At 44.1% G+C, this 72,089-nt stretch overlaps 4 protein-coding genes across 4 annotated transcripts in view; 2 read left to right on the forward strand and 2 right to left on the reverse strand.

The window, feature by feature from the left end:
• Nucleotides 1-21,362: 21,362 nt before the first annotated feature.
• LOC136460759 (transcription factor RLM1-like) lies at nucleotides 21,363-22,715 on the forward strand. The gene has a single exon (XM_066460339.1). It carries the CDS (start codon nucleotides 21,363-21,365, stop codon nucleotides 22,713-22,715), a length of 1,353 nt encoding a protein of 450 aa, XP_066316436.1.
• Nucleotides 22,716-26,581: 3,866 nt separating this feature from the next.
• LOC136460760 (uncharacterized) lies at nucleotides 26,582-28,153 on the forward strand. The gene has a single exon (XM_066460340.1). It carries the CDS (start codon nucleotides 26,582-26,584, stop codon nucleotides 28,076-28,078), a length of 1,497 nt encoding a protein of 498 aa, XP_066316437.1. The 3' UTR covers nucleotides 28,079-28,153.
• Nucleotides 28,154-30,623: 2,470 nt separating this feature from the next.
• LOC136458486 (uncharacterized) lies at nucleotides 30,624-33,535 on the reverse strand. Its single transcript, XM_066458428.1, has 5 exons — nucleotides 33,358-33,535; nucleotides 33,151-33,271; nucleotides 32,841-33,060; nucleotides 31,655-31,922; nucleotides 30,624-31,081 (listed from the first exon to the last, which is right to left on the reverse strand). The coding sequence occupies exons 1-5, from the start codon at nucleotides 33,415-33,417 to the stop codon at nucleotides 30,875-30,877; spliced, it is 876 nt and encodes a 291-aa protein (XP_066314525.1). The 5' UTR covers nucleotides 33,418-33,535; the 3' UTR covers nucleotides 30,624-30,874.
• A 32,078-nt stretch (nucleotides 33,536-65,613) lies between these two features.
• Nucleotides 65,614-72,089, reverse strand: part of LOC136458487 (carbon catabolite repressor protein 4 homolog 6-like) — a 6,811-nt gene continuing 335 nt past the window's right edge. The window contains exons 2-15 of the mRNA XM_066458429.1: nucleotides 71,664-72,089; nucleotides 70,835-70,998; nucleotides 70,351-70,416; nucleotides 70,073-70,125; nucleotides 69,881-69,962; nucleotides 69,711-69,760; nucleotides 68,806-68,896; nucleotides 68,095-68,187; nucleotides 67,945-67,977; nucleotides 67,770-67,861; nucleotides 66,540-67,641; nucleotides 66,260-66,345; nucleotides 66,092-66,176; nucleotides 65,614-65,964 (exon numbers count right to left, since the gene is read on the reverse strand). The exon at nucleotides 71,664-72,089 is cut by the window's right edge and continues 79 nt beyond it. Of these exons, the coding sequence (XP_066314526.1) occupies nucleotides 65,911-65,964; nucleotides 66,092-66,176; nucleotides 66,260-66,345; nucleotides 66,540-67,641; nucleotides 67,770-67,861; nucleotides 67,945-67,977; nucleotides 68,095-68,187; nucleotides 68,806-68,896; nucleotides 69,711-69,760; nucleotides 69,881-69,962; nucleotides 70,073-70,125; nucleotides 70,351-70,416; nucleotides 70,835-70,998; nucleotides 71,664-72,089 (2,477 nt within the window). The 3' untranslated portion in view covers nucleotides 65,614-65,910. The remainder of the gene's footprint in view (nucleotides 65,965-66,091; nucleotides 66,177-66,259; nucleotides 66,346-66,539; nucleotides 67,642-67,769; nucleotides 67,862-67,944; nucleotides 67,978-68,094; nucleotides 68,188-68,805; nucleotides 68,897-69,710; nucleotides 69,761-69,880; nucleotides 69,963-70,072; nucleotides 70,126-70,350; nucleotides 70,417-70,834; nucleotides 70,999-71,663) is intronic.

Raw genomic sequence — 72,089 nt, forward strand, 5'->3', positions numbered from 1 at the left:
GAAATTCCTCTGGTTTTGTGGCATCCAGGTCGACTGGGCTTCTGTCGCTCACTCACGAACCAATGGCCAAGTGGAGCATGCGAAAGCCATGATACTTTAGGCCCTCATGCCTTGCATCTTCGATAGGCTCGATAAATTCACCGGACGATGGGCAGCGGAGGTCCCAGCCATCCTCTAGGGCCTAAAAACAACCCCTAACTGGTCCACCAGATTCACCCCATTCTTTAGGGTGTATGGTGCCAAGGCTGTCCTACCAACCAACCTCAACTATGGGGCACCCACTACTACAGATTGATCTTTCACTGTCGCCGCTTTCACTGCCATAGCGATATAAGCGTCCATGTGATACTTCCACCGTCAGTTGGACCGATAGGAAGGCCTCACAAGGAATGAAATCAATAGTTGAAAACTATCAATGCGGCGGTGGTAGTGGGGTTGAATTCCACCATCATTTGGAATGCCAAGCCGACTGAGATACATGTTATGGCCACCGCACCTACACGACTGTTTGGTGTACCGGTGGTAAATATTGAAGGTGAGTAATTTTTTTCCAATGCCCAACTACCAACACCCCCTGCTGGCCTGCTCTGCATATTCTTCAAGCCTACTGCCCTCAGAAACCACCCCTCTTCCTTGTTCATCTGATTCTTCCATCAGACTAGAACCATGTTGGCGGACAGTTTTTTCAAGATTCCTAGCTACGACTCGTCCTCCAACAAGGATGAGGTCCAGCAGCACTCATCATATGAGGAGGCCTCTAGGGAGTACATGGATCCTAATTTGATTCCTGATAGGAGCTCTGACACCAAGGAGGAGGACAAGGAGGAGGTGGACGATGATGACAACGATGAGCCCGAGGATGATGACGTCGACGAATGATGATGGACGTCCTCTAAAGCGACCAAGGCGATGATCATCCTCGCTCAGAGAGGATTATTTTTAGGCATATTATCTTTGTGGACGAGTACAACCACTCGTTGGAAATGTATCTATATATTTTATAAAGTAATAAACAAAAATTCTAGTCCGACCAATGCTTCTTTCTTTTGTTGTCATCGCTCGTAGTGCTATGTCATGTCGCTGGACCAATGTTTTTGGAGGCCCTATTTGGATCCCTCTAGTTGTTGGCAGTTTTTAAGAATCTGGCTTTGTAAACTGGGTGGGATCCAAATAGGCTAGTTTTTAAGAATTTGAAACGGGTCCAAAAAGTGTTGTAACAGACCAGTGCTTGATGGGCCATGCTGCTCACACTTCCGTACGGCTCCTATGCCTAAAATGACGGCATTTGGTGTGGTGTCCATTCTTTCCAATGCCGAAAGCTGGCGGTAAAGAGTATTTCGCCATCGAACTACATATCCAGGCGGCGGTAAAGGCTGATTTCCACCGCCGGGTTGATGGCGTAGGTCGCCTTACTTAAAGTTGTCCACTGCCAGAGCCATACCCAAAGCGAATCCCATTGTTCCCCTTTCCTCAACTATTGCTAGTTCCCCCAGTATCTATTGAAGGTTGCGTCCGAATCAAAGCCGGGTCATCACTTAACTGATCCAAGGTCCGCAAAATTTTCTTCACAGATTCAATTACTTGATTCTTGCTATTGTGCTTTTTACTGTGTTATCGATATTCTTGCTCAATGGGACCTCTGAGTTCATTTCTAATTTCTTCATGCTATAAGATCTGCCTTTGCTGTACACAGATGGATCGTGGATGGATGTATACGAAGCACAATTTAGTTGCATTTGTGCAAGGCCTTGAATCATTTATCAATGTCGTGAGTGCTTACATGGAGCATAATGTTGAGGCTCTTGGTTTCTTAAACTGCCCATGTAGGGATTGCAAAAATCTTAAGCAGTGGGATAGCATGGAGCTGATTAGGGGTCATTTGCTTCGGAGGGGTTTCATGCCAAACTATATAGTTTGGACGAAACATGGGGAAGAAGGCGAGAACCCACCTGACGAACAAGCTTCAACAGGTATATGGAATTGCAACAGGGATACAAATGTAGATGAAACAGGGCATGTGAATGAGAATGAGATGGTCCTAGAGACCGTGAATGAAGGTGTCGAAGAAACCATCACCATCCTGGGGAATGAGAGTTTGGCATATAATGAAGTGGTAGATTCTCTAGAGCAGATGATTGATGTTAGGAAGCCAGATTTCCTTGATGAAAAAAACTAAAAGAAGTTGGAGGACATGAGGAAGCTTGCAAAAACTCTGTTGTACAATGGTTCAACTATGACAAAGTAGGAAGCTGATATTTTGCTTCTAGAGATAAAAGCAAGGAATGAAATGTTGGACACTGGGTTCAACGATGTCTTATCCCTACTGCAGAAGTTTGTTCCAAGCCTGAATGAGTTGCCTCAAAACACGTATGAGGTCAAGCAAATGATCTACCCATTAGGACTCGAAGTACAGAAAATACATGCTTGTACCAATGACTGCATATTGTTTTGCGGAGATTACAATGACTTGGATTCGTGTCCTCAGTGCCATGCCTCATGATACAAAACTGGCAATGATGCCATGATGCAAGCTGGCCACGAGAAAAGACCGACCGCGAAGGTGATGTGGTATTTCCCTATCATTCCTCGCTTGAAGCATTTGTTTGCCACAACAAAGACAGCAAAACTGATGAGGTGGCATGTGGAAGATCGAGTGAATGATGGAAAGTTGCGGCACCCAACTGATGGCGCCCAGTGGAGAGCTATTAATCACAGTCATAAGCGGTCATTTTCTAATGAAATAAGGAACATAAGGTTTGGTGTGAGCACAGATAGGATGAACCCATTTATCATGGTTAGCAGCAATCATAGCACTTGGCCAGTGACTCTTTGCATATACAACCTTCCGCCTTGGCTGTGTATGAAACAGACACACCTTATGATGTTGATACTGATCCAAGGGCCAAGGCAACCTAGAAATGACATCAATGTCTTCCTGTAGCCGTTGATGGAGGAGCTACTATAATTGTGGACGAAAGGTGAGAGAGTGTGGGATGAGTACAAGAAAGAGCACTTCAAATTGAAAGCGCTATTGTTCGTAACAATCACCAACCTACCAAGTCTTGGTTCATTATCTAGATAAGTGACAAAGGGTTACAAAGGATGCGCACTTTGCTTGGATGGCACTTTCACTAAATTTCTGAAACATACCAAGAAGATGGTTTACATGGGTCATTGTAGGTTCCTACCATCTACGCACCCATACCGCAAGAACAAAAAAATCCTTCGATGGGACAGTAGAAAATTGAGAACCGCCTAAGTTCAAAACTGGAAGGCAGATCATCAAAATCATAAACAAAATCAAGGTCATCCTAGGAAAGGGCACAGGAAGCGTACCTGCTCTGGCAAAATCTATGTGGAAAAAAATCTATGTTTTGGAAACTGCCTTATTGGAGGACGTTGCATGTTCGGCATGCACTTGATGGGATGCACATTACCAAAAACATCATGGAGAGCTTGTTGGGTACCTTAATGCAATTGAAGGACAAGGGGAAAGATTCACTTCAATGTCATATGGACTTAGAAGCTATGGGTGTGAGGGCGGAGATGCATCCCTTAACACTACCTGATGGCAAAAAGAAACTACCAGTTGCATCATGGTTGTTAGAAACAAAGGAGAAAGAGTTCTTATGGTTCTTCCATGAACTAAAAGTGCCTACAGGATACTCATAAAATATAAGGAGGATAGCGAACATGAAAGATTTGAAATTCAACATGAGCTGCTTGAAGGCCCACGATTGCCATGTTATCATGATGTAACTCCTTCCTATTGCAATCAGGGGTGTTCTTTCGGAGAAGGTATGGGAGTCGATCATCAAGTTCTGCTCATTCTTCAATGCAATCTCACACAAGGTCATAGACCCAATGGAGCTTAAAAAGCTATAGGGTGATCTAATCCACACACTGACTCGGCTCGAGATGCATTTGCCACCAACATTTTTTGATATGTGTGTGCATCTCATTGTTCATCTTGTTCGCCAAATAAAACTAGTTGGCCCCATTTTCTTGCACCAGATGTTTCCTTTCGAGCGGTTGATGAGCGTTCTTAGGAAGTATGTTCAAAAAATATATAGGCCTGAAGGGTGCATAGCAGAAGGATGGTCAACCGAGGAAGCATTGGAGTTCTACATTTAGTATTTGGGTCACACTGGGCTTGGTGTTCTTGTGTCACGGCATGAGGGAAGGCTACAAGGAAAGGGGATTATTGGGGAGAAGCGTCTCGGTGCTCGTGAATACAATGTTCTAATGCAAGCTCATTTCATAGTCCTGCAACAAGCACACATAGGTTCGCCCTATGTCAAAAAGCACAAGGAAGAATTAGCTGCAGCTAACATTTCTAGGTCCCAGGCATGGCTCGACAAGCAACATAGAGAAAAGTTTGTAAAATGGCTACAACAACATCTGCTAGAGGTTACATCCGGTGACCTTGACCTTGATGCATTGGCCATGGGACCGAACGATTTAGTGGTGATGTACCAAGGTTGTGACATAAATGCGTTCACATTTTACACTAGAAAACAAGACAAAAAGAGTGCGAACCAAAATAGCGATGTGCAATGGGTCTTGGTTCCGAGAACCAATCCTCTAATGGAACACCTACTATGGAATCATAGAAGAAATATGGGTGCTAGAATATGGAGAATTTAAGGCCCCACTTTTTTGGTGCAAGTGGGTTAGACCTAGAGCGGTATCCGTGAACAAGGATGGTGTTACTACCATGGATCCCAATAGCATGGGTTACAGTGAAGAACCTTTTGTATAGGCAAAAGATGTAGTCCAAGTATTCTATGCACCAAACCTAGGAAATAATGAGGGAAGACATATAGTTCTTCAAGGTAAACGGAAGATCATCGGTGTCGACAATGCAACTGAGGAAGAAGGGAACGGATATCAGGACATGCCTACAGTCGGAGCAGATGTCGACCTACCTCTATTTGAAGAGGGCATGGAACCTGCATATGTGAGAGTGGATCATGATGAGGCTATGATCGTCGTGCCTTGAAAACATTTGTTGTACCTAGATTTCGTTGTTCTTGAGGTTTTGTACTATGGTTATAACTGCCAACATAACAAATGGTACCATCATACTGTGGTGACAATATAATATTCTTCATGTTATGGTAACACCAGCATATGATCTGGTGTTCCTGTACAACTGTACCCTGGCCCAAATCTATTCCATCCATTATTCTTCGATTCATCTCGACCATTCATTTGTACCCAACTGGCCAACCCTAAAAGGACAGTCTACTTACATCTCACCAACCACCACCACCGCCAACCTCGAACTTTGAGGGAACAGACCTGATTCTGATCTAGTTGATAGCGGACCTGATGTTCTAAGTCTATCGATCTATAATCGTAGTCAGGAACCCTAGGTTCGTAGCTAGGGAAACCCTATATCATGGTAGTTGTTGCTGCATTGGCGCATCGAGTGCTGCTGCCTTACCTCCACATATCACCATGTGTACACATGACCCCTTCTGATATCCCCTTGACCTCCTGAGCAAGGCACAGTTGCGTAGCTGGGGTTGTGTTCTAGGTAAGATCTGATCCTTGCCCTTGCCCACAACTATATATTGATATAAAAATGAATTAGTTTATAAATTGCACGCTCTGTATATCTTTGGTACTTCAGGATTTTTCATCACTATGGTTAGGGGAGGACTCGCATGTGCATCAGGTAACGAGAGGAAGCCATGGACATCATGCCGACAAAGGTCGTTGCCGTGGGGAAAGAAAGTCTGTGAGTCCCTTGTATCCATTCAAAAAATATAACCAAGCCTTTGAGAAGGTCAGCAAGGGTTCAATTACGAGGAGGCCTAGGAGCAGCTAACATTGAGAATGGAGGGCATACCACCTACTATCACAGTTCCTGATGCTGTGTCCGAAGTTGCCATGTTCATTCAGCTTCGATAATAAGGTTGGACGATAGCGAATCGAGGGACGCACAAGGCAAGCTAGAGGCAGGCCACATGATTTATCTTACTCCCCCTGTTCCCCATGCTAACCAGTTGTTGAGCATGAGAGGCGGCAAGATTCAGGAGTTGAGGTTTGTTCTATTAGAGGATTGGTTCTCGGAACAAAGACCCATTGCACGAGGTCCATTTTGGACTCCAATACTGGCAAGTTTTATGATGGCCATCCAAGATGGAGGTGTAAGTTCTATGCACATTATCAGATTATAGTCGAAGGCCTGACAAAATCAGTCAGATTCACTGAGAAAGAGATGAAGGGTCATTTGAGATAAATGCCAGGACTGTTGGACCTATTGGCTAGAGCGCATGAATGTGCCAGATCGGGTGAAGATATTCTTTGCAATTATGTGGATAGCACGAGGACGGCAACATATTGAATTTATGTTTAGTGGGGATCGCCACCAACTATATAGGGAAGAAATAGCTGAAGCTCTAGGTGTTGATCTAGTTCCCACCACTCAGGTCCATGAATTATGTTACATAGGAGAAATACCTCCTTGTCGTGCCCTTGCAGGCAAGACGCCACCACTCATTGAAATTGTATCTATTCTTTTTAGACAGTCATTCAGTCCTGACTCTAAGGTAACCAAGAGAACTCACTCAACTAGTAGTTGTGCTCCTACTTGCCTTCAAGAAGTCATTATAACCCAGAGCAGATGAGGGAGGACAGAGCGCACAATGACTATTAGTTTGCATACATTTTCAACAAGACTGGTATGCTGCTGTTTGTGCCTATGCTACCTAGTACTCAGCCTTTGTCACATTTTCCTCGTCCTATGCTTTGCAATGATCATTCATAGAAATCCTCAGGTGAGATGCACCAGGAGACAAATGTTGGCAACAAAGAAGTTTAGGAGAATAGCGAAGTAGCACTATAGATGGGAGTCTAGTTCCGATGGTTGAGCCCAATACAACTGCTATTGCGAACAAAGAAGTTGACCCGAATACTAAAGTACCACATACACAGGGGAGTCATGCACCGGCAATGAAGCCTAATACGTCTAAAGTTGAGAGCAAACAAGTTCGGGTGAACAGTGAAGTACCACATATAGAGGTGAGTGAAGATTCAGCGATGATGCCCAATACAACTATTGTTAAACCAAATGGTGAATAGGTAATTGATGAAGTATATACAGAGGGGAGTGAAGCTGACAAGGTCTGCCAGTTTAAAGATTCTAATTTTTCTGACCGCCTTTTTGTTTTATTATATTCTCAGTTTTTGTGATGGACTATGTAAATTGTATGAGTTTGTTAATTCGTTTCCAGTTTTGAGACGTGTTGTTCTTAGATTATCAGTTGTAATCTCAAGCACTTTTTTGTAATGAATTTTAATAAGATTTGTATCCATTCATGAACAATATCTGTAATGAATCTGATTAAAGATTTGCCAGCCCATTGGTATGATTCGAATGACTATTTGTGAACATTTATTCATATTAGGCCCTGTTCATTTCGGTGAAATTTGGCTTATGCTGATTTGTTGTGAGACAAAAATATAGTTTAGTACTGCTGAAGTACTTCGACATGACCCATCAGCGATTATTTTATTCATATTTATCACTATTCCATGGATCCAGAGCCCAAGGCTATCGCCAAAGAGACGTGTGTCCTGGTGCGAGAAGGGGAAAAGCCCCAATCTCAATTTGACCGCATTGCTTTAAGCATTTACTCTGGCCATCATTTCACCTAGTGTTGGGAACTATCGCTACACGACTCTTGCTGAGCAGTCGCATCCCACTCAGTCCTTAGTCTACCCTTCCCATGGACTCCGATGACCTCACCGGCGACAACTTCCAGCATATGGCGGCACTAGAGTATAACTACGGTGATGCCAATGGTAATAGCGACTATGCGGTGCTGGCACTATTGGGACCAGAGGCTATCTCTGGCACCATGGTAGCCACAGGTATGGATTACAATCAACCCATCAAATTTGTTTCGGGAGGCATTCTGGATATGCAGTCTTGCTTGGAGTCATCTTCTAGCCATTGGACAACACTTACCTCGACAGAAGGCACTTTGACGCCGTCATCCCTTTTCGAGAATATAGCGGTGCGGCAAATGATGAAACACTAGGGATACAAGGGTGGCCATGGCCTAGGTAGGCACCATCAAGGGGACGTCAACTACATCAAGGGATGACTATGCCATTGGCGCACAGGTTTGGGCACCGACCGCGCTAACAGATCAGTCTGGATAGCCAACAAAGCCATGTCATCATCTGGCATGACAACCTAGTCATCCTATTTAGGGGAGGGGAGTTCTTAGAATCCTCCTAATGCCAGCGAGGTCATCAAATCACAAAGGTGTCACAAGAATAGTCAGGCCAAGGGGAACATAGATGAGCTTATCAGGTGGTACACGGATTTGAAGACTAAGAATCCTAGCGACTACTTGAACTGCTCCCTTGCGAACAAAGCACACGAGGAGTTGGTCCCGATGCTGCAAGACATGTTCTCTCAGTTGTGGGAACCACTCGAGCACTCAAAGCAGTGGATGGAGGTGGTGACCAAGCTAAAGGAAATACTCTTGGACGATGGGTCCGCCTCATCGCCATACGCCGCGTTGCTAACGGAGTTGGTGGTCGACCCCAATCCGGCGGAGTTGAGGAGGTCATGGGCAATTGACTACCCATGGCAAGATCAATTGGTACTATTCTTGCTAAGGCTACCGCCATAGCTTTCGCCCGCGTAGTCATTCCTGGAGGATGTGGCGAAGCCAGAGTTGTCCAAATCCACCGAGAGGTTCAATGTGGCGTGGGAAGCAGAACCACAATGGGTATGGCTACGTCCATGGATGTCCATCATTAGGCGGCAATTCCTCAAGCCGCTGGTACACATGGTGCTGAAATCCCTTAAGAACCTCCTTACCAAGTCTACCGGCGAAGGCGCCTATAGAAATTATGACATGGTGGTTCGATGGAAGAACGCTGGTTGGGATGACATTTGGAGCGAGTTTGTCCAGTGGGTCATTGTGTCGTATGTGAGGCATGGACTAGAGGAGGTCTATGACAAGCCGATGTCAAGAATGGTGCATGCGGCAGCATGTCTTGACGGTCTAATGAGATGGGGCACCGAGCTATTGCCACACACCATGGTTCACCTTCTTCAAGAGTCCTACGTAAACAATTGGTAGGGTGCCCTGTGCAGGTGGTTCTTCTCGGATGACTGCAACAACAATATAGTCTTAAGCTATGAGCACACATTCGGTTCATTGGATTGGTGGAAGGAGTTCGTCGACAAGCTCATTGTACCATACTTGGCATCTTGGTTTTGGAGCATGGTCGTCATCCCATCGCATTGGGAATACGATGTGTTCCATGGGCTGATCACCAGGTGGACGCCTGTTTTGTCCCTACAGTCATTAAACCAGGCCCAGAGCGACTTCATGAAGAATTGTGTTGATGGGCTATACCGCTAGTTGATGCACAATAGCCTGACGAAAGAGGAGGCCATCGCCTGGCACAGGGAATGGATGCAACTCCTGCCATGGGATGTAGTTGGCATCGACACTACTACCATGGACTCGGTCATCCAAGTGATCCACAAAACGTACCAGTGACAACACTTCAATTGTCACTACTAAGTTATGTTGTAAATGTACATGTTAATGTAGGCATTATGCTATTTTATTGTGTACGCCGAATCAGACAAATGCGCATCCAATTAAGTGGCCACACCTCCCGACTTCATTCGCTTAATCATGAGTATGTTCCGGTGCATCACTATTGCTTCTCTCTGTGATACGTTGTGCCATAATTATCGAACTGTGCAATTAATGCACAGTTTACAATGGCAAATGGTGTCGTAAAAGTCAACATGCGAACAGTGTTGTGGACTGCATGAAAGCTCCAACGGTCATAGGATCCCTTTTCTAGGGTTCGCTTGGCCCCTGCGTTATCTCCACATGACCCATTCTTATCCCTTCCACACTCTTGGTGGCGGCGTCTAGCCAAAACACGGTTTCCCTCCCCTTACCCTTACCACACTGCAAGCAGTCATCGGTGGCCACTCATAGTTGAGTGTTGGCATCGCCATCGAGGACCACAAATGGATTCACACCTCCATGGCCCACCACATCTATCATCCACGCAGTTGCAGTAGCACCGTCAAAATGGATGCAAACACGCCATCGACCCATCCTAGTGAGCGAGGTGCACATGCTTCTGTATTTTGATTCTATGCTTCTGATTCAATATTTATGAATGTAGATTGTGGATTATTTAAGTTGGAAATAATATTCAATAGTTTTCAGTCCTTTGTTCTTACTTTGGATTCCTTACTTTCCATTCATTACTTTCCAAATTGGAATGAGTCGATTAAAGCTAAAGAGCCCCGGGCGGAAGAAATTATTAGCCTACTTTTAGCTATAGCTGCTGCTGCAATGTAGTCTGTGTTTTGCCTCAACAAATTACTTTGTGCCCCAGCATCATAGTGTCGTTGAGATTAGGGTTTTTTATTTTGTTTTTTAGCGATCAAGTGGTTCAGATTAGTTGAAAGATTGTTACAACTTTTTTGCTTTAGTTGTTGTTTTTGTGATGGACGGTTGTTAGATGTGTTTTCTAGTCTCAATTGAAAGCTGGTAACCCCACTTCTGGATCTTAGGCTTCGTTAAGCTATCAATAAATCCAGGTGAATGCCTTTGATAAAAAATGAACCGAAACAATAGTTTGCTGGGATTCCATTTAGCGTGCGTTATTAGCCTATACTGACAATGTACGCCTATGAATTGGTATCTATAGCACTAATGGTATTGACGTGGTACCGAAGATCAATACTACAGGCTCCAGGGCAGAATCTACAGATTGAAGTTCAAGGTGGAGACAACGACATTTGCCTAGTTTCACCTTCGATATATCTAAACCTCAAAGGAAATGGGGAGGTAATTACTCATGACTGATTACATTGTCGATATACATAATGGCTACCGTCAATAATTGCAACATTGCGGTCAATGTGTAGGATACAAGCATAAAGGAACCTATAACAAACACAATAGTTAAATAGAGGATGAAGCGACATGGCTACAGGCTATGCATTTACCGATTTATCATTGAGCACTTTGATTGCATTGGAGAACCCAAGGAACCAGACACGGTGATTGCACCGTATCACAACTCCCAGGGTGCGATTATGAAAAAACATGTCCCAATCAAATTCAGGTACTGGAAGAAGAGGATTGGTGTGTTACTGACGAAATCAAGCAGAAATGTTGGGAGCAGATGGTGAAATTGTTTGAATTCAACTTGCACCCCACCGATACAGAAATTGTGATGAAATAGGCATTGCACTGCATGGGAAAAAATGGAGGTATTTCAAGCATGAATTGTACAAAAAACATGTGTTAAATGGAACAGAGCTAGATTGGCAAAAGGGTGAACACCCTACTCAGCAAGCATATTGGGAAGCTTTTGTTAGTTGGAAGAAATCAGAGGAAGCTCTTGCCATTAGTAAAGTAAATACCCTCAACTCCCATAGAAATGATAACCCCCACCGCACCGGCTCTTGGGGGTACGCAAAGAAAGTTCCTGAGTGGGAGAAGAAGTTACAAGAGCTAGTCCAAAAAGGTGTTACACCATAGATTGTAGGCTAGGATGCCCGCTCGTTGAGGTATCTTCTTGCAAGAAAGATGACCTACAATGATAATGGCTCCCTAAGTTTTCCCAACGATGTAGTTCGGCAACTCGCTGAGAGGATGCAAGCACTACAGGCTCAAGTGGCAAATGGTACTTTTGTTCTTGACAGGGAGGATGACGTCCTGAGTCGAGCACTAGGGACTTAAGAGCATCCTGGTCAGGCATGAGGTGTAAGACTGGTTCCATGGAAGATTGCCTTCGAAAATGATAAATTCACATATAGAAGTCGTGGGAGGAATAATGCCAGAAAAATTGCGAGTGTGCGTGAAGAATTGCCAGCTATGTTCGAGACCAAATGGAAAGAAAAGGAGGCAGCATTGACTGCCACATACCAGGCTCAAATAGAAGTGGAACAAGTTTCCTAGGGAAACATCAGCTCAGAACGGGCATGCAACAGTTGCGGAAGCACACAACTTCTACAAGTAGATGTAGATTCCACCTTCGACGTGGATCACATCAGTGAACCTACATATTGCATGCTATACGTGGAGTCACAAGGATGCAAGGCCGTACTTAGGCACAAGGTCACTGCCAGTTAGGTTCATCTAGGGAATATGGTAAATGGACGTCCATTGCCTCCAGGCTATGCAGCAGTTACCCTAGATACATTGGCCAAAGAAATGTACGACACAGTTGAGATAGAAATGACTATGGACGATGATAGATCAACGCTAGCGGTCAACATGGGGTCCTTGGTGCCGTGGTAGAAGTGTAACATAGTCCTTGTTGCCACAATGTTGGATGGTAGTTCCGACGAAGATGTCGATCTTACCAATCCAATACCTACACCTGCACTGCCACCAATTTCTGAAACTCGAGAGCAACCCCATAAGATTCGGAAGATTAGTGCATTGGACAAGGAAACTACCATAGATAGTGATCAAAAGAGCTTGCTTTATCCCTCCAAGAAAACAACAGAGATGGAGCAGGCAGGCACAAAACAAAACCAATCCAAGAAAACAACAGAGACGGAGCAGACAAGCACAAAATAAACCAGCAGTGCCAGTTTAAGTTAGGTCAACCTCTAGTGCATCCGAATCGGATCCACAAATTGCTGACAAAAATGAAAGCTCTGAATGAGTGCTACTTAAACCAAAAGGGGTTCCAGTGTGGTGCAAGATACTAGGACAGACATTTCTATGATGGAGAGGACACAGTACTGTGGGTGAAGTTCAAGGAATTGAATGACTTTTACAATTTTTCCCCCTAGATGTACAAATCTTGTCCATGTGGACCATGTATGTGAGCTTTTGCCCCATGTGTGTACATTTAATTATTGGATCATTAACTTTTTTTTCTTTTGTCTGTAGGATGGAGGCGAATACATGCAATATGTTTCTTCAATCTGGTGACCTTTAACTTCTGCACAGTGGGCTTCACAACGACGACAGACGCTACGTGTGCCTCCATTCTAGCCTAGGATGATAAATCACTAATTATCCTGCCATACAATGATGGGTAAGCAAGTAATTCATTTACATAATTATGTGTACCAGGTGGGACTCTAATCTGCATCTGATTTTCTTTATTGCAGCGAACATACTTGCCTTGTTGCTGTAGACCTGCTCAATTCCAAGCTCTTCGTGTATGATATAAGCAAGAGGGGAATGAACCATATCAAACCCTTCAAAAAATGATGAATAAGTACAGCTCTCATTCCATGAATTTTACAATGTGGTTTCGTAGATCTCATCATTTATATGTGTAACAAATTTTTTGTTCGTCACAATGATCTTTCTGCTTGATGATGATAGGGCTTACGACAAGTACAAAAAGAAGAGAAAATTCAATGTTATTTCTTGGAATGATGGGTTCATAGTAACAGAGGTCAATACGATCGCAAAGCAATGCCCTGGTAGCAGAGATTTTAGTGCGCTCTATGTAATGCATTACATGGACGGGATCATCAAAGCCACGAAACACAAATAGATTTTTATTATACCAACACACAAATCTCTACTAATTAAATTGAACAATGCACTCCATGTTACATTACTACAATGCTGCCTTCCTATAGTCTATGCTGCTGTCGGATACAAGGGAGCTGACAACTTGAGACATGTTTGCGCTTCAAGAATGCCTGGCAACTTTTATCCTCGATGAGGCCATACATAGAGACCCACGGTGTGTTAATTATCAACAACAGTTTAAATCTTGCATCTCTATATCCTAGCTACTACTGTCGGCTTATCGTCTATTGTTAAAAGTACTCTTGTATGTGAACGTATTGTATGGATTTGACAAATATATCTGTATGCCGTGTCATGTAGCTATTATGGTCCATCTTAATTAATAATTATTGTCAATATCGGATACAATACCATTCTATAACGGTCTCTATTTTGTATTGAACTACCGTTCTTGTGTTGTCAACACCACCGCATCATACGACTATGCGACTATGATGAAAGCCTCATCACCATCGCACCCTACCATTACCCAGTGGCGGAAGCCATCAGCAACAATGTCGGTCCAACCTATGATGCGGTGGGATAAAAAAATCATCACCATTGTCTTGATTAGTAAACCGACACCGAGTACATCCTCATCAAGGTCGGATCGTACTACAAGGCAATGGTGGTAATGCCATTCACACAGATGGGTAATACATTAGAGCGCCGGTGATGATGTCCTCCACACAGGCGGATCATGGTATAATGCGACAGAAATAACGACCTGATCACGGACGAATCATAAGCCAACACGGTGGTATGAGTGTACACCCACACAGGCGGATCGTGCTCCAATGCGATGGAAACAAGGACCTGATCATGGACGGATCATAAGCTAATATGGCGATGTTAGTGTATACCCACACAACCGGGTCGTGCTCTAATGCGACGAAAGTAAGGACCTTATCACAGATGGACCATAATCTAATATGATGGTGTGAGTGTACACCATAGACGGTCTCAGATAGTGACAGTGAAGGCTATGACCATCACTACCGACAACTTACCGTCGAGTCTGAAATTGAACTGCAATGTGGGTTATGACGCGGCTGTGAAAGGTGCGAGTGTAGTAGTGACCATGAGTCTTGGCATATGACAAAGCCAAGGCAGAGGAGGATCGACAAGACACACTCAACCAACTGGAGGAGGCCCACAAAATGGTTCTGCAAAATATCAGCAAACTCTGTGAAGGTACCACAACAAGATTGTCCTAGAACGAGCTTTCAATGTCGGCGATCTTGTCCCGTGGTGGATTCAAACCACCAAGGACGTACCCAAGCTGACACCACCCTAGGAAGGACCCTTCATCATCGCCAAAGTCATCTATCCATGATCCTACTGGCTCATGAATGACGCCGGCGAGGTCTACACCAACTCCTGGAACATCGAGTAGCTACGTAGATTCTACCCCTAATCTCATTTCCCAAATGAGCACAAACCTCCTTATCAATATAAGTACACAAACTAACCATTTTAGAAAAATCATAAATAGGGAAGGCCGCAATGGGACGGAATGAAGAGCAAGGATTGCGGGGACGATAGGCAAAACAAAAGAAAGACCTGCACCTTTTTTGTTTCCTGTAATTTTTTTACATTCTTTCCTCTCTTCACGTGCAACCAGGCACCATTAAGTCGCAATGCGAATGGGGAGGCAGCAAGCCCCCAAGTCCACACACAGAGCGACCATCCGCACTTATGACCCTACATCGTATTTAGGACACCCTCTCTCAGGCCGGCCCTTAGAAGGGCTTGAGGCCACAAAAAGATAGGGGTAGGGTGAGATGGGCCCCTATGGCTCTTATCAGTGGTGCGGAGCCCCTTGACCACCTCTCCCTGTCTTCGAGTCATCTGCTTCAAAGTTGCTCAGGTTGACCCCCTCTAGGGGGAGGCATCTTGCCCTCTGACCGCTGCGGAGGTGGTCGGAGACCAATGGGTTTGACTACCGATGATTTATGGGATGTCTCGCGACCAGGCACAGCCGAACTTCATGTCGATTGTGGAGGATATCGGGTCCCACTCGAATTACCATCAACCCTGATGAGGCACACCGCTCCGACTGCGTGGTTATAGTGGACAAGCCTCTCCCCACGTGGGGCGAAACTGAACCTGCCTGTAACAGGGCGACATGACCTCTCAAGGTCGACAAGGACATTGGGAAAAATAGAGCTAGGTCCCCATGACCTTGCTGAAGTACGAGGCCAAGCCTCGACCATGCTCCTCCTAGGGTCTTAGGTCCATGACCTAAAGCCCACAACAGAGCCTCACATTTCGGCAGAGGTCAACAACACCTCTTGAAGAGGTCATCTGGATGCACGGCAAGGGGTTCATGAGGATGCCCTCCTCATGAAGTAATATCTAACCTCGTATAAAAACAAAAACCATGACCCGGGCGCACACAGTCTGGGCTCTGTTAAACCTGAGCGGCAACTTTTGGTTGAAAGAGAACACCCCACGATCGCGCTACCGCTCGAGAGCAAGGTCACAACCCGATAATGAGTGGGGAGGCTCTGGCCTAACAAAGATGGGGTGTGAACATGGAAAGGGCGTTCGAGCTGAGGGTGACCTCTCCATTCTGCGTAACGGGAGGTCGATAGCCCGCACGAGCACCACGACCTTGGACAGAAAACACCCTAACTAGACCTAGTGGCCTAGGGATCCAACTGGACCTCTTGAAGAGCACAATGTTTGAAACTAAGGTCCCATGATCATGGGCGCTACATGCGCGGCCAAGCCGCATAAACCAAAGAAATAAAAAGCCCAACACCACAGCAAGGACGGTATCACCAGGGGTTCAAACTACAAGCATGGTGGGACAAGGTAGAAAAAACACCTTGTAGGCCTCCTTGTAGCATTGCAACCCCTGAAGCAAAATCACGTAGGGGATAAGAGATGGATGGACGGCCGCCGGCGCGTAAATATCTCACTGCGTTGTCATGACAGCACGGTGAGGCGCAATGGCACCCGACACCTTGGATCCATCACACGGCATCTAGAGTGTGACAGGCGGTTTCTCAAAGGAACCGACTCGCACCCTGCACGCGCTGACGGATCACGGCCACCATGGGTGCCCGAGCCACTCAGACATGGGTAAGACCACAGCCGCATAGTCACGGAGCCAACCTCCACAACATCTCGCTTCCCCTAGCTCGCAAGTCTCCTTCTAGCACCATAGCACCAGTTGTTGGAGGCAGCGACACCGGCCTTCGGCCAACACAATCGACCCCCAGTAGGTCGCATGCTCGAAACTACCCACTTAGAGATACTCTCTCTCTCTCTCTCTCAAAACTTGGCCTTTCAGGAAGGCTAAAAGCAGTTTGTAGATATGGTTGTAGGTGGTTCAAACGGTAGGAAGGCCCTTATTTATAGGCCAAGGGCGGACTGTGCAGCCTGAGACCCCGTGCTGCATGGCGAACTATGGGAGGTCATAGCCGATGTCAGATGCCCGCGTGAGGTCGGAGAAATAGAGATCCTCCCAAAGGTGGAGTCGGTACAACATCAACGAATACCACTCGGCCCCACCCGGAACACATACCCCGATACGCAGCACACTGACACGGCCAGGCTCTACAATCGTGTACCACGCCATCAGGACGTCTTGACGGGACGGGATGAAATAGCCACCTACCGCATTGAAAGCACTAGCCCGCAAGGGGACGGGCGCCAAAACTCGAGCCAGCCATGACTTCGAACCCGCATTCCACACACGTAGATATTAGTGCTTTCATGATCACTTTGTGATCGTAAAAACCCTCGGAGGCTACTATTAGGGTTATGATACCCTAGGTATCTCAGGACACCGATTAGTTAGCCGCTCGGACGGCCCACGATGCACGAGCTAGCGCAAGCCTGAACAACCGTGGCCCAGCTAAGCTATGTGGACCTAGGCCAAGCACTAAGGCAGGAGTCGGCCACGACCTCCTCTCTCTCTACCTTCACCACACGCCCCGCAACACCGCATGACCTCTCTTCCATCCTGACCCCTGGGAGGAACGTGGAGAGATCGAGCTCTGCCAGGTGCGCCTGCTCTGACAAGAGAAGGCATGCCACACTGACCCCCGCAAGGACCGAGGGGACAACAGTCCACATAGCCGGGTCAGACGTCATCCCTGCACGACGCAGTGCGGACAAGATAACACCGCCAAGCAGTGGCGGCCAGTACGGTGACCCACCGTCCAAATACGGCTCGACGAGATGGATGTATGACCCCACCCACTACGGGGTGGGATCACAATAGCGGCCTTGACTTTTAGGGCCACCCAAGCCAACAAAGGCCATGACCCCAGAACTCGGGATCGTGGCCACCGGCTCCACAAGCAGTAAGACGACCGACGGCCTGGGGGCGGCTACCAACTCCCGTACGACGCCCCCGGAAGATTAGGAGGCGATGACGAAGGCCACGACGAGACCACGTCACACAGGACGGCTGGTGAACCATCACCGTGCCTACAGTGCCGCCACAACCGGCACAGTTGCACAAGGTGGCCCATGCCGCGACGTGGACACCAGACCATGACGATAACCATGCCCGGACAAACGCTACGCCAAAACAAGACGGTGTTTCTTACCAGCCAAGTTACTATGTTCCCTCCCTCAGGCTCATGACCCCTCGGTCGGGAGAATCTATATCTTTGTATATGGCCTGGCCCCGGACTCTATATAATGGCAGCCAGGGCACCCTTCCAAGCCACCGGACTCTCAAATCCTTCATTCGGACAGTACCTCTCCACTCTTCTATCTCTTTCCACTCTTCTTGCATACTCCAATGTAAGAACTTCAGATCATTCAACCGAGGAACACGCACTTGGTCTTCTCTGATAATGGACATAGGGCTCTAGCCTGATTTATTATAATTCCTTGTGTCTTTTGAATACTACCATCGTCTTTCTAAAGCAGCGTGACGATCATATAAATTTATTAGTCGGTTGACAAAACACCGATACCATAGGATGAGATTTCATTTTCTATGTCTCAAAACACACATCCTGTGTTCCCGCGAACTGTCCGACAGAACAAACACCGAACAGTTCACGAGAACACTCACTGAGTATCAACACTTAGTCTCCACGATCTATGGGAACGATCAATGTTCCCATAGACCGTCCGCGAGAAAGCCAGACCGTCCGGTGAATAATAAATATTCAAACCCGAGGTTAGCATTTTGGGTCTTGCACTCGCAGATCATCTGCTGCTCTGACAGTCTGTTTGGTGAAACAAACACTTTGAATTTCTTACTTTGTGTACTGCAGCATAGTCAGTAAAACCGGCTAGGCCAATTTTGGCAGACTACTATAAATTAGTTTTAAAGTTCTTACTTTGTTGTTGATCCTGTTCACCCCCTTATAGGTATCAACTCGGTCTTTCAAAAGCTATTTTAAATATTTAATCTTTTCAAACATATTTTGGAAAGCCTTTTTAATTCTATTTTGAAAACCATTTTAAACTATATTTTGAGAAATCATTTAAAATAGCTCTTCTAAAAGCTTTTATGCTCTATTTTTAAATGATCATTTTAAAACTATTTTTAACCAAGTCTTGATTTTTGAAAGGTAGAACAAACAATTGTTGAAACTTTAAATCTAAAATTAAAACATATTTTGAGCTTATTGGAATATGTTTTTAAATTATTTTGAGAATTTAGACTCTTTTGTAAACATATTTAAAAATGTTTTTTAGACTTTTGAAACTAAAACTTGCACTTTTAGAGCTAGTGTGTTGAAACATAATTGTGAAGTTTTATTTTTGAAAATAGAATAAAACCTATACATTACTTGATCAAATTCAGAAATTCATTTTGCACACAATAAAGCTAATGCAAAGGCATATATGAATGTAAGCAAACAAATTACATTATTTTTTTTTGAAAAAATTATAAATCCACATTTTCATTCTCTGAATTGACAAACTAAATAAGTCTCAAAAAAATTTAAATTGAACATTAAAATCATTTTTACTTAGTGTTTTCTAGTCACATCACAAAATGGAGATTTTAGGGTGTGAAAAAAAAATTACATCCATCTTGGTGACATTGCTACTATCTAGGTGCGCTGTTAGGTTTAATAGGTGGGCTGTTAGGTTTAGTCCCACATCAAAATTGATGGTGGGGAGTGCAACATATAACCGTTACGCACTCTAACATGGGTGATAGGCTATCCGGATCACATTATTATCTTTCAATGTTATGTGAATCTGGAGAAAAATTGGACCAAGTTATTATCTTCCACTATATATATGCATTGGAGATTAACGTCAATGTTGAGGTAAAAAAAATAGATGGATTGGGTGGCTCAAACTCCACAAGGTGATATTAGCTCCTCATTGGTGCTATAGGGGCTTATTTATAAAATCATCATCTTCAAAATTTGTGGAGTTAAAACTAAAATTGGTCCATTGAGAGCATTTTGATGTAATAATTTATTTTAGGCTACAAACTCTAAATCTACAAGAGCCGTGAAGCTTGAGCTCCCAAAACAGTCATTAAGTTATTTCTATGGCGACAAGAGAAGGTAGAGGTGTAGGAGAAATATGACATAAATACACAGTTCCCTTATGGTTTTTAGGGGTGACAAAGGGGATCTGAGAAAGAGATTAGATAGTTTGCGGCAGTCCATCAACTCCTCAAAATTGTTAGTTTGTTGTCGTGATAGCATCATGACTTGATGAAATATCTTAATCGTGAATGGAGCCAATCAACCTAGTGGGATGGCAAAAGAACTCAACTATACTGTAACTATAATTATAACGACACTATCAATTTCAATATAAATTCAGTAAAACTGGAATCCTTTTATGTGAAATGTTGTGATCGACTACACACTGGTGGTAGAAACATTGTGTGTTTCTCATGTTAACACATTTAGGGACTACTTTTTGAGTTGTAACTTTTGGGCTTTTGGCTCAAAAGCTGACTTTATGTCTTCTGGTTTTGGGTTGTTTGGCCTTTTGTTATTGACTTTTGTAATAAATTTTTAGTTTCTCAGTAAAAACCGGCTTTCCAACTTTTGAAAAGCCAGCTCAACTGTCGTGCTGATTGTGTCAACTTCTGGCTGGCAGAAGCCAATAAAAAGTTAAATCAAACAAGTCCTTATACAGTAAGCAATCAACTCACATTTTTTTTAAAAAAAAACATAACTCTCAGCTATCCCCAAATTGGTATTTTAAGTATGTTGTTATTCATCCGACTAGCAGTTTGACAGATCACGTCAATCCAATGATTGAGATATAGTTTTAGCAAGAAATGAATTTGAAATATTGGACTCCAAGGATATATTAACTAATGATCAATGCATACTAAGATATGTATTGACCAACGTGAAAGGGCAAGGCATATTGAAATATTTTATAGATGGAGACTAAAAATGGCTGCTAATCAAGACTTGCTTAAATGGTAATGTGGTAGTTTAAGGATGCCAATAAATACACTATCTGTTTCCAAAAATAATAAATATTCGACTAATCATTGGCAAATAGATATGCATAGTCCAGCTCAATTAAAAAGAATTTTCTTTTGTTACACAGAATTTTATTTGCAAGCTTTCTAGTGGTTATTGACAACTGGGCCCAGTTTGGACGCACAAAAGAATGACCCACTGCTCAGTGACTTGTGGTAAGAAGTTACACAAAATATGTTTTTCACGCCTTCAAATCTCATGAGATTTCTTTTCTTTTGTACCTAAATTCCTTCTATATAAGGGGTAGGGGTGGGGGCCTTCGTTCTCACCAAAACACATCTGCTCTCACAAGAAAACATTCCTTATCTTGCTCACATATTGGTTGTAGTAGTTTCGAGTTCTCCATTCCATGATGCCGAGGAGGGATAGGAGGTCAGGAGTGAGATTCATTGAGGATGGTAGGGACCGGAGTCTCACATTCTTCAAGAGGCGCTCTGGGCTTTTCAAGGCGGCATCTGATCTCTCCACCCTCACCGGCGCAAGGGTTGCGGTGGTGTTGGAGTCCGAACATGGGAAGTTTTCCTCTTTCGGCACCCCAGAGGCTAGCCCCATACTTGATGCTTTCCTTTTAGGGAGTGCACCAACTGATCTTGATACCAGTGAAGCAGAGAAGGCTTCAATTACCAACTTGCAGAATGAGGTGTTCCAACTGGAGAAAGACAAGACCATGGAGGATAAGAGGAAGAAGGAGAGCATGGCGCGGACCAACGAGAAGATCCAGGAGGCCTCAAAGATGGCCAAGTATGTTTATGGTAACATAGAGGATCTTGATGCCACTGAGCTCTTTGACATGTATCGTGAGCTCTCACGAGTAAAGCAAGAGATCAATGATCGCTTGCCTACCTTGCTCCATGAGGACAAAGTAGAAGCCGGTGATCGTCTTAGAGATCCATCATTGCTGCAGCCCACTTGGTGGCGTTCCATGCCTCCTCCACAAGTTGCGACACCACCAAAGTATCCATGGACTCCCTTCCAAGCTTACTTCCAACAACATCCATGGTCGTCCACATCTGCATCAGTGCTAGCAAGGTCAGGCTCCTCGCTTCCAAACTCGGTGATCCTTCCATCACCGCAGGTACCACAAAATCCACTGCAACATTACTACCCTCTGGCACCACATACTCCTTCCACTTCCAGTGTGCAATTCCAAGCACCCAAGACGCCACCAGCACCTATGGAAGCAGCCCACAACCCTTACAGCTATCACATCCGTGGGATAGACACCAATGGTAACAGCTCACACCCATTCTCATTATCACCTATACTGTCTTCATCGACGACACCCCAGCCATCATCGTTGCAAACAACTCCACCATCAGATGATTCATCTCCTCTATCGTTGTCCCCGCAAATTTCATCCCCGCTGCATCTAGGGTCGTCGTCCCAACAGCTTCCTTTCAGTTACAACACTGTGCAGCCACCTCAACACTATGCAAATGTTGGCTCAACTTCCATCCATTCTCATCAACTGTTCTATAGCAACTTATCATCACCTGAACTAAATGTTGAGTTTGGAAACATCGATAAGACTGGAGGCACCCAGGTTGGCGGTGGACACAATGAGAGATTTGGTTTGTCTAGCCCTCAACAAAGTGACGGCGGCTTTGACGGGGTGATGCCGAAGTCCTTTTCTGCTGGAGAAAGCTCTGGTGGTGGTCATGCAGGAGGCAATCTTGGTGGCCTCAAGTTCCCTTGGTACTAGTTCGTGCAAGAATTGTTGTAGTTGGTTTGTCGTGTCGTTTTCAGTAATTTCAATTAGCAACTTAGCTAGCTTGTCATTAGGCAAGTAAATGAGGTTTAGGTCGTTGTCGTCCAGTCAGTCTTCTTTTATTTGAGCACTGGTGCATGTATGGGTGTAGTATTGAGGGCCAACTCTTGAAGTTTGTTTCATGAGTTTGATCCTTATTACATCTCTGCAATGCTTTTGAAATATTCCATGTTATTGATTATAAATGAATTGTTGGGTTGAGAATGAAACGATATTGTTTGTTTACATAATGTCCGGGCCCATGTGTCCGGGATGGAGTGAGTCTGCATACCGATCCGACTCTCAGAGCGCCAAACCAAACCTGTCCTAGAGATGCAAGACACTAGTAGATGCTCAATCCTCTCATCCACCGTTGAATTGTTGTGACAACATTTGGAATCCTCTGGAAAAAAAAACATTTGGAATCCTCGCAGGAGCCGGGTCTAAAATCAGTTAGAAATCTATCTCCGTGTGCAGGTAGATTATGGACAGTACAGATAGATTACGAGTCATGGTTAACACGGACACCCATGTAGCCATGTACCACGTCGATACAAGATTCGCCTGAAATAAACCATCAAACTCGTCGAAACCCAATTCGCGATCTGACAGATCCAAGATTTCTCCGACCCGATCCCGATGGACGGTGCAGATCAGGAGCCAGGAGGCCACGGTATTGACACGTCGTTGTTGCCGCTGAAGAAGAGGGCATCGAACTACAACAGTGGTCCTGGGAGAACCGTCTTCGCACAAGAAGAAACGGGTGGACGGCGCCAGTGCCCTTGCCGAGACGAAGGACACAGCCAGAGCCTCGGAGGCTCCAGTTCCACGCCAACAGCGCCCCGTGCCATCTCTAGCTTCACGGGAACCCGCAGCGGAACTCCCAGCGCCAGCAGCAGCTTCGCCGGAGCCCGCAGCGGAAGGCAGCATTTGGAATCGTCCCACCCTCGCTCGGTTGCCTCTGGAAGATCGAAGGATCCGAGAGTCCAGTCCGGATACATATGCAATCTTGTTCGACTACAAGCCGGGTCTAAATTCTAAAATCGGTTGGAAATCTCTGTGTGCAGGTAGATCATGGAGAGTAGAGATAGATTACGAGAAGTAGTAAACACAGAAACCATGTAGGCCATGTTCGCTTATTTTATAATTCATACTTTTCGGCTTGTCTTTTTAACCAGAACAGTATTTTTCTCTTACAACAAATCAGCTGGAACAGTGTTTTAGCTTGTTTTTTCAGCGAAGCGAACGGGGCCGTAATCATGTACCACCTCGATATATAAAAGATTCGCCTAAAATAAGTCATCAAACTTGAAATTAAACCCAATTCAAATAAAATCCACTAGCACATGCAATTGCAATATCTACGTCAGCAAGACAAATAAGCATTTTGTTATCCACGTCAGCAAAACAAATAAGCATTTTATTGTCCACATCAGCAAGACAAATAAGCATTTTCTTATCCACGTCATCATACCGCGTATCCACTAATCCGCAATTCCCACGGTAACACATAGTATCTCTATTATTTTATGGTCTTCTTTAGTACATGTTGGTCTAGGACCGAACAAAGAGAGGAGGAGAGAAAAGTGTGAAAGGAGCAACTGAATGAGGGGCCAACGAATGTGAGAATAGAACAAATAAAAGAGGGGCCATGCATTCCTTCGCCATGCCCTTGCCCCATTTTTTATAGGAGAGGAGGAAGGTGGTTTCTTATTATATTCCCTCGTTGGGGTTCATAATTATAAATGTGTCCTATTAAAGACAATGTTGACAATTATGCCCTTATATCTAGTAATTAATTGGGCTTTTGTACACACTAGCAAAGTGTTCGTGCGTTGCAACGGAATCTAATACATTTAGAAATGGATCTCTATATCATTGCTAAACACAAGTTTTTCTAACTTGTATGAACGTGGGTCATGAATCCGGGTCACATATACATAGGGCGTAACTCAATACGTATTTGAATCTAACTCTATATTTATCATCGCTAGACGTGAGTTATCGTAACACATATGAGTATAGGTATAGATATCTTTATTACCATTTTTTTATCACGTGTACCTAAATTTTCTTCGATAAGACATGCTCCGAAGTTAGCTCCCATATCTTAGTTTCCATATTTTTGGGGTTTAGAATAGAAATAACTTTACCTTAGTTTTATTAATAATTAAATTAAAACAGTGTACTTCGATAGTTTGAATGCGAAGATGTCACGTGTGTGGGCTTTCGAGCAATGCAATGGGGAGGTTGGAGACCTATTCAACCTGTTCGTTTGGCTGTGGCTTGTCGTAAATAATTATAAATATTTAGTCAGAACAGTGTTTTTCTCTCACACAAACCAGCTAGCAGTATTTCTTCACGAACCAGCAACGATACGAACCAGCCAACCGAACAGGCTGATTATCTATAGATCGTGCACAGATTCTTAAAATTAATAATAACAAAATTAAATGATCAAGCATTTTTTTCGAAGATAGTATGATTCAATTTTATCTCGACTACGTAAGTTGGTAATCTCTCCGTTCTAAATTACTTTCTTAGTCCAAAAAGAATGCACTCTGACCAAAGTTATTAAAAAGGTACTAAAATTTAGGATATAAAATAAATACTATTTTTTGTGAATAAATAAAATAAATTCTATTAGATTAATTATGGAATGTATTTTTAATACATAAATTTTTGTTATGTACTTAGATATGTACTATATTGTATCTAAAAAATCAAAACATCAGGAAGGAAGTATGACAATTTGCTTATAAATTTGAACATAAACAAAGTTGAGTTGAATCTCCATATAGGCTAGTGAAGAAGAATGGCTGTAAAAAAAATACGCTACTGTGAAATCTGGTCCGGACGTCCGGTCACAACTCACAAGCCAAACCTCAGTGGTGGGTCCCCCTATCTCGTTGCCGCCTTAGATCCGTTCCCTGAGCCTCCATCACCGTGACTGGTTCGGCCCCGCGCCTACTGCGTGTGTAAAGATGGCAACGGGTTGAGATACCCGACGGGTATTTGATTTATTAGAAAACGGGGATGAAATTATATTTTTATCTATGTGTATCTAAATGGGTAAGAATCCATCCTCGACGGGTATAGCGGGTATGAAAACGTTCCCTGTTTATCCATCCCCATTACCCGTTGGGGAACCCGACTATTTGAGCTGTGATACGAGTATTAGGCCCAAAGAAGCTCGACATAGGTATTTTGGTCCAAATATGAACAATTATATATATAGTTTGTGTGTTCTAGGAACACTAGTTTAATTTTTCCTCACCATCTCCGTCAGCAGCACAAGCACGCCTGCCTCACGAGCGCTCGTGCTCCCCGCTTCCTCAGTTCAGTCTCTCTGACACCTTTGCTCGTCCTCCTCGCAACCTCGCTCCTTCTCCTCGGCATCTTCGAGACTCCGACACTCATACCCGGGCGAAGAAGAAACGTCTCCGATTGCAAAGCTGCGACCCCAAGTGTCCTTGTTTATCGGGTATGCAGTACCCGTCGGGTATCTGTTACCCGACCGATGCCCGACGGATACGGGAATGGGCAAGAATCTATATCCGAGACAGTTAACGGGACGGAAACGGGATGGATTCTCCGTAGCGGGGAAGAGAACGTTCCGGCGATATCGGACAGATACATCCCGTTGCCATCCTTATACGTGCGTCCTCTCGACACCGCCCCTAGATTTGCTGAAGATGTATTCGAGAAGGACTCTGGTTCTGATCCGGCTCTTAGGATTTCTGTTCAGGTTTTGATATAAAAAAACAGGAGAGGAGTAGACGTCGATGAGCAAGATTTATTATTGCCCCAACACGATCCCGATGGACGCTGCAGATCGGGAGCCTGGAGGCCACGGCCACAGTATTGAGACGTCGCTGTGGCCGCTAAAGCAGAGGGCATCCAACTATAGCCGTGGCAGAATCTCCGCCGACGACCCGTCGCCGTCTAAGAAGAAACGGATGGCCGATAACAGTGTCGTTGGTGCCGAGACCAAGGACACCACCGGAGCCTTGGAGGCTCCAGTTCCGCGTCAACGGCGCTCCGTGCCAGCGCCAGCTATAGCTTCACGGGAAGCCGCAGCGGATCTCCCAGCGCCAGCAGCAGCTTCGCCGGAGCCCGCAGCGGAAGGCAACGACTTGTCCGAGTCCGACGAAGAGAAAAAGCGGTTGAGCAAGGGAAAGTGGCTAGCCAGGGAAGGGAGCAGCCGCAGCCTGGTTACGGTTACGCCGCAGCCGCCGGTGAAGAAGCTGATGCACGATGGGATCCGTAGCTTCGTCCCCCTCCCCCAGCAGTTGCGCGATGAACACCGTCATGCCGCCGCCGCCGCCGCCGAGGCGGACGACGACGTGCCGTTGCCGTTGCACAGGTCCCCCGCCCTGAGCTCGGCGCTGAAGCGGCGCCTCGCGGAGCTGGGCGCCACGCGGCCGTGGCTGGTGCACAGCAAGACCCTCCACAAGAGCGACGTAGACGAGAACCAGAACCGGCTGCTGGTGTCGTGCAAGCGCGGGAGCGGGACGGAGGACTGCCCCATCACCCGGTGCTTCTCGCCCGCCGAGCTGGAGCGAGTGAACAAGAAGCACGCCGGGCTGGCGGTCACGGCCCTGGACCGGGACGGCGTCCCGTACGCGCTCACCTGCAAGTTCCTCGACTCCAACAACGGCTACCGGTTCATCTCCGAGTGGAAGCACTTCCTCATCCGGAACGGCATGAACCTGGACTCCCAGAGGCACAAGGTCTGGACGCGCGACGTGGAGGTGGAGCTGTGGGCGTTCCGGTCGCGCCAGCTGCCGTTCCAGCCTCAGCTCGACGCCGAGGGCAAGGTGGTCACGGTAACGACCAAAGACGAGGACGGCAAGAAGGTTACGGTCGTCCAGCGGGTATGCCACCACTTGGATGCGGACGGCGCCCTCGGCCTTCTCCTGCTGCACCACGAGAACAGGAGACGACGCGTCAAGAGCGAGGAGAAGGAGGAGGACGACGATTGGGAGGGGCCATCGTCGCCGCCGTCGGTGGCCCGTAAGAAGGGCAAGCAACAAAGTGGCAAGCGGGGCGCGTCGGGGTCGGCGTCGGCGTTGGCGTCACCGGTGGCGCTTCCCGCACCGGTTGCGGAGCAGGGAGAGGCGAGGCGGTCGACGTTCTATGCTGCGGTCGGACTGGCCAAGCTACGGCGGGCCATTTGGGAACGGTGGCAGGAACACGCCGACCAAGGACATGGCGCTAAGGGATCCAACGACGACGTGGCTAAATCGCGAGCAGACGTGGAGGGAGAGAAGATTGATAATAAAAAAAATAAAAAAGCATGGGAATGCACAGCATAAAAAAACGGGGGGCAAGTAGTCAGAGACTGTTGATTCGTTGGGCAACATGCGAGCTAATCTGATGTCAGCTGCTATTTCGACAAGAAGGGTAAGGGGTGATGCGTCCCCGTTTGTATAGAGCGAATGTACGATTTATATGTATATATTAGAATTAAATTTTATTTCAATTTCGGTCCCAGATTCTTAAAAACTGTCCTTACTATCCCAAAGCTCTATTACACTGTTGGTAATGCTGTAAACCCAACGTCCGTTCGTCCAGACGCTTTATTACTGGGCCCACAGTCACAGAAAACGTGGATGGTAGCGGCGTTTCCCGTTCCTGGAACTTTCGTTCCAGATCACGGAACGGGGACGACGCGGTACAGAACGTGGCTGAGCCGAGAACCAAAATAAACCGGATCATCAAGAGAAAGAGAAAGAAACAAAGATCTAAATCGCCATTCTCACGGAGAACAAGCTTATGAGTGACTTCATCCGACGGCGGCACAGCGTCGGACGGCGGCCGCGGCTTGGTGCAGTGGTCGTGGTCGTGGTCCTGGTCATGGTCGGCAGCGGTTGCTGGTTTCCACGGAGGCAACGACTGAATGAGCCAGCAGACACCTAAGGTGAATGGGCTGGAGGCCCAGTGTGAAATAGCAATGGCTCAATGTGATTGCGTCAAATAGCAGTGGCTCATTCCCCTAAAAAAAGACTCGATCGTGCTTCCTGTACGCAGAAGTTTATTCTGGGGTGGAGAAAACTGGTGATGCAATTGCTCATTTTTTACTGAAAGCAATTGATGATATAGGACCCACGATCACATCCTCGTTTCATAGCTACGTTCCGCATACATCGTCCCAATTATCCAGAGACCATGATCCCATCCTCGAACCAAACATGCCGAGAGGTATACCCCTTACGAACCAGGATCTTAGGATTGTCGATCCACATCCCATGTACCGCGTTCCTCGTACCTACGTACCAGGAACTTTTTTGTGACGGTGGCTGGGCCACGACACCAACCCAACAACCCACGCTCCGTTTCTATAAAAAAATGACCATCCACTTATTCCTATCCATTGGTTCATCTTCATACCATTCTTATCCGCTCGCTGTCGCCTTTGAGCGCACGACCGCTGGCCCTCCGAGGTACAGCACGCGGCCACCTCCGAGGCGCATCGCTCGGGCGCTAGCCTTGCCAGGCACGGCACACGGCCGCCTTCGAGTCGCGGCGTTCGGCTGCCGTCCCTGCCAGACGCTGCGTGCTACTGCCGTCCCTGCCAGGCGCGGCGTGCTGCTGCCCTCTCCAAATCGCGCGCCAGCGGCTTCCCCGCCGCTCGTGCAGCCAATGCCTCCATTTCGCAACATGCAGCCACTACTGCCGGGCCGCTGCCTCCGATGAACACCACACACCGACGAGCCTCCATTCTACCGAGCAGCAATGAGATGTTACGTTAAAAGCGCATGTTGCAAGAGTATGTTTCAATTGCTTCAAATGTTTCAAAGGTATGTTGTAAGTGTTTCATATAGATGCTGCGAAAATAAATCGTAATGTTGCACATATTGCAATAGTTGTACACATATGTTGTAAGCGTCCGTTCCAAATGTTCAATCTGCTTTTTCAGACGTATGTTGCAAGTGTATTTATTTGGATATTGCATACATATGTTTTCACACATATGTTGCAAGAGTATGTTCAAAATGTTTCAGTTGTTTCAGTCTTATGTTGTAATAAGTGTCTTTATATTGCAAGTTGCAAGTGTTTTATCTGGATGTTGCATATGTTTCATACACATATTGCAAATGTATGTTCTAAATGTTTCATCTGCTTCAGACTTATGTTGCATTTAGGTGTTTCATGTTGCCAGTGTTTTGTGTTTCAGAGGTATGTTCAGAGAGTCATGGGGGTACGGTTCGGGTGCCGGGGAAAGGGGCACAACGAGCCTGGGGCTAGCGGATGGGGCGTGTTACGCGCCTGGGGTCCTGCGGACGGGGTGTGTTCATCCTCATCCTGGGTCCCGCCCGCGTGGAGAGAGAGAGAGAGGAGGGGGTCAGGTGGAAGGAGCAGCGGGCGTGGGGCGGATCGAGACAGACAGGGGCAGGGTACGCGTGTGTTGCGGGACAAGACAGACGGGGAAGGACTGCTGCGATATGGTTGGAGTGCAGCGCATTTCGATCTGCTAAGCCATTCGATACCGTCTAATGAAATCCTATCCCATCGAACATCCAGGCACCTGCAATTCCCATTACACCATTCATGTTCCTCGTTCCCATGTAAACCACGATGCCAATATTCACTCCACTCTCCGTTCATAAATTATGTTCCTTCCTCATCTTTGTGATAACGCATATATAATTGACTCCGTTACTAAAACAGCACTCACCGAGATTTCAGGTTACCAGCCAGCAACGAGCCTAAAGCCCTAAAGTAGATGGTTACTGCCATGTAACCTCCCTAAAGTAGATGGTTACTGCCATAGTGGCATAGTGCCATGTAACCTCAGACGACTGGAAAACACAGCGAATTCTGATTTATTATTCACCTCAAGCAGTTGAACACAGAATAGACTGCGAATTCTGATTTATTATTCACCTCAAGCAGTGGAACACAGAATAGACTGCAAAACAGACTCTTGACACCTATCGATCACAGTACTTGTTTGGCTGCTGTAATTCAATTTCGGAGGCTCCTCAATTCTACGTGTAAGAAAGATGTATACTTGGAAAAATTACATCAATGTTCAATCAACATGGAAGCGATTCCACATAGAAAATTGTGTATTCCTGACTGGTACAAGCATATAGATGTAAATAACCCTATACAGTTATCGTGAAGAAATAGAGTTTCAGCAAAACAGCAAGCCCCAACTGCAACAAGAATATCCCTGCAACGATCAGGAACCATCGCTCGCCAGAATTTACAATGTGCGCACGGAGATTTACAGCAACGAAGGTAGCAGACATGAAACCAGCAACACCAGCAATCACCCATCTGAATATTTCTATTGGCACAATAGACAGGAGCTGTCATGCAAAAGGAGAAAGAACTTTCAGTCAACTTCTAATGCTAAAGCAGTGTAGAAATGCTCCAAATCATTTTAACAGGTAATATACTAATATTTCGTCAACAGAGAATCAGTAAATGACAGATATAGCTTATATGGAAGTAAAAATAGTCCCTCTGATTGCAAATATCAGCCATCCTAGGGTCCATGCCAGTAAAACATTTTTTTTATTTTGACAATGATCCATAGAAAAGTATTTGTCCATATGAAACCAGTATCACTAGATTCATCATGTTGTAAAACCATGTAACTACAATTAGGTAGTAAAAGGGTACCTAGCAAACAAATAATATTGGTAAATGGTGGTAGTAATGACCCTTGGAATTGATTGGTTTCATTTTCATACAAAAGCATTGCAAATTATTTAAACTCAAGCTTGCTGATTGCTTTACAGGTGTAAGAATCCAGTGAACATTTCCCATAGAAAAGGCCAAATCTCAAGCAACTTTAACAATAGGCCATAGTGGCACACAATTGTAACCTAAAAGAATTGTAATTCCTAAGTATATGTGCATTTTAGTAAGAACCTTACCGATGCTGGAATGAAGATGAACAGAGAGTATCCGTATAGGCACCACAGTTGCACCAGACCAGCAGGTGCTGAGAAGTACTTGAGAATAACATATAAAAGAAGAGGAACAAACGTCACGTAGCCATAGAATAAGCCAGCAGACCAGGTAACCAAGTTGATATCATAGTTCCATTCCTTCTTGTGCCATTTGTGAGAAAGGTAGGTGACAAAAGTAGCAATAGATGCAGCAACAAAAATCAGGGTGGTGCATGTCCAAAATGGCCCATACCTACAGAATATAAAAATGAAACAGAAGGCATAGCAGATCAGTAGCAAATTACAAAGAATTAATCATTCAGACAAATATAAAATCTTCCAGGTGACTCACATTCGCCAAGTTCTCTGTACTATTATCCCATTGTTAGTTACAAAGTTATTAAACTATCGTTCATATGTCCTAAATTGAAATGGTTGATAGTAGAATTGTTCTTTTCAGAAAGAAGCATTCAATGCAACTTCACAGGCATATTCTACTTTGATGTAGATCCACTACAGGCGACCAGACACAACATAGAGAAACAACAATTTGATTGCAAATGAACATAATGCCTTCAAAAGGATGTCATAAATTTGTATTTCAACCCAATAGCAAGTGTAAATACTAATAGCTAGTTCACACTTGCTATTTGCTGAAATAAACTCTGCAGAAACTCACGTAGAAAGGGCTCTGACATTGCAACCATCTTAAAATCTTAAAACAAACTCAAAGAATCATATCAGCAATCTTCAATGCTAGACAGCAATAATTGTTCCAAGGATCAGTTCGACCAAAAACCAACAGATCCCGCTCAAAAAGAAACTAAGCATTTGGAACAATCCAGCTATCAGTGCGCAGAACCAGCGTGAATGCATAAACTACATGACCAACACCTTCCAGCCAAAGCAAACAGGTCCACATTCAACACCGAGGTGCAATTTAACCTATGAATAATAGTATTAACAAAAACTCGCAATGATCTATCGCATCTGCCACGTTTCAGTAATGCAGCAAAATTGAGTGACATTCAACACCGAGGTGCAATTTAACCTATGAATAATAGTATTAACAAAAACTCGCAATGATCTATCGCATCTGCCACGTTTCAGTAATGCAGCAAAATTGAGTTATGCTACGTTCTCTGCAAGGGGAACTGATTGAAAAGCATACAGGTCAGGGTTCTCGGAGGTCTTCTCGGTAAACGTGCCGCGGAAGGGGAAGACGGACTCCCAGATCCTCTCGACAACGTCGGAAGTGTCAACGTCGAAGTAGGGCTTGTACGCCGCCACGGAGAACATGCGGAACCAGCCGCCCTGCGCGGCATCATCTGACCCGGCACTGCCGCCTCTGCCACCGCTTCCGGCTCCTCCGCCCTTGGACGAGAAGGTGTCTGCGCAAAAAAGGCCACCGCCGCCAGGTCAGTGAGTCGGATCCGAAGAGAAACGTGAAGAGCACGGGAGGTGAGGCCGCGAGATCTGACCGTCGGCGTCGGTGGGCGGGCGGTAGGCGCCAGCGATCTTGCCCCTGGCCTCGGACGGCGGGAAGGTCTGGAGGTTGGAGTCGGCGAACCTGATGGCCGGCGGATCTGTCCCCGTGGCCGCCTGCGTGGCGTGGCAAGAGAGAGATAGTGACGCCGGCTGTGTGACGCGCGAGAGGAGGGAGACTAGCAGAAAGGGCCGTTGCATACCGGGACGGATCCGGAGGCCTTGGGGTCGTCGAGGGCGGAGTACCCACCGCCGGACATCATCTTCGCCAGCCACGGCAGACGGGGGTGGCGGAGCTGTGCTTCGCGGCGAGCAGGGATGAGAAGGGAGTCAGGCCGGCCGCGTGAAGGAGGGGAGAGCGGATGGTTTATGCGGGATCTGGCTGCGGCTTCTGCTTCTCGTTGGATTGTACCGAACGGGGCCCACTTGGCGCGCTCTGTCAACGCCTCTTTTGGCTTCTCACTTTTCATCTTGTTTTTAGTTGAAATAGTATTTTTCTCTCTCAATAAATTAGTCGGAATAGTATTTTGATTTATTTTTTCAGGAAAGCGAATGAGGCCATCGTGAACCATGTCTGGGATGAAAGTGCTCACCGTCGTGTTGCTCTAAGCAGAAATTATTAGATCGACAAGATCACACACCCACAACTTTCGTTTCTTTCCTGCAATCCATGTGTTTTTTTCGAATCAAAACATAAATACGCGCACCATCTACTCTCTCCATGTTGGTAAAAGAATTCGTTTTAGACAAGATTTAGGTTAAATCATAAATAAGTTTTAAGTTGTTGAGTCTCAAAATATGAAAACCACATGAATAGACTAGTCTTGAAAAATATTTTCATAAAAATATACATATATCACTTTTCAAAAAAAATTATAAAAATAACAAGTTAAAGTTATGCTTTGAAGACTGTGTCGCTGTTTAAAACAACTTCTTTTACCAACCTAGAGGGAGTAATTTCTATGAATTCGGGCAAACCAAATATATGTCTTTTTTTTGGAGTTAGCATCATATTCTAATAATAATGAGATGATTTGTGTTCAAAGACTATACCAACGCGGTAATTTTAAATTGTCTGGGCGAAATCAAGGACCTTAAATGAGGAAGGATATTTTGTTGGACTCTGAAAGGATCAATATGTCCAAGAGGAGAGATTAATTAGGCTAATTCTAAAATTCTTTGTAATAATTAAACTCTACGGTTAGCCCACTTCACCCCTTATGCCTAGAAAGTGTTTCTATTGTTCTGCCGCATAAAAGTTTAGCAACTTATGTTCCAATCCTACTCTGGCATGACAATTCTATGAACGTAAAGACAAGAATTGAATTGCTCAAAATAGATACTCAAAATAAAGAGAGAATGAGGAATGCGGAGATGTTTTGCCGAGGTATCGGAGAGTCGTCACTCCTCACTAGTCCTCGTTGAAGCACCTAAGTAAGGGTGTAGCTCCCCCTTAATCCGCACAAGGATCAAGTGTTCTCTATGGGTTGATTCTTCGACACTCCGTCGTGGTAAATCACCTACAACCGCTCACAACTTGAGTTGGGTCATCCACAAGCTCCGCCGGATGATCACCAAGCTCTCAATCACCACCAAGCCGTCTAGGTGATGGCGATCACCAAGAGTAACCAGCACAAACTCTCACTTAACCACGATAAGCCTAATGAGAAGGGTGGATGCATAATTTGCTACTCTTGGTTTCACTAATGAGGCCTCTCACTTGAATTCCCAAATCTCAATCACCTCACTAGGACATTGCTCTTCTTGACACTCTCAAGGGTGTTTCTCAGCTGTTGGTATGGGCAAAAGTAATCCCTTAAGTGAATGGAGGAACTATTTATAACCCCTCATAAAAAACGAACAATTATGTGCCTCAGCGGGATGATCGAACGCTCCGGTCAAGGTGATCGGACGGTCCAGTCAGTTCATCCACCTATGTGCAGTTTAAGTTGTGACCGGACACTGGCCAGCGTCCGGTCAGCACTGACCGGACGTGTTCGGTCACAAAAACTACCCTCTGAAACCTTACTGATGTTGACTGGACTCTGGAACCTAGCGTTCGGTCACTTTACTGCTCAGCATTCGGTCAGTAGCCGGAACCTGACCAGCGTCCGATCAGCACTGACCGGACGCGTACGATCAGGATTCTCCCTCTCTTGAACCTTAGTGGAGTTCACCGGACTCTGGCACCCAGCGTCTGGTCACTCACCTCTCAGCGTTCGATCGCATCCAAACGACTTCACCTTGATCAAATGAACTGACCGAACTCTGCGCCAGCGTCTGGTCACACCGGAACCAGCGTCCAGTCAACATTTGACCCTCCATTCACTTCTAACTCGCAATCATATGTGAATGAAGTTCGCTCTAATTGATCTAAGGGCTTTTTAGGAGCTACATAGTGCTAGATTTGATAAGTGTGCACCACACCTAACCCACTAGACTCATCTAGGTCAAGCTACCCGTCCATACCCCCCTTAATAGTATGGCCAAAGGAAAAATAAAGTCCTAAACTACTCTAAGTGTCTCTTCAACACCAAACGACACTTAGAACTAGTCCATCCTTAACCTTGTCGTCCATCCTTTGAAAACCGAAATGTTTTTCACTGTAGGGGCATGACAACCATGATTGCCCAATTAATTGCCATTACCATGACCTAACTTAATTGCATCTGTAAAACACACGTTAGTCACAGTAATCTCATATTGTCATTAATCACCGAACCCCAACATGGGGCCTAGATGCTTTCAATCTTCCTCTTTTTGATGATTGATAACAATACAACCTCGAGTATGTAAAAGAGATAAGGTTTTCAACATGCTTGGTTCATATAAGCTTATGACTATAGGAACAAAGGAGTTAGGCAAGCTTATATGACCGAAGCCAACATGATGTACTCAATAGATATGAAATAAGCATGAGTACAAGTAATAAAGCTCATTTGCATCGGAGTAAAATGCGAAAGCAAAGCAAATAAGTATAACACAAGTGATATGACATATAGATAATTCAAAATAGAGAGCACACATGTCACATATCACATAAATATCACGATCACGTAGATATCACTATCACATAAATATAGTTTGATGCATAAAAGTAAACACATGAATGCATAATAGTGTATCACACATAAAAAGTAAAATAAAATAGATAGACTCTCCCTAAATGTATTGCTCCCCCTAAGTCTAACATACTCAATCCCTCTCCCCCTTTGGCATCAAATACCAAAATCTAAGGGTCGGTCGATGGGGCTGCAGCGGACGAGTCAGGCGCTAAGGTGCGAGGAGCGAGTTAGAACTGCGTGCCATCATCATCTGATCCTGAGCTCTGAGTAGTCTGACCCTCTGTAGCTAGAAGCGACGCTAAAGCGGTTTGGTCAGATCAGGGACTGGTGTGGCCTGTGACTCTATAGGTATAATTGTGGCAAGCGGCTCTATAGTCCTAGTAATAGGTGCAACTATAGAAGGACCAGGGACATGTAGATAGAGCGGAGTAGGCTGCCCTGTCAAGTCACTGAAGGTAGCACCAAGGCTCCTAAAAACTATGGTATCTAGCGCTAGCAGTGTGAAAGTCTGAGCTAGTGTGAAGCCCGTCTGTAGAGGTGTGAACTACAGGGCTGGCACTAGTGAGGCAAACTACTAGGACACCTACTCTGTAGGTGAAGGAAACCATATTGCTGGTTGTCCCTGACTCTGAAGCCCACTAGGCTATAAAGCTGGAGTCATAGAAGTGGTGGTAGGTTGGCTAATCTAGGGTGAAGGCTGTGGTGGTGGAGCCCCAATAGCAGTAACTACATGCTGCATGAATCCAAGTAACTGTTGTTGCATGGCCTACTGCTGACGCTGGAACTCGTCCTATCTAGCCTGAACCTGTGCTAGAGCAACTGCTGTCTCCTAGGCCTAGCGAGCCTGATCCTGCCTCATCTGCTCAAGGATAGCAAGTAGAGCGGGGTCTATTTGTGGTGCAGGTGGAGCTAAACTGTAGCTACTGGCCTCATGGTCATGTCATCATGTAGGCATCTGAGGGATGTCCTAATAGTCATCATCAGTACTATCGCTGGGGTCGCTCTCGACCATACCCTCTTACTGAGCATCTATCTACTCCTCTTCTGTAGCTGCAATGCTCTTGATAGTCTCATCCTACAAGGCTGCAGTTTCTAGCACCTCTAGGCGATGGCTTGGCTGGCTAGGTGCCCTCGGCCTGCTATGACGGAGCATCTAGGTCAAGTTATATGTCGGGAACTCAGTGGTTGCACCAGAATACTCTGCCAACATCTCTAGACGCCTCACTGTGACTGCCCTATGTATCAAAAATGTAATCCAATGAGCATAAGACAGCTATCTATGTCCTCTAAATCCCTCTACTAGGGTATTCTCCATCTCTGAAAGAATGGCATCCCAAACATCAAAGATAGTCTGCTACATCAGGGTGTTTAGTAGCCATAACTAAATGCGAGTCAAGCCCTCGTGATATCCTATCCTCTGAAGTAGGGTCCTCCTCATGATAGCATCTAGCAACCTAGCTATAGGAGTAAGATCCCTAGGTGTCCTGCTCGACCCCTCGTCGAATGGCTCTGTGAAGCACTAGCGGACCAAATCTATAGGAGGCACAAGACCACCGTGAGGGCATCTAGGAGGCTCTGTATACCCATAGCAAACCTCATAAATCTAGATGGGTGAATCCTGTAATCTAAGAATCTCTTGGACCCTAAAGCTCATCAGCTTGTAGTCACGGTGAAAGCTCCAGTTTGGTTTTGGTTAATTGATGAAACCCTAAGTGCTAACCTAGTTTATCAAAGTAATTATGAGATAGGTAGCACTACTTCAAGTGATGAAGCAATGGCGAAGATCATGATGATGGTGATGGCATGGTGATGATCAAATGCTTGAACTTGGAAAAGAAGAAAGAGAGAAACAAAAGGCTCAAGACAAAGGTATAAATAGTAGGAGCCATTTTGTTTTAGTGACCAAGACATTTAGCGAGTGTGATTACATTTAGGTTAGATAGCCATACTGTTAAGAGGGGTAAAACTCGTATTGAAATGCGGTTATCAAAGTGCCACTAGATGCTCTAACTCACTGCATATGCATTTAGGATCTAGTGGAGTGCTAACACCCTTAAAAGTATTTTGTGAAAATATGCTAACACATGTGCACGAGGTGATACACTTAGTGGTTGGCACATTTGAGCAAGGGTTGGAAACTTCACTGGTGGAGTGTCCACCTGTAGAGTGCGAATAGTCCGATTGTGCCACCGGCGCCCTATACAGAAAAGATAGGGGTTCACAGAGTGACCGGATGCTGGTGGTGCAGTGACCGGACACTGGGGTCCTATGTCCGGTCAGTAGCAGCAGTATGCACATGTCTCGGTCTTGTGACCGGACACTGGCGCGAAGAGTGACTGGACGCTGGCAGGGTGCGTCTGGTCAATGCTGACGTACGCTGACGTGGTGGCGCACAGAGGAGACATTGAGTGACCAGACGCTGGGTGAGTCTAGTCGAGCATGACTGGATGCGTCCGGTCGTGATTTCGTGTGTTTGGAATCTTACTAGAAATGACCGGACGCTGGGGTCCTACGTCTAGTCACTTTCTAACTGACACGTTGAAAGCTCTAGTTTAGTTTTAGTGAATTGATGAAACCCTATGTGCTAACCTAGTTTATCAAGTGATCATGAGATAGGTAGCACACTTCAAGTAGAGAAGCTTATGAAGATCATAGCACGACAATGGTGATGGCATGGCGATGATCAAGAGCTTAAACTTAAAAAGAAGAAAGAGAAAAACAAAAAGCTCAAGGCAAAGGTATAAACTAAAGGAGCTATTTTGTTTTTGTGATCAAGACACTTAGAGGGTGTGATCACATTTAGGTTTGATAGCCGTACTATTAAGAGGAGTGAAACTCGTATCGGAATATGGTTATCAAAGTGCCACTAGATGCTCTAACTCATTGCATGTGCATTTAGGATCTAGTAAAATGCTAACACCCTTGATAATATTTGTGAAAATATGCTAACACATGTGCACAAGGTAATACACTTGGTAGTTGGCACAGTGGAGCAAGGGTGAAGAAGTTAGAAGTAAAAACAGAGGAGATGCCAGCGTCGGTCAAGTGACCGGACGCTGGATCCAAAAGCACCTGACGTTGACTACCTGTGTCCAGTCATGTTGACTGGTGGTACAGAGGCTAGGGTTTACCACCGGATGCTAGGCTATGTTTGGTCGAGGTGGACCGGACGCGTCCAGTCGAGGAAAACTAGTTTTTGACCCTTACTGTACTCGACCGGACGCTGAGGCTCTAGCGTCCGATCAGTTTTGTCGGAGCATCCGGTTAGCTTCATAGCCGTTGAAAACTGACGAACAGTGTTTGAAGCTGGTGACACATGGCGTCCATCAGTGGACCGGACGCTGAGTCTAGGGTCCGGTCAGTTGGACCGGAGCGTCCGGTCAGAGCGTAGTGTGCCCAGTGAATGGGTACAACGGCTCTATTTCATGGGGGCTTCTATTTAAGCCCCATGGCCGGTTGTGGCTCATATCTTTGGCTATTTTCATTGACATAGCAACCTTGTGAGCCTAGCCAAAGTCCTCCCACTCATCTCCATCATTGATTCATCATCATAGTGAGATTGGGAGTGATCCAAGTGCATTGCTTGAGTGATTGCATCTAGAGGCACTTGGTGTTCGTGTTTCGCTGTAGATTTCACTTGTTACTCTTGGTGGTTTCTGCCACCTAGACGGCTTGGAGCAGCGAGGATCGTTGAGCAGAGGGTGGTGATTGTCTCTGGCTCCGATCGTGGTGATTGTGAGGGGTTCTTGACCTTTCCCCGGTGGAGCGCCAAAAGGTACTCTAGTAAATTGCTCGTGGCTTGTGTGATCCTCATCTTGTGTTGGTTGTGCGGCACCCTATTGAGGGTTTGGCGTGTAAAGCCAATTAGCGTGTGAACCTCCAAGTGAGTGAATCGCCACAACGAGGAGTAGCTTACCGACAAGCAAGTGAACCTCAGTAAAAATCATTGTGTTCATCTATTTGATTTCGAGGTGATTGGTCTTTATTGTTATTCATCTTTATGATTGATTGGTTCACTCCTCTACATGGCGGTATAACTATCTTAATCACTCTCTTTACATTATCGCAAACTAGTTGACAAGCTCTTTAGTGTAACTAATTATGAGAGCTTGCTTGCTTGGTTGGTGTGGCTCTTTAATTAGCCTTTGAGAGCACACTAACATAGGGTAGTGTCATACCTCTTGTGCGAATCGACACTATCTAAACTAGAATTATGGTAGGTGGCTTGCATTTTGAGTAGGCTAGCGCAACACTTGCTTCGCCTCATAATTGTCTAACTATTTTGTTAAGTGTTGTTGTAGAAATTTTTATTAGGCTATTCACCCCCCCCCCTCTAGCCATTAGGACCTTTCACGCGTCTAGTCATCTCTTGACCATTGAGATCGGATGATCAACATTTGAAGAGAAGAGACACATGGCACGCATCGCATGACCGGACGCTAAGGTCCAGCGTCCGATCGATATGACCGGAGCATCCGGTCACCCCGTGTTGTGCCCAGTGAAGGGGTACAATAGCTCTATTTCATGGGGGCTTCTATTTAAGCCCCATGGCTGGCTCAAGCTCACTCTCTTGGCCATTTGCATTAACATAGCAACCTTGTGAACTTAGCCAAAGCCCTCCCACTCATCTCCATCATTGTTTCATCATTATTGTGAGATTGGGAGAGAATCTAAGTGCATTGCTTGAGTGATTGCATCTAGTGGCACTTGGCATTCGTGTTTTGCTGTGGGATTCACTTGCTACTCTTGGTGGTTGCCGCCACCTAGATGGCTTGGAGCTACGAGGATCATTGAGTGGAGGTTGGTGATTGTCTCCGGCTCCGATTGTGGTGATTGTGAGGGGTCTTGTGCCTTCCTCGATGGAGAGCCAAAATGTAACTCTAGTGGATTACTCATGTCATTGAGTTACCTCACTTGTGGGTAGGTTCTTGTGGTGTCCAATCGTGTGGACAAGGTTCATGCAACACTTCTTAGCCGCCGAACCACCAAGTGTTGGTCGACACAATGGGGACTAGTGTGCCGGCAAGCACGTGAACCTTGGGAGAAAAATTGGTTGTCTCTTGCCCTTTGGTATTCTCCCGGTGATTGATTTAGTATTCATCTTGTAATTGGTTCACTCCTCTACACGGCGGTATAATCACCCTACTCATTTATATTCTTGCAAACTAGTTGTGGTAAGCTCTTTAGAGTAATTAGAATTGAGAGCTTGCTTTGTTATTTTAAGTTCATCTAGTGGAGCTCTTTAGAGCAGCAAGATTGAGAGCTCTTAGTTAGTAGTAACATTACAAGTTGTGTGCCTAGTAATCATTGCAACTAGAATTGTTAGATAGGTGGCTTGCAACCCTTGTAGAGCTAGAGCAAATTTGCATTTTGCTATTTGTCATACTAATTAAATTGCTCTAGTTGATTTATAGATTTTTAAATAGGCTATTCACCCCCCTGTAGCCATGTTAGGACCTTTCAAGTGGTATTGGAGCCATGGTCACTATTTGATTGAAGGCTTAACAACCTCGGTGTCAAATTATGGCTCAAATTGTGTTCAACCATGTGGGGGGCAAACCTCTGTTCTTTGATGGCATATGCTATGATTATTGGAAGAGAAAGATGAGGATGTATCTTGGTTCAATCAATGATCAAGTATGGGAGGTGACCGAGAATGACTATGCTATCATTGATCCTGATGACCCCACCAATCAAGACAAGACCAACAAGCAATGCAATATAATAGCTCTCAACACCATATATAATGCCATTAATTCCAAGGTGTTTGAGCAAATCAAGGATTGTGAAAGAGCAAATGAGGTGTGGAGGATATTCGAGGAAACATATGAGGGCACACCGGCGGTGAAGAGTGCTAAGTTGTACATTCTCAAGGATAAGTTGACAAGCTTCAAGATGAAGGAAGATGAGAGCATTCCAAAAATGTTCCATCGGTTGCAAGTGATTGTAAATGACTTGAAGGCCTTAGGAGAGAAGATCAAGGATGATGATGTCTCTTATCGGTTCTTGATGTGCTTACCTCCAAGATTTGAGATGTTGAGATTGCTTATCATAAGAGGAGGATTGAAGGAGATTACCCCTAACCAAGTATTAGGTGATATCATGACCCAAGAGACATACCGTGTGGAAAGGGAGGGGGATGACAAGGATGACAAGAAGGAAGAAGAAGAAAAGAAGAAGAAGAGTATAGCATTCAAGGCTAGCTCATCATCATCCAAGAATAAGGGCAAGTCCAAGAAAGAATCAAGTGGTGATGATGATCTTAGTGATATTGATGGTGAAGCTATGGCCCTCTTTGTACGCAAGATGGGAAAATTCATGAAGAAGAAGGGCTATGGTGCAAGAAAGAGAAGAGATCACACCAAAAGCAAAGAATATGTGAGAAGATGCTACAATTGCAAGAGCCCCAATCACGTGGTAGCAAATTGTCCCTACAATAGTGATAATGATGAGGATGAGAAGAAGAAGCACAAGAAGGATTATAAAGAGAAGAAGGAGAAGAGAATGACCTTCCAAAAGAAAAAGAAGGGTGGAGGCTATGTGGTCACTTGGGATAGTGATGGCTCTTCGAATAGTGATGACTCTAGTGATGATGACAAGAAATCTATCAAGAAAGCACTAGCAAGCATCGCCATCAACAACAAGCCCTCCATCTTCGACACTCCATCGACATGCCTCATGGCAAAGCCTACTAAGATAAAATATGATGTGAGTGATGATGATGAATATGAAAGTGATGCTTGTAGGAGTGATGATGATGACGAAGAGTACTCCAAGGAGGAGCTCATGGACATGTGTGAGCAAGTGCACACTTGCTTTGAGATGAAGAGAAAGGAGTGTAAAGAATTGAACAAGAAAGTCAAATTTCTTGAGCAATCTCTTGATGAGCTCAATGCCACTCATGAGAGGCTAATGGAAGCCCATGAGAAGCTTGGCAAAGCTCACTCCTCTCTCGTCAAGCAAGTCAAGAAGGAGGAGGCCAAGAAGGAGCAAGTGATCGTGTCTTGTGATGTGGGACTAACATGTGATCTTATTGATGAAACTTTTTATAAGCCCATTATAGTTGCTCCCACTAACACTTCTTGTAGCACTACTACTTCTACTTCACCTTTGAGTGATGGTCTCACTTGTGATGCCTCATTAATGGTAGAAAATGAGACCCTCAAGAAGAAGGTGAATGAGCTCACTCGTGCCTTAGGCAATGCCTATGGTGGAGATGCCCGCTTGCTAAAGTACTTGGGTAGACAAAGGTTTTCTCTCAACAAAGAGGGATTAGGCTATACCCTCAAGAAAGGCAAGGTGACCTTTGTCACTCCCAAAGTCAACTTTGTGAAAGGCAATGGTTGGTTTTGCAATAGATACAAGCAAGTTGGGCATGTAGAGCAATATTGTAAGATTAACAAGAACAAGCTACCTATTGTATCCTCAATTAAATTTGATTCTTGTTACATACTTATTAAGGGTGCCAATGATGTGAAGGCTAAGTTCATTGGTACACCAATTATGGGCTCAAAGAAGAAGGCCATTTGGGTACCAAAGACCTTGGTAACTAACCTTCAAGGACCTAAACAAGTTTAGGTACATAAAAAGAATTGATCTTCTTTTGTAGGTCAATTATAAAGCCGGACGAAGGCATTGGGTGCTTGATAGTGGGTGCACACAACACATGACCAGTGATCCAAGAATGTTCAATTCAATCAATGAAAATAAGAGCAATGGGATTGATAGTATCACATTTGGCGACAATGGCAAAGGCAAGATCAAAGGGCTTGGTAAGATTGCAATATCCAATGACTTGAGCATTTCCAATGTGCTACTAGTAGAGAGATTGAACTTTAACCTTTTGTCGGTAGCTCAATTGTGTGATCTTGGTTTCAAGTACATATTTGGTGTGGATGATGTATATATTATAAGTGTAGATGGCTCTAACTTGATATTCAAAGGATTTAGATATGAAAATCTATACTTGGTTGATTTCAATGCTAGAGAAGCTCAATTGACAACATGTTTGATCACTAAGTCTAGCATGGGTTGGTTATGGCATAGAAAGCTTGGTCATGTTCAAATGAAACAATTGAACAAGTTGATTAAGCATGACTATGTAGTGCATGTCAAGCTAGAAAACAAGTTGGTAACACACATCCTAAGAAGAGCATGATGAGCATATCTAAGGCATTTGAGTTGATGCACATGGACTTGTTTGGACCAACCACATACACAAGCATTGGTGGAAACAAATATGGATTTGTGATTATGGATGATTTCACTAGATACACATGGGTATTCTTTCTTGTTGACAAGAGTGATGTATTTGCAATATTCAAATCATTTGTCAAGAGCATTCACAATGAGTTTGAAATAACCATCAAGAAAGTTAGAAGTGACAATGGTAGTGAATTCAAGAACACTAGAATTGATGAGTTGTGTGATGAATTTGGAATTAGACATCAATTCTTGGCCAAGTACACTCCTCAATCAAATAGCTTAGTCGAAAGGAAGAATATAACTTTGATTGACATGGCAAGATCAATGTTAAGTGAGTACAATGTGAGTCATTCATTTTAGCCCAAAGCAATCAACATGGCTTGCTATTATAGCAACCGACTCTATTGTCACCCCATGATGGAGAAGACACCTTATGAGCTTTTGAATGGAAGAAAGCCCAACATAGCATACTTTTAGGTTTTTGGTTGTAAATGCTACATATTGAAGAAAGGCACTAGATTAAGCAAGTTTGAAAAGAAATATGATGAAGGTTTCTTGTTTGGTTACTCCACTACTAGCAAGGCTTATAGAGTTTGGAATTTGGCTAGTGGTACTCTTGAGGAGGTTTATGATGTGGAGTTTGATGAAACAAATGGTTCCCAAGAGGAAGATGCGAATCTAGATGATATAAGAGGCACTCAATTAGTCAATGCAATGAAGAACATAGACATTGGTGATATAAGGCCTAGAGAGGTGATTGATGTTGAAGATGACAAGAATCAAGTGCTTTCTAACTCAAATGTACAAGCTAGTGGTTCTCATGATCAAGTTCAAGCAAGAACTAGTGATGACAAAGTGCAAGATTAACAACAAGTGGCTAGTTTATCATCTCAACCTAGTGATCAATCAAATGCAAGCAATCAAGTGCAAGTGCTTCAACCAACCAATGTTGCAAGAGATCATCCATTGGACATTATCATTGGTGATATTTCAAGAGGTGTGCAAACTAGATCAAGATTGGCTTTATTTTGTGAGCACTTCTCATTTGTGTCATCCATTGAACCTAAGAAGATAGATGGAGCTTTGAAGAGTGTTGATTGGGTCAATGCTATGCATGAAGAACTAAACAACTTCACAAGAAACCAAGTATGAGAGTTAGTTGAGAGGCCTAAGGATCATAATGTGATTGGAACCAAGTGGGTCTTTCAGAACAAGCAAGATCAAGATGGGATAGTAATAAGGAACAAAGCAAGATTAGTGGCTCAAGGTTACACTCAAGTTGAAGGTCTTGACTTTGGAGAAACATATGCCCTGGTTACAAGATTGAAAGCAATTAGGATCTTGTTAGCCTATGCTTGTGCCCACAATATCAAGTTGTACCAAATGGATGTGAAGAGTGCATTTCTCAATGGGTACATCAATAAGCTTGTGTATATTGAGCAACCTCCCGGTTTTGAAGATGAGAAGAAACCCAACCATATTTATAAGTTGAGAAAGGCTTTATATGGATTAAAACAAGCACCTAGAGCATGGTATGAGAGATTGAGAGATTTCCTACTCTCTAAGGGATTTAAGATGAGAAAGGTTGACACCACTCTCTTCACCAAGAAGCATGAAAATGACTTGTTTGTAATGCAAATCTATGTTGATGATATCATTTTTGGGTCAACAAATTAAGATTTTTGTGAGGAGTTTGGCAAGATGATGGCAAGTGAGTTTGAGATGTCCATGATTGGAGAGCTTAGCTACTTCCTTGGTCTTCAAATCAAACAAATGAAGAATGACACATTTGTGAGTCAAGGCAAGTATATCAAGGACATGCTTAAGAAGTTTGAAATGGATGATGCTAAAGCGATTAGTACACCAATGGGGACAAGTGGAAGCTTGGATAGTGATGCTAGTGGCAACATGGTGGATCAAAAGATGTATCGGTCTATGATTGGAAACCTACTCTATGTGACCGCATCAAGGCCGGATGTGATGTTTAGTGTATGCATGTGTGCTAGATTTTAAGCCTCACCAAGAGAAAGTCATTTGAAGGCAACAAAGAGAATATTGAGGTACTTGAAACATACACAAAATGTTGGATTGTGGTACCCCAAAGGAGCAAGATTTGAGTTGATTGGATATTCGGACTCTGATTATGCGGGATGCAAAGTTGAGAGAAAGAGCACATCGGGCACATGTCAACTATTGGGAAGATCACTTGTGTCTTGGTCATCAAAGAAGCAAAATAGTGTAGCACTTTCAACTGCCAAAGTGGAGTACATTTCAGCCGGTAGTTGTTGTGCTCAATTACTTTGGATGAAGGCTACTTTGAGTGACTTTGGAATTAAATTCAAGCAAGTGCCATTGCTATGTGACAATGAGAGTGCCGTAAAGCTCACCAACAACCCGGTTCAACATTCAAGAACAAAGCATATTGATGTTCGCTATCATTTCATAAGAGATCACCAACAAAAAGGGGACATTTGCATTGAGAGTGTGGGCACCGAAGATCAACTTACCGATATCTTCACCAAGCCACTTGATGAAAAGAGGTTTTGCAAGCTAAGGAATGAATTGAACATACTTGACTTCTCCAATATGTGTTGATGCACCCCCCCCCACTTATATGACATGCCTCTCTTTCAAGCAATCCAAGGTAAAAGTTGATTGGCATGGCATACATCCTTGCTAAGGACAAGTTTAGTGCATCTAGACATTTTTCACATTTGAATAGGCTCATTCATGAAAATCAAATGAATTTGAAGCTTGTATGGTACCACTATTGCTTGTATGTTTGAAATGATCTAGTGGTAACATATGACATGTTTGTGGACTTGTAAACCTAGTATTTGATCTAGAAAATAAGCTATAAGTGTTTAACTCAACATGGTACAAGATAACCCTTATTTAGAGGTGTGAAGAAGCTTTTCCTTGGATCAAATCGAGTTAAATATCTTTTGCAAGTGATCTAGATTGAACCAAATTAGGAAAATGATCCTCATTTCACATGATTTCACCTCAACCTATCTATAATTTGAGCTCACCTTTTGTGCTAATTATTGACAAAGGGGGAGAGAAATTCACAAAGATAGTAAGATAGGAGGAGCAAACAAATGAAATGACATTGTAAGGGAATCAATAAAAAAATGCACACAAGTAGGGGGAGCAAGCTCATAAACTTGTATGTTGTATTTGAATGTGCATTTCATATATTTGCTTGCATGGCACAAGTTTTAAATTTCAATATCCACGCTTGTGTGGTGTATGCTAGTTAAATGCTTGAATGGTGAAATGAAAAACTAGTATGCATAGGCTAAAGTAACTAGACTTATGTTCATTTTATGGAAACTAGACCCTTGCTTGTAATGTTGATCTCATGGGGTATTCTAGTTTTTGTGTATGTATAGTTACTAATGGTGCTAAGGATGGTATATTGGTGCACTCTGATTGGTATAACGCTTCAAAGGTCCATCTCTTATACCTTAGCATCATACGGTAGAAATTGTCTCATATATTTCCTATCTAAGCATATGTGCAAACTACTATCCAAACTCTTAGCACATATGTAGGGGGAGCAATTGCTACCATTTGGGATTCATGAAACTTGTCCATATCCTTTACACATGGTAAATATGTTTGGGCAAGCAACATGGATTCAATTAAATTTCAACTTATATCTTTGTGAAAGGGTTGTCATCAATTATCAAAAAGGGGGAGATTGAAAGCTCCAGTTTGGTTTTGGTTAATTGATGAAACCCTAAGTGCTAACCTAGTTTATCAAAGTGATTATGAGATAGGTAGCACTACTCCAAATGATGAAGCAATGGCGAAGATCATGACGATGGTGATGGCATAGTGATGATCAAATGCTTGAACTTGGAAAAGAAGAAAGAGAAAAACAAAAGGCTCAAGGCAAAGATATAAATAGTAGGAGTCATTTTGTTTCAGTGATCAAGACACTTAGCGAGTGTAATCACATTTAGGTTAGATAGCCGTACAATTAAGAGGGGTGAAACTCATATTGAAATGTGGTTATCAAAGTGCCACTAGATGCTCTAACTCATTGCATATGCATTTAGGATCTAGTGGAGTGCTAACACCCTTGAAAGTATTTGTGAAAATATGCTAACACATGTGCACAAGGTGATACACTTGGTGGTTGGCACATTTGAGCAAGGGTTGGAAACTTCACCGGCGCCCTATACAGAAAAGACAAGGGTTCATAGAGTGACCGGACGCTGGTAGTGCAATGACCGGACGCTGGGGTCCTGCGTCTGGTCAGTAGCAGCAATATGCACACGTCTCGGTCTTGTGACCGGATGCTAGCGCAAAGAGTGATCGGACGCTGGCAGGATGTGTCCAGTCAATGCTGACGTACACTGACGTGGTGGCGCATAGAGGAGACATTGAGTGACTGGACGCTAGGTGAGTTCGGCCGAGCATGACCGGATGTGTCCGGTCGTGATTTCGCGCGTTTGGAACCTTACTAGAAATGACCGGACGCTGGGGTCCTGTGTCCGGTCACTTTCTAACTGACATGTCCGGTCATCTCTTGACCATTAAGATCAGATGATCAACATTTGAAGAGAGGGGACATGTGGCACGCATCGCGTGACCGGACGCTGAGGTCCAGCGTCCGGTCGATATGACCGGAGCGTCCGGTCACCCCATGTTGTGCCCAGTGAAGGGGTACAACGGCTCTATTTCATGGGGGCGTCTATTTAAGCCCCATGGTCAGATCAAGCTCACTCTCTTGGCCATTTGCATTAACATAGCAACCTTGTGAGCTTAGCCAAAGCCCTCCCACTCATCTCCATCATTGTTTCATCATCATTGTGAGATTGGGAGAGAATCTAAGTGCATTGCTTGAGTGATTACATCTAGTGGCACTTGGCATTCATGTTTCGCTATGGGATTCACTTGTTACTCTTGGTTGTTGCCGCCACCTAGATGGCTTGGAGCAGTGAGGATCATTGAGCAGAGGTTGGTGATTGTCTCTGGCTCCGATGGTGGTGATTGTGAGGGGTCTTGTGCCTTCCTCGGCGGAGAGCTGAAAGGTAACTCTAGTGGATTGCTCGTGTCATTGAGTTACCTCATTTATGGGTAGGTTCTTGTAGTGTCCAATTGTGTGGAGGAGGTTCATGCAACACCTCTTAGCCACCGAACCACCAAGTGTTGGTCGACACAACGGGGACTAGCGTGCCGGCAAGCATGTGAACCTCGGGAGAAAAATTGGTTGTCTCTTGCCCTTTGGTATTCTCCCAGTGATTGATTTAGTATTCATCTTGTAATTGGTTCACTCCTCTACACGGCGGTATAATCACCCTACTCACTCATTTATATTCTTGCAAACTAGTTGTGACAAGCTCTTTAGAGTAATTAGAATTGAGAGCTTGCTTTTATATTTTAAGTTCATCTAGTGGAGCTCTTTAGAGCAGCAAGATTGAGAGCTCTTAGTGAGTAGTAACATTACAAGTTGTGTGCCTAGTAATCATTGCAACTAGAATTGTTGGATAGGTGGCTTGCAACCCTTGTAGAGCTAGAGCAAGTTTGCATTTCGCTATTTGTCATACTAATCAAATTGCTCTAGTTGATTTGTAAATTTTTAAATAGGCTATTCACCCTCCTCTAGCCATATTAGGACCTTTCACATGGCCTCCAAAGGCAAAGTGTATGAACCTGTGTCCTGGGTCAATATACAGTGAAGCATAGAACTGACGGACCCAAGATGGAACATATCTGCATGTCCGTCCAAGTAAATCTGTCAGACCTGGCAGGTAAGAAAGGTGAGGATGGATCTGCTCTCCTACTACTACAATAATGGCCTCAATAGAGCACACTTGCTGAGATCTAAAGGGCACTCCACTGTTAAGATATGCATTGTAGAAGTCCTCCTGCAGTGGTGTATAGAACCCCTCAAAAGCACGCTCATCCCTCCTAGGTGGGAACCACTCCTCAAACTACACAAATCTAAGCTGCTACACCTACTTGGCCGTGGTGACCCTCAAATCCAGGTGAGTCACTGGTGGCGGACCCTGTGGTCTAGGAGGCAGACGAGAACCCCTCCGCCGTGTCTTTGCTCTAGGTGTCACCTAGGTACGAGTATGACTAGAGCGGCATAACTATGGTAGAGGTGCCTGCTCTGTCTCCTCAGTCTGCTCGGGCTGCTGGGTGCCCTCTGACTGCTCTATTGGCTCCCCTTGAGTCTGAGTCTCCTCCAAAGCAACACACCATCCCTCAAGCATGACAATCCTAGCTGGACCACCATGATGACGCTCAACCTGCTCTATAGCTATCCTCTGTGCTGGTGAAAGCTGATATGCAATCTAAACTCCACTCCTAGCACATCCTGTCTCTGCACGCTCTATAGCGGCTGCAACTATGGTTGCTCTTGCTGTATCAGTATATGCAAACTTCTGCTTCTTTGACGTGATCTTCTTTGTCACCTTGCCTTTCACATCAGAAGGCAAGCGAGGTGGAGGCCTTGGATCCTCATCACCTGGACCACCTCTAGCATTCTTGACACAAGCCATTGATGGATCTAAAAGGAGCAACTGCCATTGACAAGAAACCACTACCAACTGTCACTTCCGAGGCTTGGCCTCGATCCGTACTCGTGAGCTTGGCCCTAAGTTGACTGACAACTACCAATGAGACCTCAACAACATCGACGCTGCACGATGGAATAGATCAGATATATATAAATAATTTAAATATACATCTAAAGATATGAAACCCTAAGAAGCAAGCAATAGATGCAAAATTGGAAATGAGGGCTTGCTACCTGACGAACCGGTGAATCAATGAGGAGAGGAACGAATCTGAGAACCACCGGATCAGCAATGCGAGGCTAGGGTTTGCAATGCATAGTGGATCGGTGGCAGTGAAGATGCAGGGTAGTGCAATGTAGCTCGGGCACATGGAGCAGAGGCACTTTGCGCGGTGGTTGCTGGTACGGCGATGGCACTGAAGCAGGGCACGGGCAAGGCGGTGGCGCTGGAGCACGGCATGAGCGAGCTGTGGTTTGGGCGTGGATGGCACGGGCATGGTAGTGCAGCATGGTGGCATGTGGGCGTGGGGAAGCACAGCTATGCGGCGGCAGCTAAGGCACGAGCGCAGTGCGGCGAGCGATGGAGGCATAGGTAGGAGTGGCGAAGTAGGGGGCTCAGGATCAAAGGATGCATGGCGGATGTGGGTTAGGTCTATGCATGGCGCGGCAGTTATATGGGGTCCCACGATGGAATAGATAAGGAAACGGAGAAGAGTTGGAATCCCGCATGATTTCTACTGACCGGACGCTCCGGTGGCAACGACCGAACGCTGCCACCCAGAGTCCGGTCGACTCTAAAGAGGTCCAAATCTCCTAGAGTCATGACCGAATGCGTCCGATCACAACTGACTTGACGCAGCCAGAGTCTGGTCGATCCTGTCTTCATCTTCTTCGCTTGACCAGACGTAGGATCGCCTTCTGACCGGACACAGGGAGAACACTGTTCCAGCATCCGGTCACTCCTTTTTAGCAATTCTTCAAAGTTTCTTCGTGCTGCCTATTCCCAATCAAGTTCTAACTTCAATAAGACTCAAATAAACATCAATTAGGACTGATGTGAGTGACCTCTCTCAAACCCTCAAAATTTTCAAAATATTTTGCCTTAGGCTATAATTCTTTTTAAGAAAATAGGCAATAAAAGGATGATTTGAAGAGAAACGACAAAACAACATTTATGCATATGCAATGCAATACTTAAAAGTAATTCTAGTTGCTTGTCAAGTTTGATCCAAGGTTAAGCTTCTTCACATGCTTTTCGGCGGTTATCTTAACCATGTTAGACAAGCCCTATATGCATTACCAAAGATTAAACATGTTGTATATTACAATGCAATGCAAGGGATAACACAAGCTCATTTCCTAGTGAAGTTGCTAAAATCAAGCACATTGAGCTCATTCCTCAACCTACAAAATGTTGCCTCATCTAGCGGTTTAGTGAAGATATCCGCCAATTGATCCTCGATCCTTACACCTTCTAATGAAATATCATTCTTAGCAACATGATCTCTAAGAAAGTGATGGCAGATATCTATGTGCTTGGTGCGAGAGTGTTGAACCAGATTATTAGCAAGTTTCACCGCACTCTCTTTGTCACACAAAAGAGGTACTTTTTCTAGAACTACATCATAGTCTAGCAAAGTTTGCTTCATGTAAAGTATTTGTGCACAAAAAGCACCCACGGCAATGTATTCTATTTTGGCGGTGGATAAAGCCACACTATTTCACTTCTTGGAGGACCAAGATAGAAGTGATCTACTAAGCAAATAGCACTCTCCAGATGTGCTTTTTCTATCAACTTTGAAACCGGCATAATCCGAATTGGAATAGACAACTAATTCAAATATAGCTCCTTTAGGATACCAAAGACCAATGCTTGGTGTGTGCTTAAGATACCTAAGGATTCTTTTAACGGCATTCAAATGAGTTTCCTTAGGATTAACTTGAAATCTAGCACACATATACACACACTAAACATGATGTTGGGCCTAGATGCGGTTAAATATAACAAGCTACCAATCATAGAACGGTAGAGAGTTTGATCAACCGTGTTACCTCCCTCATCTAGGTCAAGATGTCCATTAGTTGGCATTGTTGTCTTGATTGGCTTACATTCATCCATTTTGAACCTCTTAAGAAGATCCTTGGTGTACTTTTCTTGAGAGATGAAAGTCCCTTCTCTCATTTGCTTGACTTGAAAACCAAGGAAGAATGTAAGCTCTCCAATCATTGACATCTCAAACTCCTTCAACATCAATTTACCAAACTCTTTGCAAGAATCTTCATTTGATGATACAAAGATGATATCATCAATATATACTTGACAAATGAAGATATATACATCAAGCTTCTTGGTGAATAGTGTGATATCAACCTTCTCAATGGTGAAACCCTTCATAATGAGGAAGTCTTGAAGACGATCATACCAAGCTCTTGGGGCTCGCTTAAGCCCATATAGCGCCTTGGACAACCTATAAACATGATTAGGATATCTAGGGTCTTCAAACTTAGGAGGTTGATCAACATAGACTAGTTCATTAATAAAGCCATTTAAAAATATACTTTTCACATCCATTTGATATAGTTTCATTTCATGATGTGATGCATATGCAAGGAGGATACGAATGGCTTTTAGTCTTGCAACCGGTGCAAAGATCTCTCCAAAATCTAACCCTTCAACTTGAGAGAACCCCTTTGCATCTAGTCTTGTCTTGTTCCTCACAACAACGCCTTGATCATCTTGCTTGTTGCTAAACACCCACATTGTTCCAATGACTCTTGCACCTTTTGGTCACTCTTCAAGAGTCCAAACTTCATTACAGGTGAAGTTGTTCAACTCTTCATGCATGGAATTTATCCAATCTGGATCTTGAAGAGCTTCTTCTATCTTGGTAGGCTCAAAGGAAGAGACAAAAGAGTGATGTTCAATAAACAAAGCAAGCTTTTGAGAGCGAGTCATTACTCCCTTTTATGGACTCCCTATGATGAGATCTTGTGGATGAGCTTGTAATAGAGGTGAATTTCTTCTATCAACCACTTGAGGGGGAGGTTGTGGAGCATCAACATCATGTGCTTGTGTCACCATTTGCTCATGGGAGACATGAGTATCTTCATTTTCTACTCTCCCATCTTTATCACTATCGTGTGGCATATTTGATGAAGAAGGTGGATTGATCACTTGTACATCTTCTTCATCATCATTAGGCTTGATGTCTCCAACCATAATGTTCTTCATAGCCTCCCTCAATGGTTCATCACCTACATCATCAAGATTCTCATGTGCTCCTTGGGAGCCATTAGATTCATCAAATTCCATGTCATATATTTCTTCAACCAAGCCGGTGGCATGATTAAATACTCTATATGCTTTAGACTTTGATGAGTAACCAACAAGAAAACCAATATCACAACATCTTTGAAACTTCCCTAGGTGTTGCCACTTCTTGTAGATGTAGCATTTGCAAACAAACACCCTAAAGAAGGAGACGTCTGGCTTCTTCCTATTGAGCAACTCATAAGGTGTCTTACCAAGAAACTTTTGAAGGAATAGGCGGTTGGATGTATAGCATAAGGTGTTGATAGCTTCCTCCCATAGAGCTTCGGGAGTGTTGTACTCATCAAGCATTGTTCTTGCTAGTGTGATCAATGTTCGGTTCTTTCTTTCAATTACACCATTTTGTTGAGGAGTATATGTTACGAAGACCTCATGCTTGATCTCAACTTCATCACAATAGGCTTCTATGTTTGTGTTGTCAAATTCCTTTCCATTGTCACTTCTAATCTTCTTGAGCTTCAGTTCAAACTCATTTTGTGCTCTCTTGGAAAACTTCTTGAAGCATGATGCAACTTCAGATTTGTCATGAAAGAAGAATACCCATGTGTATCTAGAGTAGTCATCAACAATCACAAGACAATAAAGATTTTCTCCCAAACTCTTGTATGTTGTTGGTCCAAATAAATCCATGTGAAGGAGCTCTAGCACTCTTGTGGTTGACATAAAAGCTTTTGTAGGATGAGTATTTGTAACTTGTTTGCTGGCTTGACATGCACTACAAAGCTTGTCCTTCTCAAACTTCATATCCTTCAACCCTCTCACCAAATCATTTTTCATTAGCTTCTTGAGTGAGCTCATCCCAACATGAGCAAGTCTTCTATGCCATAGCCACCTAAGTGTTGTTTTGGTCAATAGGCAAGTCTTCAAATTAGCATCTTCAGAGGTAAAGTCCACTAGATATAGGTTGTTGTATCTAAATCCCTTGAATATCACTTGATCATCATCTTTCTTGGATACAACCACTTCCTTCTTGGTAAATAGGCATTGAAAGCTAAGATCACATAATTATCCAACGGATAGCAAGTTGAAGCTCAATAAAGCAACATATAGTACATTTAAGATTGAATGATCATTTGATATTGCTACTTTGCCCAATCCTTTAACTTTGCCCTTTGAATTATCTCCAAATGTAATTCTTTCTTGTCCATCTACTTCTTCATCTAGTGAGGTAAATATACGAGGATCACCGGTCATATGTTGTGTGCAACCACTATCAATTACCCAATGACTTCCACCGATCTTGTAGTTCACCTACACACAAGTGACTTTGCTACCCAAATTTTCTTAGACCTATTCTTATTGGGAGGTCCTAAGAACATAACTTTCATCTTTCTATTAGAGTCCTTTCTAAGCATGTAATGAGCATTGAAAACAAATGGTCTAGCATGCTTGGGCAAGGGTTGTGGTGGTGGAGTTTGACACTCATGGACAAAGTGGCCTTCTTGTCCACACTCAAAACACCTCTTTGGCTTTGGCTTTAACTTGTGTTGTTATTGTTGAGCTTGAGCCTTCTTCTCTTGGTTTGCCAAATACCCAATGCCACTTCTATTCATCTTCATGACGGTGTTCATTAGTAGCTCACTTTGAAGATACTTGCCTCTTGTGAACTTGCTCAAACCAATCTTGAGATGTTCTTTCTCCAACTTGAGCTTTTTGTTCTCTTCTTTTAGCTCATCATGATTTTTCTCTTGCTTGAATCTCTTGTTCTCCTCTTTGAGTTTCTCATTCTCTTCCTTGAGCTCTATCATAATCATGATCAAGGTTCTCTAACACAATGGTGTTGGTGGTTGATAGCTTCTCAAGATCTTTCTTTAGCTTCTCATTCTCATTCTTGATCTTGATATACTCATCATAGTCATCAGATTCAACCACTTGCTTACCTTTGCCACTAGATCCTCGATCAATGCTCTCAACCATAAATCATCACATGATGTAGCTATATTAATCTTAACAACATCGTTAGTAGCATCATATGGCTCATTGGATAAAAATTCTTGAGCAATGACAAGATTATCATGATTTATCTTGAGAGTTGTATATTCTTCTTTTAGCATATTGTGGCTAGTGATGAGCTCTTTGTGCATCCCCTCAAGTTTATCATGTTTATCTTTAAGCTCTTTCTTAGAAGATTTGAGCTCCTTGAGTTTGGATGACATAGCTTTATTTGCTTCTCTAAGCTCAACACTAGCCTTTTTGGCTATATCACATTTGGCTAAAAGAGAATCATTCTTAGCTTCTAGCTTGTCATTCTTAGCTCTAGTCTTTCTAATGATCTTAGTGTATTGATTTAGTAATTTAACAAGATCATCATATGAAGGTGATTCATATTCATCATCATCATCATCACTATCACTATCATCATTGTTAGCATGATCATCACCACTACTATCATCATCATTTTGTACATTCCATTCACCCTTGGCCATAAGGGATAGGTGTGTAGAGGATGATGGTGGTGGTGTCAGTGAAGATGATGAAGAGTCAATCACAATTGCGGCCACCTTCTCATTATCACTATGATCATTGGATGAGCAACTTGATGAATCAATATACGCGAGCCAATCACCGATGATGTATGCCTTCCCTTTTTCTTCTTCTTGTGGAAGTCCTTCTTCTTGCCATATTTCTTCTTGTATGGCTTGTTTTTCTTCTTCTCATCTTCATCTTCATTACTTGAGTCATCTTTCTTGCCCTTGTACTTGTTCTTGTACTTGTCTTTCTTGGGCTTGGTGCATTGATGTGCTAGATGACTAAGTTCTCCACAATTGTAGCAATCCATCTCGGAGATTGGCTTTTTCCTTTTAGAGCTAGTGAAGAGCTTCTTTTTCTTGCCATCAAACTTGATGCCACTCTTGTTGAGCTTCTTTAGCATCTTGGTGGTTCTTCTCACCATGAGAGCAAGACTTGCATCATCAACTTCATCATCACTTGAGCTCTCATACTCAATTCTTGCTTTGCCCTTCTCTTGGCTAGCCTTGAATGCTAAGTCTTTTTCTTTCTTCTTGGTAGAGGATGAGCCATCTTGTGGTATGATATGCATGTACATCTCATGAGCATTGATCTTTCCTAAGATTTGCGTTGGTGTAGCGGGGGAAAGATCACCTTGATAAAGCACGGTCACAATGTGCCCTTATTTATCAATGGGGAGGACACTCAAGATCTTTCTTACAACGTCAGATGGTTGCATTTGAGTGAGTCCAAGCTCATTAACTTCCTCTACAAGAACATTCAAGCGTGAGTATATTTCATTAGCACTTTCTTTAGAAAGAATCTCAAAAGAATTAAGCTTTTTATTACAAGATGATAGTGTTCCTCACACTCACTCTTAGTTCTCTGATGGAGCGCACAAATGTCTGACCATAATGCATAGGCGTCCTTGTGGTTCCTCACCTAGTTAAACATATCTTTGCAAAGGCCTCTAAAGATGGTGTTTCGAGCCTTTGCATTCCATTTCTCATAGTTCACTTCATCGCCTTGAAGGTGCGTGGGATCCCAAGGTTTTGAGAATCCTTGTGAGGCGGCTCTAAGTATTCCAACATCAAGAGCTTCTAAATACGCCTCCATGCGGATTTTCTAATAAGGAAAATCATCCCCCTCAAAGATAGGAGGAGGTACATCCCCGTGAGATATCTTTCTCTAGGCAGTTAAGCCTAAATATATGAGCATGAGGCTCTGATATCAATTGAAAGGATCAAGATGCCTAAGAGGGGGGGTGAATTGGGCTAATTCTAAAATTCTTTGCAATAATTAAACCCTACGGTTAGCCCACTTCACCCCTTATGCCTAGAAAGTGTTTCTATTATTCTACCGCATAAAAGTTTAGCAACCTATGTTCCAATCCTACTCTAGCATAGCAATTTTATGAATGTAAAGACAAGAATTGAATTGCTCAAAGTAAATGCTCAAAGTAAAGAGAGAAGGAGGAACGCGGCGATGTTTTGCCGAGGTATCGGAGAGTCACCACTCTCCACTAGTCCTCGTTTGAGCACCCGTGCAAGGGTGTAGCTCTCTCTTGTTGCACGCAAGGATCAAGTGCTCTCTATGGGTTGATTCTTCGACACTCTATCGCGGTGAATCACCCACAACTGCTCACAACTTGAGTTGGGTCATCCACAAGCTCCACCGGATGATCACCAAGCTCCCAATCACCACCAAGTAGTCTAGGTGATGGCGATTGTCGATGCGGGACCCATGGGGTTTCCCACAGAGAAGAGAGAAGAAGACCTAGTCCAACTAGGATTCCCTACATGTAATCCTACTAGAACTAGTTACACGTAATTCTACTAGGATCTCTACTTTGTAACCGACTAGGACTCCTGCCTCTCCTAGACTATATAAAGGAGGGCAGGGGTCCCTAGATCGGCACCTACACATAACCGACAGAACTCACAACCACAACATACCTCGCAACACAACAAATAGCGCAGGGCGCAATATACTATCCACATCAGATTGGACGTAGGGCGCCATGACTTTTTGGCGTGCCGAACTAGTATAAATCATTGTCTCCCTGCGTTTACCATCGAGTTCCTGTAAACGCCGACACCCCTCCGAACAAATCACCGTCCCGGATACCCCATGACAGGTTGCCGGTGGTAAAACATTGACAGCTGGCACGCTAGGTAGGGGTTCTCGGCGCTTTGCGTTTGAGAGCTCGGTGGACCTCACGATCAAGACTTAATACTTGCTGCGGCTCTCGTCGGCCCTCATCGACAAGTCGCGGCGGCTCTGGTCGACCCTTACGATCAACAACGTCCGCGGCAACTCAGACTCACAAGACGACGTTCTTCGGTGAACCGTGACATGATTGGATTTTGAGTAGCTCGATCTGCACTCTGCTCCTTGACCGAATTAATTTCCTACAATCACTTACCGTCTGATGGGAAGGCTCGAGTCGGACCCAAGTCGGATCGCCGGCCTGTTTCATCACCAAATCAGACAAGGGTGCCGTATAGAACTCAAAACCGTGCAAGCTAGAAACCAACAAGCAAGCTAGGAGTCTGCGCGGCTATACAACTTGATTTTTTGGAAGACGTACAAGCTACAGGATTTGAACAGGTTCCGAGTGCTACACTGATCAACGACCAACTACTGGACCAGGACGTGTCCAAGCACTTGCCACGAATTTCCAACTACTTAGACAAGGAATCCGGCTCCCAAGGCTTTTCAACTACGTTCATCAAACCATCAAGTCATCAAATCAAAAAGAACTGTCATACTGCATTAGGCTAATACGAGAGGCGAGAGACAAGACCAAGCAGCCGGAATATATCTCGAACTACCCAGACCAGAACTATTGGCCCCATGTCAGAAGGCGACACCCCGCCACATTGACATCCAAGTTTGATCCAGAAGCACCATGTCCGACTGCACCGAGCCAACAAGCAAGCAAGCCGACTACAATAGGGATCCAATCAGCAGGAAGCAAGCAAATTATATATTCGTGCTCTACAGCTCCATGACACGCTAATGACGCAAGCAAGCTAGAAAGAAGTCCACACAATTAATTAGAAGGCCAATTAAATATTGATGAGACCCGTATATACATATATACATGCAAAATGCACAGCAACAACCTGGAAGACTGGTCCGTGAACTACTCGATAGAGATACGATACCGACTACTCGGCCACAACTGCAAGGATCGACTATTCGCCACCGTGAACGACAACCTGGCTGCAGTAATCCACTATTTGGCCATGGCGCCGGCTACACAACGTGGCCACGAACCAAGCTAAGTCACGTCTCATTTTTTATATATTTCAGACTTTATTCGTATATGTCTCTGGGAAGACACAAAAATCATCATGCGAGCAAACATAGTGTTCTAAAGTCAAATCATCATGCGAGCAAACATAGTGCTCTAGGTCTTCTCTTAACGGTCGCCGAATTCCTTAGGTAGAACACGCCTTAATCCGTGAAGCTTGTCTACTCACATGGATGGTCACGAACCGAGTGCCAGGCTCACATGGTCACGTCATGAACCTCTGAACCATACGCCAGAGATTCAAGTGCTTAAACGTAATAGGACACTACCTGAGGAATTTGCATGGCCTAGCAAGAGCAAGACGCAAAAAGTTTATATGTATTTCATAATGCCAGGGCCCGCCCCTGATTGATTATTCAAATATGGGACATGCTCCCGACTTCATATCCGGAATGTCATTTATAATATATTTTTATGTTTAACATGCAGGGGAGCTACATCTATACCATGAGATCGGGAAAAACACGCTCTTGAGAGCTATTTTACTCAGACAAGTCCAGAAACAACCTGGTTTGATCAAAAAAGAACGCCGACGAGGTACGGCAAGAACCAAGACAAGCTCAGAAAGAACTCGGATTGATAAAAAAAAGAACCCCGACAAGGTGCGGCAAGAACCAAGACAAGATCAGAAAGAACCCGGATTGAAGGAAAACAACCCAGACGAGCTGGGGCAGAAATCAAGACAATTAGAAAAAAACCCGGATTGAAGAAAAAACAACCCAGATAAGTTGGGAACAGAAATCAAGACAAAAAAGAACTTAGATTGATCAGAAAACAACCCGGATGAGGTACATACAAGTTGAGAAAGAACCTGGACGAAGTGCAAACAACCTAGAAGAGGTACATCAAGAACCAGAGAAGTCTAGAAACAACCTGGATGAATAAAAAACAACTCGGAAGAGCATCACGGCTTAGTCAAACACTAAGCTCGAGGGCTCGGCATTCGCTTCAACTATGCTCGGGGGCTCGGATTCAAGGACGAAAGACCAAGAATACAAGTACTTAAGACTACAACAATGACAACACATCAAGACCCTTCATCCGATTTCTATTCTAAAGAAAAGTACTCGGAGAAGGCTCGGGGGCTGCGGGATACATAACCCCAAAAATTTTTGAAGACAAGAATCTGGACCCTCCAACTTTTGCAAGCAAAAGCAAGAGGCTCGGGGGCTATACTCAGTGAGTGCAATTTTTACGAAAAATTGCACCCACAGAAAAAGAACTCGGAGCAACCAAGAAGACTAAAGGGACCCTCTGGCTTCTTGTCCCAACAAGCAAGAGACTCAGGGGCTACACTCACTGAGTGCACTTTTTTAGAAAAAAAAGTGCACATCAGTCATGACGAACCAACCAAAAGAAGACCATCTCAAGGTTTCACTTCAGAAGAACCTAGAACGGATTTACAACAACTCAACAAAGGCCAAGAAGAACAAGAAGGCTTCCGAAGCTCATCCATGAGATGCTCGGGGGCTTGTCGATGCGGGACCCATGGGGTTTCCCACAGAGAAGAGAGAAGAAGACCTAGTCCAACTAGGATTCCCTACATGTAATCCTACTAGAACTAGTTACACGTAATCCTACTAGAATCTCTACTTTGTAACCGACTAGGACTCCCGCCTCTCCTAGACTATATAAAGGAGGGCAGGGGTCCCTAGATCGGCACCTACACATAACCGACAGAACTCACAACCACAATATACCTCGCAACACAACAAATAGTGCAGGGCGCAATATACTATCCACATCAGACTGGACGTAGGGCGCCATGACTTTCCGACATGCCGAACCAGTATAAATCATTGTCTCCCTGCGTTTACCATTGAGTTCCTGTAAACGCCGATACCCCTCCGAAGAAATCACCGTCTCGGATACCCCGTGACGGGTTGCCGGTGGTAAAACATCGACAGCGATCACCAAGAGTAACAAGCACGAACTCTCACTTGACCATGACAAGCCTAATGAGAAGGGTGGATGCACACTTTGCTACTCTTGCTTTCACTAATGAGGCATCTCACTTGGATTCGCAAATCTCAATCACCTCACTAGGACCTTGCTCTTCTTGGCACTCTCAAGAGTGTTTCTCAGCTATTGAAATGAGCAAAAGTAATCCCTTGAGTAAATGGAGGAAGTATTTATAACCCCTCATTCAAAACAAACCGTTATGTGCCTCTGCGGGGTGATCAGATGCTCCGGTCAAGGTGACCGGACGCTCCGGTCAGTTCATCCGCCTCTGTGCAGTTTAAGTTGTGATCGGACACTGGCCAGCATCTGATCACAAAAAACTGCCCTCTAAAACCTTACTGATGTTGACCGGACTCTGGAACCCAGTGTCCGGTCACTTTGCTGCTCAGCGTTCGGTCAGTAGCCGGAACCTGACCAGCGTCCGGTCAGCACTGACCGGACACGTCCGATCAGCACTGACCGGACACGTCCGATCAGGATTCTCCCTCTCTAGAACCTTACTAGAGTTGACCGGACTTTGGCACCCAGTGTCCGGTCACTCACCTCTCAGTGTTCGATCGCATCTAGACGACTTCACCTTGATCAAATGAACTGACCAAACTCTACGCCAGCGTCCAGTCACAGCGGAACCAGCGTCCGATCAACATTTGACCCTCCATTCACTTCCAACTCATAATCATATGTGAATGAAGTTCGCTCCAATTGATCTAAGGGCTTTTTAGGAGCTACCTAGTGCTAGATTTGACAAATGTGCACCACACCTAACCCACTAGACTCACCTAGGTCAAGCTACCCGTCCATACCCCCCTTAATGGTACGACCAAAGGAAAAACAAAATCCTAAACTACTCTAAGTGTCTCTTCAACACCAAATGACACTTAGAACTAATCCATCCTTTGAAAACCAAAATGATTTCCATCGTAGGGGCATGACAACCATGATTGCCCAATCAATTGCCATTACCATGACCTAACTTAATTGCATCTGCAAAACACACGTTAGTCACAGTAATATTGTATTGTCATTAATCACCGAAACCCAACAAGGGGCCTAGATGCTTTCAGACTCAACGACGCCTCTCTGAAAACATATTATCCTATCTTATAAGATGTTACATTATAAATTGGTTTAAGAGGTGATCTGACCTAGGCAAAAGGCGGACTTGTTAGCAACCGGACGTTCGGATGCTAGCGTCCGGACGCTGCCACACAGGGAGCGAGCGAGCACCTAGCGCATCGGGCTCGCGAAGGAGAGCACCAACGGTGGGCTTGCATCACCCCGGATGTCGCCCACGCCACCGGCTGCTTCCAGCGCGCATCCCGTGTGTAACATCCGATCTACTTTTGAAATATCTAAATGCAACTGTTGCAACATACAAAAGAAGATAGATGAAACACTTGAAACAAGCGTCTAAAACACTTGAACAACATTGCAAACATATGCAAAATCCAGATGAAACACTTGCAAACATACGTATGAAACACTTGAAAAACACTTGAAAACATATGCTTGCAACATGCATGTATATGCAACGTCCAGATCTACTTTTACAACATCTAGATAAAACACTTGCAACATTCATCTGGAACAGATGAAACATACACTTAAAACATACGTGTATAGCCATTACAACATGTGCAACATTCCGATCTACTTTTGCAACATACCTCTGAAATATTTGAAACACTTGAAACATGCTATTGCAACATGCACTTTCAGCGTAGCATTTGTTTGCTGCTTGGACGAATGGAGCCTTGTCAACGCGGAGTAGAGCTCGATGTCGTGGAGTGGCGCGGAGGTCGCCGGTGTGGAGCTCGTCAGCGGCACGGACCTCGGCAGGGGCAGGGCCGGGCGGATGGAGTGCAGCCGCGAAGGGCGGCGCGAGTCCAGGAGCGAATGAGCGCCTAGCGCGTCGGGCTCACCGTGCGCGGTGCAGGCGGGCGGCGGGGGCGCGAGCGGGGGCGGCGTGGGCAAGGGTGGGGTCCATCCTAGGAGCAGAGCGAGCGGACGACGCGGGCGGGGGCGAGGATGGGGTCCGTCCAGATGGACGGACGATCTATAAGGAGAGTTTCGGTAATATGAAGGTAAGAGGTTGGGAAAAGCAACAAATTTTGATGCTTATGTGGCGGGGTTGAAACCAACTATCATATCATTTTTACCTATTCCATATCTCAATTTCTATGGAGTTGCGTAAGAGATGTCATCCGATGGGATGGTTTCCCAACCAACTTCCTCAACTGATCTATGGGTTTTTGAATCCCTTACTAAATCTTGTCTAGCTTCACTCTGCAAGAAAATAATATAGGATGGATGAGTGTTTGGTTGAGAAGCAAGCTGCCTAAGAGCTTATGCTGGCAAGCAAAATCCTAGCCACAGTCGGAGAGCGAATTTTGCTTGCTCAGCAAGTTCTTAGAGTCTACACCTGGGAGTCAAGGCTAGTCCACCTTTGGAAATAAACGCGCCCTTGACCTATGAGCAAGTTGGTTAAGCAGAACCTCAGGAGTCCCTCGGTGAGTAAGCCTTTTTTTTTTTTCTCAGACCCGATCGAGAAAAAGTAAGCCTTTTTTTTGCAGGTTTTGCTTGCATTTGACACTGGCGAGATCTGATTCTACTATAAAGGATAGTTTGTTCTTGCTCTCTTTCGTTAACTAGCATCCCCAGCATAAAATTGTAGAACCCTTTATTGTTTTCTAGAAAAACAGAGTTATCCCCTTTTCTAAAAACATGGGCACTAAGTGTCATGTGCTCAAAATGTTTCCGACTGGATCATGCCTCATGGCAACAGACACCGGTGTATTAGGGCAATTAGAGCATCTTCAGCAGCTCCCTTATCTAATCCCTCATCCTCATAGACATGTTATATTGAGGGAAATGTGATTGTTTTCTTGCTCCAACAGCTCCCTACTAGCTCTTTTTTTTATGGCCACCAAAAACACACACCTCTTCTTCCCTCAAATAAAGAGAGTTAGAGCTTCCCAATAGAGGGGACCCACCTAACTATCACTCTCCCCTCGGCACAGCAGGGGCAAGGAGGTCACGCGGGGAAGAAGGTCGCCGTGCCTGGAAGGTTGTTGTCCCGCGAGGGAGGAGGTACCGCGATAGTGAAGGAGATCGTGGGGAGGAAATGATGAGAAGCACGCGGAAGGAGGAGGTCGCGGCAGCGAAGGAGATTGTTGGGAGGGAAGGACTAGAAGCACACGGAAGGAGATCACAAGCAGAGAAGGCATGGAAGACGAGAAGATCCTAACATGGCATGCAATGCCCACATGTAGGTGTATTAAGGTTGATGGAAGTGTATTAGGGTTGATGTATTGGTGATCAGCATCTTTTTCAAAAATCGAAGTCACCAATATAAACACGCAGGGATGGATTATCGGTGAGTTGCTTGATATGGTCTTATGTTCTATACCACGTATAAACGCGCAGGGTTTAAATCTCGAAACAGTACCGTGCAGGGCATGCTGACTCAACGAGTCATTGACACGTACTATAGTACATGGCAGGGCCGCAAGTGGAGTGGCAGCACATCACAATAGACTCTCCACACCCAATCGAACACAAGCAATGCTCAAAAACTGGACCCAAGTGATGTATCCCACCGATCATGCACAATTTTAAAGGCATGGCGAAAAAAAGGGGGAAAAATAACGAGCTCTAAAAGAGCAAAATTTGGTTCAGGATAAATGTAGAAATGACAGTTAATCGTCCAGTAGACATGGCCCCATTCGCGTGCCCTTAAACCCGGCTTGATCCGCTTCTTTTTTCATCCGGAACAGTGTTTTCCTCTCACAAATTCCTCCAGATTCCTCTAGATTCCTCTAGAATTCCTCTAAGCAAACGGGGCCAATGGTTACTATGCAGGTGCCCTCCCGGCCTGATAAATAGCCGTCATTTTGTAAAAGCCAATTCGCAGGCAAGGGCAATGTGATCGCTTCCCCATTTCTGTGAAACAAACGTAAATTGGCTGGATTAGCGTGCTTCAGTACAGCAATTGGTTGATTTGGTTCATAAGTCAAAGAGTTGCAAACATAAAAGAATATAAGAGAAATATGGATATGGATCTCAGTACCTTGGTCGGGAACCCAATTGTTTGTTTCAAAATCTCTTTGGGAAATGTATCCAAGACTTGAACAGTATGCAGACCTTCCGAGGCCCTAAATTATAACATGATTGCCAAATTAGATTACTGAATGCTCAGGTGTTACATTGCATTAGCTTCAGAAGGATAGTTGCTTACCATATGTAGTCTACTGTTCCCATGAATTTTCTGTTGTAGCTTGTCACTAGTGGTTCCTTGCTGGCGTCTTTTGTTCCTTCAAAATCCTGTTTGAATAGTTACCAATAGGAACCATTTGCATTCTGTGGGTAACTGAAATCTTATCCAGTTCTACAATGACATTAACTAAAAAGGAAACTAGTACATGTTCTAATAAATTAAAAAAACAGCACAAACTTAATGGTTGAAAATAAAATGTTGAAAATGCAGACAAAATAAAAGGAAAAAAGATTGCACTTGCCTCCACGTCAGTATATACACTCCTTAATTTCAAACTGTGTTCCATGAAAGTGCATTCATCCTTCCCAGTGGCGGCTTTTATTTCTTCTGGTGTCCACCTGTACGGATCATGATAGTAATACCCTTCATTCAATGTAACCTGCTGAGAAGATAGTGAACTATCTGAAGTTTCTGGAAGCTGATCTTCCTCTTCAAGTAAGTGACCATTACCACCAGATAACTCTTCAAAGAAGGAAGGGTCAGAGTTCACATCTGTACAGGTAACTTCATCAGTTGCTGTATCATCTTCAAAAGCATGACCATTGTTTTCAGGCTCATCTCTACAAGAGACTGAATGACTATTTACCACTTCAGCAGAACATTGATCGACACATGCATCTGAAACAGCACCATTTGGTTGATGTACTGGTTCTTCTACTCCAGTACTACTTTCTCCTTCTAGCTTCACATTACTCATCTGGTGAATGGCATCAGTGACATTCTGAGAACCATTGAAATGAGATGACTCTGGTTCATTAGTTGCACAATTCTCTTCAGAAGACAACATGGATTCAATGGTATTTTCCTTTTCATGAGGCCTATCTTGTGAGACAGTAAACAGTTGATCTGTAAGTTCTTCTGAAATCACATCCCCAGCCAAGTTGTCTGAAGAAAGCAGCTGACTGCTATCAATTATTTCACACGAACCTGACCTAAGGATCTCCGAACAAACTGTAGCTGGAGCAGACGGAGCATCTGCAATGTCAGGTCCTTCTCCAGATTCAGTTTTGATCCCTCCCGGAGACCCTTCATTGGATTTGTCAGTGGGTTTACACTCTTCGTCAGCATCAAAAGCACAGGCACTCTTTACAGTATCTTCCAAACAGTTCAATAATCCTTGCTCATCGAGCTTAGAAGAGCCAGAACAAGGTACATTATTGCCACAACTGTAACTTGATTTAGAGTCACAGAGAGACTCTGAAGAGGTATCAGTTAAAACAGGTTCTCTTCCAGCAGGGGAAGAATTCTCCACCAACTTTGTTGTTTCAGTTTGAGGCTTACAATCATTTAGAAGAGTTATGTTTCCCTCTCTATTGTTGGATGGATAAAAAGGTGGATGGGATCTGTCACAAATAGAAAGCAACCAATGAATTGCACATCTATGCAACATTAGAAAAGACAGGTTACAAATATGTAGGAAGAGATTGGCCAAAAACAAATACTAAACAATTTCAAGAAGCAGAAGATTCACCGAGATATATTAGGGCCAGTATATAGCCCCTGTGAACTACCACCAGTTTGCTGTCCAGATATAGTATTTTTCGCAAGGCCAGACAAATTCAACTGCACAATTTGGAAGCTTTATGTAAGTTTCAGCTCCATGAAATCAGTGACACTAATGGGTTGAAGAGAGAAAAAAACATTACCTTTTGCTCCAACATAAACTTGTACAGTGGACTCTAAATAAGAAAGAAATGAGATCGTTTGCGTTAATCATTATCACGACAGCATGACAAAAACAGTAAATTACCACGTAATCTCGAATTGATAAATAGTGATCCATACAAGAACGTTACCTTGGGTGTAGAGTTGAAATCTCCACAAAGTATCACTGGAGCGTTATTCCACATCTTAGATAGAGTGTAAGCTTTATCCAGAAGTGTCCTGACCTAGCCATAAAATCAGAAATGCAATATTAAGTGCTTAGTAAATGGTCAAGAATACAGAGGAAGGAGAAAAGACACTACAAAGAATATAGAAATGATGCCAAGAAAGCATAAACCACCATGTATCAAGGTATACATCATCTCTATTTTGTACTGAATAGCATATAACAAAATAAAACTCGACTAGGGGGAAGAGATGTCCACCCTAGCATTTTATAGGTAGAAGGTGAGAATCAAACCCTGGTGGGCTGGGTGACGTCCACCCTCACTAGCCAACTCATCTCAGGGAGATTCTCATCATGTAAAAATAATAAATAACAAATAATGTCATTTTTTGTTTAGCACAGATGATGTTCAACATGCTAAGAAGAAATAATGTCATTTTTTGTTTAGCATATAACAAAATGATATTATTACTTGTTAGCATGTTGGACATATGCAGCAACTCCATTTCTTTTATGTTCAAATTGAGTAAATACATATACTGTTCTTGATTCTAATACAAACAATAATAATCAGGTCAAGCAGCTAAGACAAGCAACAATGAGCACGCTATATATATGTTTCAATTAAAACAGGAAATCAAAGGAACGAAAAGAACCACATCGAATAGCAATGTACCTGACCAAGTTTGATGTCCCCTCTCTTCGGATTATAAAGAACATGAATATTACATATAACAACTTGTTTAGCTTGTTGTGGATGATTAGAGCTGTTAGACAAGAAAAAAAAAGAATATCATGGATAAATAGCATGATAGTTTTTTCTAATAAAAAAAGACTGACACATAGATACAGTAACTACACACAACTCAGGATCACGGAGGATACAGACAACAGCAGGATAATTGCATCACAACTATAATTGCAATTAGATCACCTTTACAGTAAGAACCAATCATTCTAGAGCGTCAAAACTTCTCGAAGCTGTGAACCAGATTGACTATGATAGTGTTGTACCTCCAAACTGAATATTAGGGATAACAGTTATCTAAAAAAAAAACTGGTTTCCAAGGGAGCAAATAAGGATGGCAAAATAATCTTCCATTCAGCTCCAGCACAAGCTTAACCCTCATTTGTGATTCAATCCGTTAATAGCAATCATGTTGTATTGGGCCATGCAGATACCACGATGTGCATTGTTGACTTTTTCATCCGTTCATTAGTTCAGATCAGAAAAAGGCTTCCGTGCAATCTTCAGATCAGAAACATAGAAGTAGCAGTAGACATGCAGCTCTCGACCTCATGAGGAAGGGCAAGGCTAGATCATTGATGATAGCACCAGCAATTAAAGTTGGGTTTATGCTGGTGGATATTAGGCTATTAGCAGCACTTGCATCAGTTTATACTATAATTTATTTAGGCTAAACTATTGGGTCGATGAGGATGTCCATATTTAACCCTTGAATTGGGAGTTAGTTTTAATCCTTTTTCGTCTCTCAAGGGAGTAAACAGTACCCTAAAATTTCTTTAAAATAAGAATAAAAGCAGACTGTATACTTTCTGAAGTCCTGAAATTGCAATTACCTTGTAGATAAACTAGTAGAGTCAGTTTGCACATTTTGAGGGACCACCGACTGAACAATACAATACAACAAGGAAATAAATAGCAGATTTAGATGTCCTACAAGATTAGCAGCATATAAAACCAAAAGTTTAGTTCAGGTGCTGATAAAGTTGCCCCAATTTTAACAAACCTCTAAAACACAGAGCTGCGCAACATTATCACGAAGTCCAAGCTTGTTGAACTCAATGTCCTCTTCATAGCGCAACTGGAACCTGATAAAACATGACCCAAGCTAAAGTTGGAAATTTTTCATATGTTAAGCATGGTGAAATGTGAAACAAACTTTGGAGCACATCAAAATAAGAAATTTTGAACCAGTTACCTTGTTGTTCTCCAAAAAATAGCACATCCATCAGCTGCATCTCCAGTCCGTGTCTGTCACCCATTCAGCAAAAATAGATTGTCATACAGTCAAGAAGACTCAAGAAAAAAGGTGTTCCTCTTTTGTCAATGGAACCACTAATAAAGTTTCAAAATCATATGTTTTATTCAATTAATTAAAATTATTATGTTAATGTAATCAAAAAGTAGCCAGTCTCTCTTAACAACATGTTGCTAAAAGTGTCATATAGAAGAGTAAAACAGCATTGAAAACATTACCTTCCATGTGCCGTTATATCCTCGGCTTGCCATTTCTTGTTCAAGGTCTGTAAATTTGTCAACCTCCTAAAAGCACAAAGAAGGGATACAATGTAAGCATTCATCAAAGGGATTGACAGGTACTCTAATGCTACTAAAAAATAGCGAACTCTGACTAAAATCAAAGAAATGTTTATCAAAAGGTTTCATCGAGTCAGCCTGTTCGGTTGGCTGGTTCGTATCATTGCTGGTTCGTTTATGTGAGAGAGAAGTACTGCTGGCTGGTTCATGTGAATAGTATCCATGTGAGGGGGCTGGCCAGCCAGCCCAGCCAGCCAGCCCCAGCCGATCGGGCTGTATAAAGAACTGGCCCATTATATCCTGCTCATGACATTTAATTGCCAACATCATATGGATCCATAGTCGCAATTTTTTATGTTTGATAATAAAAAAGCAGCAGGACCTGCTAAGATAAGTATGCTACAGCACTCTTCTTGTGAACTACCTGAAGACATAGAATGTCTGGAGACCACAGGCCAAACTCAAACAGTAACTTATCCTTGCGCCAGTTCCAATCCAGGATGAAAGATGGTATTCGTTCATAAAGAAACTGGTGCTCCTGGGCCAGATAGTCCGCAAGTATATTGTATGATAGAACCTTAAACCTCTCTGTACAATCAAAAGTGCAATTTGTAAAATATTAAAGGCAATATGTAAACTTTACTAGAAATAATGAGGAGCAAATACACATAATGGCCACTCAAGTCAAGACGAAAGGCAAACATTGTCACTAAAATAATGAGAATTTTTCACATACATAATTGGTACAGAGTCTGCTTGAGTTCGAAATACTGAATAAGTCCATTGGAAAGATAGGACAGGAAGGTAATAACAAGCAACACATTCAGTGTCCATAAACACATTGAGTGCATTTATAACTCAGTAATTAATACGCACAAATCTAATTGCAACTCATTCACAACTTTAGTTAAATGGCTGGTGCCATTCTCATCCAGACAGCTTTTTGAGGAATGAGTTCCATCATCTTCTCACTCCTCACTTTTTTTTGTTTGGTTTGTGGAATGGAATGGGTTGATGCATCACCACCTCATTCCTCACAAGCTAATAATTAGTACTAGTGTGAGCCTGTGAGGAATGAAGTCATTCCACCAAATTTGAGGAATGGACTCATGATGCATACCTCTCATCTAGAACGGTTTGATTTCTCGAACCAAACACCCACCCTATAAATGTAAACATGAGAACCACGGTCTCCAGAGGATTAGCTACACAATTCTGAGAGCAGACAAGTGGCAAACATTGAAAAGAGTTACCAGCTTGGTGCGGCGGCCTCTGCTTCGCAAAGCGCCACCGTCGGCGGTAATCTGCCAGCCTCGGAGGCAGCTGCGCTGCGCCAGGGCGGAACCCTGCACTCGGTGCCCCGTGCCCATGCGGCTGCGGCCGTAGGTGCCCGTGCACGTACGGGTTCGGAGCCCCGTAGCCGTACTGAGGCCCCGGCGGCAGCGGCTGCTGCTGCTGCTGCGGGTGGCCGTAGTTGTACGGCACAAACCCATAAGGCGGGCCCGGCTGCGGCGTTTGGCCGTATCCGTAGCCATAGCCGTAGCCATACTGCGGTTGGTGAGGCTGAGACTGAGGCCCCTGCCTGTAGGGCGGCGGAGGCCCGCGGACGCCGCCGCCGCCGCCGCGACGCAGCGATTCGTTGGCGGCGCGCACGGCGCTGAGATGGGAATCCCCGCTGA

The sequence above is a fragment of the Miscanthus floridulus genome, chromosome 6 (assembly GCF_019320115.1).
Source record: "Miscanthus floridulus cultivar M001 chromosome 6, ASM1932011v1, whole genome shotgun sequence".
NCBI classification, from domain to species: domain Eukaryota; kingdom Viridiplantae; phylum Streptophyta; class Magnoliopsida; order Poales; family Poaceae; genus Miscanthus; species Miscanthus floridulus.

Excerpts from the sequence above, each read along its gene's own strand:
- LOC136460760 (XM_066460340.1), top strand. The coding sequence starts at position 26,582 with ATGGACGCTGCAGATCGGGAGCCTGGAGGCCACGGCCACAGTATTGAG.
- LOC136460759 (XM_066460339.1), top strand. The coding sequence starts at position 21,363 with ATGATGCCGAGGAGGGATAGGAGGTCAGGAGTGAGATTCATTGAGGAT.
- LOC136458486 (XM_066458428.1), bottom strand. The coding sequence starts at position 33,417 with ATGATGTCCGGCGGTGGGTACTCCGCCCTCGACGACCCCAAGGCCTCC. Across the intron at positions 31,923-32,840 it reads ACCTCCGAGAACCCTGACCT|GTATGGGCCATTTTGGACAT; the intron begins GTATGCTTTTCA and ends TATATTCTGTAG. Across the intron at positions 31,082-31,654 it reads TCATCTTCATTCCAGCATCG|CTCCTGTCTATTGTGCCAAT; the intron begins GTAAGGTTCTTA and ends TTTGCATGACAG.